The sequence below is a fragment of the Perna viridis genome, chromosome 9 (genome assembly GCF_037379345.1).
Source record: "Perna viridis isolate PV_CMFRI_1.1 ecotype Kerala chromosome 9, ASM3737934v1, whole genome shotgun sequence".
NCBI classification, from domain to species: domain Eukaryota; kingdom Metazoa; phylum Mollusca; class Bivalvia; order Mytilida; family Mytilidae; genus Perna; species Perna viridis.
The window spans coordinates 41,601,373-41,652,129 of NC_142453.1; the positions used below are offsets into that span (position 1 = coordinate 41,601,373).

Sequence of the window (50,757 nt, forward strand, 5' to 3'; positions counted from 1 at the left end):
AACGGTTAGTTTAAAACTACCCGAGAACATACATGTATGCAAAGAACCTTCAGGTGTAAGTCGATTGGATTCTTTATCAGTTAATAACCCACAAGAAAGACCACACCACACAGTTTATGCTACTTCTAAGAGGACATTTATAAAACAACAAAATCAAACTGAGAATAGATCCAGTGATGATAAAGCATCCACAGCATTGTCACGTTTACAAATAGCTACTTCACTTCAAGAAAACATGAGACGTGAAAACGACCGTAGCAGTGAGATAGAAGCCGTATTAAAAACAAACTCTTCTAATGTAAATACTCCTCTATCAAATGAATGCGATGATCTTCGCAAAAAACTTGAAATTCCTGAAGTGATTAAGGAGACATCGACTTCGGAGGAAGGGAATGGTTCTTTTTCAAGCATAGGTAGTAATGATGAGACTGAAAAAGACAACGAAGTCTCTACTGCCAAATGTAAAGTATCGCTTATTTCGACCTCCTCACAAAATAACTTGTTGCTCATTCCAATGACAAAAGATTCATATCTAAATAATGAGTTAGAGACAAAAACCTTTGTTCCGTCTGTTATAAGAAATAATTTGCCACATCTTTCAAATTTCGGAAAGCGAAATAACCGGTCTGTAAACAAAACAGCAACTAGAGAATCCAGCTGTGATAAGGCGAATGTCCAGTTTCTAGGGGATAAATGCAATGGAGTAGTAAAAGTGCCATTACAGCTAGCGACAACGTCCCCTTTATTTACTGCAGAAAATGTAGAAAACGATTTTCTTACACTCAGAATCGCTCAATACTTAGAGCATCTAAAAATACGAACTGAAAATCAGACTGCAAGTAATAGCCTAACGATTGATGACATCCCGCTGTCATCACGCAGTAGACAATATACCAACATGTACAGAGAAAATCAGAGGCGTTATAAACAGAGAAATATTACATTGAATGATCAGGTTGATTTCAGTCAAAACAAATTCAAGTCTGAAATAAGTGCAACAAACGTCTGCATACCGAGAAACAATCAAACGAACACTGAAAACAGACAAAGGGAGATAATACCATTTCGGAGGCTTTCGGTTAAAGCGCTTATATAATTGTGACTTAGGCTTAATGAACTTTATTGCAAGAAAATGCTTAAAATTATAATTTTCAAAGAGATTTAGAAAGAATTCGAAATTATATCACGTTATTATTATCAGAGTTAAAGTTTGTAGAATAAAGACTTCTTATAATGGTTTTGAATGTCTGAACGCAACCATTGGATACTTGGATAAAATAATTTTGTAAAAAAACAAACCATTGTAAAGCGAAAAGTGCTTTCCTAGACTTAAATCAGATGATTAAGATTTCACGGAAAATAAGTATTTCTATTACTTTATAGGCAAATTGTTGACAATTCTGTAAGTTACAGCTTTCCTAAGGTAGTTAAATGGTTTGCATGGGACTACTCGAATACATGACATTCGCATGGGACTACTCGAATACGTGACATTATATTTGTATGGGACTACTCGAATAAATGAAATTATACTTGACATTACATCTGCTTACTAGTATCAGCTAAAAATTATTAGCACTTATGTATTATAGTGTAACCTATAGTTCTATATGACTTTGGTTAATAAAGATTATCAATTATAACACGAAAAAATAGAATTCATTTCAAAGTTCATGTCCTCTTTGAAAAAATGAGCAATAAAACAAATCTTCACGTCACCCAAAACATAAACATAATCAAGAATGAATGAAGTATTACCAAAATAATCTATAATGTCTGTAAAAGTATTAGTCTGTATAAAAATCAGACAGATAGTGATAAATGCAGGTAAAAAACACAACGAATTCAGTTTTATTTCTTGTTCAGAAACAGTTACCGATCACATAATCAGTCTTAGTTTTTCATTTGGTTGCTGTGTTTTTGAGATAAAAAATATAGACAATACATGAAATTGGCACTTTGCAAGAGTTATCGTTCTTGATTTGGTTTCGTTTGTTTGGTTTGAGTGGGATATGATGTGTGATTTTCTAAAAAGTGCAATTCTGATTGCAGAAATGACTATCGCTATGTGAAAGCAAGTCATAAAATTATGTAAACTGAAAAAGCATCATTTGTTTGGTATTTTTTCTACACCACATTTTTTTTTCATTGGCTGTGTCTGAATTTTATGTGGACAAGTACTTTATACCGTAAGGTATATCACAATACAATATGATAACAGCTAGATCCTCCTGAAATGGTCTCGAAAACGATCGCGATGACATAGGTATTTTATTTTCGCGATGATAGTTATTTCACATGACAGACATCAAAGTCACATATCAAAGAAACAAGAAAACATTTAAATCAACAAACAATTAAATTATTGCGTAGGATTAATTCCGTCTAACAGCGCTTAAAGCTGGCAAAGTGTTTTGATTATCCGGATTATGACTGGATAAGCCGCACCTGGAGTGCCATGATTAATCTGTATAATCAGGTTACTAAGACTAGAACAAATCCATTTGGCATCAAGTGCCATGATGAGAGGTGCTCGAGCTATCAAAATAACTACTGACTTATATAATAAGCCTCTTCAAAGTTGACAATGAGTCTCCAACATAAATCCACAGACGAGAAATAGAACGTTTTGTTTTATAATACCAGAGTCAATCCACTGCATATCCGGTCTACGTGAGTTTTCACCAGTAGTTGCTAAATAATGACCCCAAAGTCAACCAGGCAACCATGATCTCCTATTTGTTTTCTTCATTTTCTACTATTTTCTTAAACGTTTCACTTTATTACTTTATGAGACCATTAGAACACAAGAAGGAATATCATAGTGGCATTGTTTTTGATCGTGCGATTGACCTCATATTGCCAGTAGATTTACTTGATCGTAGAGTTATTGGTGGAAAAATTTTTGATCTTGCTGAGTCCTGGGGAGCGTAGCTAGGTGGAGTTTTTTCCATGAATATATTAGGAAGGCTTGTCGTACTTTCAGCATACTTCTTTAAATGATGGCTTTTCCTTCTGAGTGGAATGATCTCTGATGGTGCAGTTTTAGCAGAGGTCAACTTCCTAACGAAATCTTCCGGGTCATCTGTCAGATAGGATTTCATCTGGAATTTCAATAGAGTGTCTTTTCCTGTTATATTCTTTTTTATTTTCTTCAGAATGTTTCTAGTTACTAAAACTTCGTGTCTGTCTTTTTGTTTTCTGATAAAGTTATCAAATTTTTCAGTATTCTCAAGAGGCCACATCTCTTTGACCTCTTCCTCAACAACTTCGGGTTCAACTTCTTCGACTTCATTGTGGAATTTCAAACGAGTGTAACCTTTTGCATGTAAAGGAAGCAATATTCCTGTAGGTATAAACACTGACTTTTTACGCTCAGTCTCTTCTAACGAACCTTTGATACTCTGTACATTGTCCTTCGAGTTAGGGGATAGGGCACCTGGGTCGTCCTTTTCGTCGTCTTCATTGTCGCTTTTATCCTCTTCAACATCTAACTTACTTCTTATTTTGTAATTACGCGGTTGAAGTTTGTCTGCCGTTTCATCTAGTGTCCTGGAAATGACATTGTCATAAGCACTTATCGTTTGATTGGTTGCCTTATGTTTCCCAAACATTACTGAAAATCTCCTTATTATATTTCGTTGTTTGGAGTCGTAAGTGTTGATTTCTGTCTTAGTGGCCGATGAGTATTGTCGAACCGTCTTCTCTAGTGTTTTTCTGTGGAATTCATTACTTCTGTATATGGCTTCACCAGTTCTACTCTTTGACACACTCAATGCACCCTTCATTACTCTGGTTATTTCCAAGGTCCGCCTTTTGTCCTTGTCAATTGGATACAGACCGGAAACCTGTTTCTCAAGATTCATCCTTTCTGAAATAAAAACATTTGGTCAATATGACAATAAAACACTTCCAATTAAATAGTAAGATGATGATGAAAATATAGACAAATACAAATGTAACATGAGCAATTAAGAGAATCTTAATAACAGAACAACCAAACCACCAAACAAAACTGAAACAAAAACAAATGAAAATGGCCTAAAACAATGAGAAATATCACTCAATCACATAATCTAAACTTTGCCTTATTTTATTGTTACGTGGTTATTAAATTTAACTGCTTGTCTGAATATTGTTATTTCATCTGAGAAAATTGTAATCTCTTAAAAACATTCTGATAAGTTTTCCGTCTTCCATAGCCATTATATCGTTCTTTATCCACATGGATAAATTGGATAATTTACATGGTGTTCATCAATTACAAGTTCAAATAAGTTAATTCACATAGGAATCATGCAAACAAAAAATAAGATGTTTGATAAACCTTTTTTTAAACAATACAATAAAATAAATGAATAGATATTACAGTAAAATCTACAGAAAATATGTCCCATAATCTCTTGTTCACTTGTACTACTTAATCCCTACTTTTCCAAACTCTTTCGTTACTTCATATGGTCCTCAGATCACTTTTTTAACATACTATACTGCGGTCCTTTTCACAAAAAAATCGTAAGTGTAAAATTAGTCGTAAGTTATGATGTCATAATAGAGTTAAGTATTGTGACGTCACAATTTACGACTAATTTTAGTCTTACGACTTTTTGTGAAAAGGGCTGCAGATCTGCCTGATTCTTAGAAAGACCTACTGTTAACCAGGGCTATAGATCATTTTACGGAAAATATCTCCAAGACATTATCAATTTACAACAAGCATGTTTACACTTACCGACGTCCCAGAATCACAAGAAGCACCGGTCAATGTTAAAATTCCACGTCTGCAAAATTATTCCGTCCGCCGTCCGAATTGTTCTCGCATAAAATCATCAAGACCCTTTGTTCATTATGGAATTAGAGGGTCATACCGGTTTAAAATCTTGTGAACAATTACAACACTTTTCTTTATTAAAATCAAAGATATTGATCAAAGGCTTAAAAGATTAACTTTCAACTATTTACTTCTGTTTAAAAGCAAAATAATTGCAATGTAGGTTAGTTTCGGACTTTGTTAGCCGCAAACATTTGGCGAAGGCACAGGTTAGGTATTTTGATTTGGTAACACTCGTAATACATCGAATGACATTTTTTTTCAAAAAAAGGTTACATGAAACACTGAAATCTTTGTATGTGACATCATCAAAACTTGATTATCTGTATTTTATTTCTTAGTGCAAAGAGACAAGAAATATAGGCATCAAAAACCATTACCAAAACATCAAGTAGAAAAAAAAAACAAAAATGAGCAATTCAGACTACGCAAAAAAGAACTGGGTGCATGGAGCTAGTACACAGGTAGGGGCCCCGTGCAGGTCCGGGTGTTAAAAGAACAGGCCTGCAGCAGCGCTATGCTTGTCGTAAAAGGCGACTAAATAGTGCTCAGAACCGTAGCCGGGGACTAGGGCGCTCTGCCCACTGAGCAACTGGGATGTGTGCCCCAGATGATGGAATGGGGTACCCCTGGCGTGTTACATGCTGGGGTTGTCAGCTATAATACGGAAAATCTGACCGCCAACCATAGTGGTGCACCGTGTTGGGAAAAATGCCACATTCCTCGCACGTTAAAGAACCCTACTGTGGTATTCTCCCGGAGTAGGAACCACAGGGCTCCGCCACAGGAGGCTAAATTGCCCGACCCTACCCACTTCTCCCCATTTCCAGTGGCAATCAAAATTTGTCGACCCTATTGTCCTTGTGTCCCATCCCTTTTTCATTTCATCATCGTTTCATGTTCATTTTATCATCAATTTCATGTTCATCGTCTGAATATAGCTGAAATATTGCTGCTCGGACGTTAAACCCCAACAAACAAACAAAGTACACAGGTAGGGTAAGCGTCCTCTCCTCTGCTTTTCTACAAACACCATCCCCCACCCGAGTAAGGCTTAAAATATTACGTCCGGTACAGACGAAAGAGAAATGGAAAACTATGACGCGGTGAACAAGTCTGCTCTCAGTGGTGCAGATTGATACTATGTAACGAATCACGAGTTCATGATGACGACCATAAAACTTTTGTATTTCGGGACGTCAATCTTGTAGCAACATAACCCTGTTCCAGAAGCCTAATTGTAAGAAGTTTAGCGTGATACAGTAAGTCCGCATAGTTTCGGCAAGCTCTGGCATAATGTAAGAGTTGTTTATGAAAACTCCAAAGACAGGTGCTGAAGTGATGTTACTAACGATGAAAGGAGAGTACCGAGAAGTCATCTGTTTAATTGTCTTCTCGTTAATAATGGAAATTACAAGAATCTGGTATGGTGTTAAATAATAACACAAGACAAAATTAGTAGTAAAATTATAACAGTTTTGTTTAAAAATAATAATCTAATATTACATAATCAAAAAATCACAACAAATAATTGATGACATTATACAAGTATTTCATTGTGATGGAAAATATAACTGTGTATCTCAACTAACTGACCAGACTGGCAACAGAGGAAATAACAAGTTTTGAACAATTTCGGTCACAGTTACCCTGCCAAACACGGTGGATACAGACGGGACACAATGTCAAGGTCAGGAGCATTTTGATTTTTATCAAATGCGCATAATAGTCTCATTTCATTTAAAAATTAATTTCAAATAATTCCCAAAATACGTGGTTCCCGGTTATGTTGAATCAAAATTGAAAAAAAGATGCTACGAACTAATAATGTATACATGTAACAAACCTATAAGTACATGTACAAAGTAACCCAAAATAGCGAAGAGGTGAAGACCGACAGATCAAGTCATTGTTATGTCCTGACATGGCATTACAGAGGGCATTTGATGACAATCATAACATTGCTCAGTGGTGGATCATGTAAAGCACCTAAAAGGGGCACCAGGAGCCCCTACCCCCCAGAATTCATTGATAAACACATTTAAATGCACGCATTTACACACAAAAATATGTTATTTTCATTTTAGATTTGGATCCGACAGTGTTGTTCATTAAAGCTCTTGGGAAAGTCTATATAATATTTTTAAACCCTGAATGATTTCGAAATTGCGCATGTAAATGTAAAAGAAAAAAAAGATACATTCTGACATGACACTATCAACAATCACAAAAGGCTTATCATCTTTAAAAAATAGTCAATGTTTAAACTAGTTGAACAGACTAGAAATAACAAAAACATTATAAATATACACTTTTTGGTATATGAATAAATATGTATACAATGAAGTTTTATTTGGTAAGAAATAAACTTTCAAAATCTGTCAACTTAAGATTACACTGGTCAATGAATGTTTTCAGTTTGGCATCACATAAAAAACTCATTTCATTTTCTCTACATTCAGATTGTGAGAAGTCGTCTGGTCCATTCCCGCAGCCTCCGTCTGATTTCGTTTTATACCCAGGATGTACCATAAATTCACAGGAAGTGTCATCATGCTTACATTCGGTCATCATATTTTTGATTTGATCTATGATAGAGTCTACCGACTTCTCTTCAGAGTTCAATCCGATAAATTTGTCAGTATATCTTAAATATAAAATTCTACTATTTGTATAGTCCTTATTATTTTTTCTTTATACCAGCTGTATGTTAAATGTGGATTTCAAGATTAAACAAAATACCTAAATGTGGAAGACGCGCTAGCGATGAAACAGAAAATGAAACATACAGTTCTTATAATTACATTTCATATGTATCTCTTATTTTATTTCTATTTTTTTTATTTTAGATAAACATGCACATACAAAATAGACAATACACAGTGATAACAAATTAATCCACAGAATTGTTGGCGTGGCCTGACTCATGAAACATTTTTTAAACATCACGTGTAAAGCTGATTATCCAATGAGATTCGCATTTTTTAATGATTTGAACAGTAAATCAAGTAAATATTAGTATCCGGATTAGTATATTAAGAATGATTATGTTATATGGGATTCAAAAGAAACAGGACGGTTGTTACAGAACATACCTGATATCGTAGCGATCTAATATAAGTTTAGCACCAAGTGAATTGTTGATAACAGTCCGCAGGAAGTCTTTGTTTGGCAGATCCTTTTTAGTTATATTTTCTACTGGTAGCCTGGTCACACAAATTTTATTCCTGTTCAGAACCCGACAGAATATTTCACTTAGTTCTAAAATATGCCAAACAATCATTTATTTGTTTCAGGAATGTCGTTATCGTTTGAAAGCTATTTGAAATTAGCCAAATACCGAAATACAAACAATGTGATGAACGATCAGACTTTACTCACTAGTTTGAAGTCAAGGCCCAAGAACTATGAAACTTAAAAAATCACTTAACGTAACTTTTAAATAATTGTTTGTGATGTCATCAATGAAAGCCTTGATTGGGGTTACCATAGAAGTTAAGAATATTCCAAAACTAATGTATTTATACCCTGCCACGTCGTATAACATGTATGTGATACCCTCCGAAAAAGTTGCGTCTCCGTCCGTCCGTCTGTCCCCGATGGTTTCCAGATGATAAGTTAAAAAGATATAAAAAGATTTTTAACAAACTTACACTGAAATAATATTGAATACCATATAATACAGATTAAGTTCAAATTTCAGTTTGGTCGGATTATTTACACAAAAGTTACGGTCATTTTAAGTTGTTATACTCGCAAAATTTATTTGCGTGGCTCGGTATCATATAAATGTCCCATAAGTTGTCTGTTTTTCAAGTTTTGTGTACTTTATGCCTGTATTCTGCTGTGATGGCAGACCAGGATAAGGATAAAACATATTCTAAATGTTACAAGAAAGAATTTACAGTATAGAAAAGTAGTAAAAACAAAATATCGTATACTCATGGAGCATTCTCTTGTGCAAAATTTATGGGTACAATGTATAACCTTGGAAAAACGAAATGTCAAGCAAGAAAGCCACATTCTTTCATTCTAATTTTGGGATGGTCCACTCAACCCTTTACATTCAGGGCCTGGTATTCGATTGTTTATATGATTAAATGATAAAGTTGCGCATGATTGAACAAAGAAAACAATCATATTGTGTGCACTCGTTTCTGTGTATTCAATCATAAAGGTTTATTTGTGATTGCTCCTGTGGACCCCTGGTTGGTGCAATACAATTTTAAAGTTTGAATGAATTTTTGAATAAACTTTGAACTTTAAAATGTATCATTGTCTTAAATTAACCTGGCAGGACATGTATATGTTGGTGACCGTCCACGTGTACTGGTTTCTTCCCTAACAGTTCCTGGTATTTATCAATCTGTGCCTGTATTTCATTTTCTACCTATCAAGAATATACATATATCAGCAACAAATCAGGATATTATGAGGCATGTTCATTGCTTTGTTTATAACATAAATGACTTCCACAGCATATCTCAATATATCATATATTTAGATTAAAATATAACATTTTTGTACATGCATTATAAGTGTTTGTTTCAACCCTATTTCGTCTACCCTATATCGTCTACCCTGTATTGCATACCCTATATCGTCTACCCTATATCGCATACCCTATATCGTCTTCCCTATATCACACCCCTTGGCAGACCATACTTAAATTACATTAAAATATATGATACAATGAACATGACATGTTAAAATCTGTATCACAGGCTGTATCAACCATCGACCTATAGCACCCCGCGAGCCTGTGGCCTTTGGGATGATATAGGAGTCTCGGGTTGATACCGCATGCGATACAGATTTTGACATGTAATATTCACTATATACAGTGGAGCCTCTGAAAACCGGCTGCCCATGGGACCAAAGAAATCGGCCGGTTTTCAGAGGTGCCGGTTTTCGGTAGTTCCGGAAATTTTCGTATCCGTTCCGTATATGGATACCGGAAGTATAATGTTATTGATCTTGTGATCGATCCGATCCTATTGATGATTATCTGATTGCACTGTTTGTATGTTTCTACACACATCCTTTGATAGGTATTTGTGTATGTTTGTGTTCAAATCAAGAATAAACGTAAAAGTTGTATTGTTGTTTTTAATTAAAGAGTAATCGTACTCTTTACAAGGTTCAAAATCTGAGCAAATTTCTGGAATACGCGAGCGATATTCATCAACAGTTTCTACATTTACACCGGCACTTTCTCCACTAACGGTAAACGCTTTAATAGCATGGCGACTCTTAAATTTTTCTAACCACCCGTTTGAGGCTTTGAAATCGGAAATGTCTAACTGACTGGCAAATTCTAAGGCTTTGCTTTGTAAAATAGGCCCGGAAATCGGAATAGCCTTGTCTCGAGCTTGACGGAACCAGTCCCACATCAGATCGTTCAAATTGTCATGTTTACTTTTGTTACCAAATCTAAATTTCTTCAAATTGTCATTGTTATCATAATTTGCAAGATATTCTGATTTTCTCTTTAAAATATCGGAAACGGTCGTTTTTCCTACACCGAATTTTTCACTTAACGATTTCTGAGATGGTTTTGGAAAACTTTCAGATTCTTTGATTAAATTAATTTTGTCTTCTAGCGTTAATTCAATACGACGACGTTTAGCCGGCGGTTTTGACATTTTAGCAGTAATTTTAGATTAAACCAGAAGCAATGCAAATTTCAGAATGATTTGAAAATTGTAACACCGGCTATTTAAGGAAAACCATTTTCAAGCCATAACTTTAATTTCATTTACTCATTTTACAATAGAACACAAGCGGTCGGCACAACCTATTTTGAAGTTTTCATTTTCTGTTTTTAATAGAACACAAGCGGTCGGCACAACATATTTTGAAGTTTTCATTTTCTGTTTTTACAGAATAGTTTGAAAATGTGGTTATCAAAACAATTTTTAAATTTAACATTTGTTAAAAAGTTAATTACATATAGGATCATGGTTATTGCCCTCATTATCTGTGATAATTAATGAATAAAAGAGTGTCACTCCTTGTTAATGCCAATCAAGATCGGTGTTAGCCTTCTGAAGTACTGATTTATTGATCTTACCGTGATTGACATGTTTACAACATGTTACACGGCTCATTGATTTTACTTGTCGGCAAACTTTTCACCCGTTTTCGGAGGTTAATTTTTACAAAGAAATGGGTTTTGGGACCGAATTTTGCAGCCGATGTTCGGAATTCAGAGGGGCCGGTTTAGGGAGGAAATTTTTACTTAATTATATAGGGGAAAATTCCGGACCAAAACTAAATGATCGGTTTTCGGAGGATTCCGGTTTTCAGAGGGGCCGGTTTAGGGAAGTTCCACTATATCAAGTTACATATACCAATGTTACTGTTATTAACATCTGAAATAAAGCGACTGTATTAACGTGAAAACTTCTCAATGCTGCTGTTAAGACAATGGTAACTCTCTATAATATACATAAAGTCATCATAGCATCAAAATAATTCAAAGCAATTTATACAGTCATGTCTTTGGGGATAATATGTGTGTATAGAAAAGGTAAAATCTAATCTACAAAAAGGGGGTAAAAATCAATTTATAGTAATTTATGATTGTATAGAGGTACAAAAAACGGAGAAATAACAAAAAAAAATATGCATAAATAAAACGCACCATTCCTGACAAATTGGCAACTATTAACAATATACTTACACTTAAATGAGTATCCACTTTCCTATCAGAAGGTTTAATATTTGTATTAAAATTGAAAACATTTATTTTACTTAAATTCTAACAAAGCATACAATCTTAAACTAAGTGGTATTATATTTGATCGAAATTAAAATGAAAAGGAGGAAACATGAAAAGCCAAACCAACAACAGAGAGAAAAAAGGGGGAACTGAAGAAATTTATAACCTTTGACAATACAGTTATCCAATTATTGCATTCTTTATACAATATAGGACATTACAAATAATACATGTATTTAGTACATGTACATGTACTAAGCTACATAAGCATTACTTTATCATTAACTGGATACACAAAGGGGCGATAACTCGCCCTCAGACGAAACGAACCTCTAAACTGATATATTTGTCTTTAAATTATGCATTTAGGGTTAAGTATCATATTAGTCGTTAGAGAAGCTTAACAAATCTTTGTTTATATTCATATGGAAGTCATAGAGGTAACATGTCCATAAGTTTATATAGAACACAAAACCATCTTTATACTTACCTGAAACAAATCGATTCCAAGCCTGAGTTTATCTCTGAACCCGTGTTTCCCTAACATATACCCGTCGTTCCCAAGTAAAGAAGTAGCATTGGTTAAAGTAGTTCCCTCCGTCAAATTTAAGTGAAGACCTGAAAATGGCGATAGAATTATACATATTTTAATACAAGAGAAATAGATACAGATAAGTTCACGTAAAATGAATTGAAATGCTTCATATGCCACAGCTAGATACCCGCAGACGTCAAGCCCTGATCAGTTGGGACAAATATGAACACACCATTCAAGCTCAATGCTCTGAATTGGGTCCGATTAAATGTTTGATAAAGGATAAAAAATTCACAAGAATCGAAGTGACCCCCTTTTGGTCCCTTATTCAAGGCTCCTTTTCAGCAAATATGCCGTCATTTTGGGGTATTGACATAGGGGAAGTGCTTGTTTCTAGCCCTTTTTGGTCTAAAATTACTTAACGGTTCAGGTCAATACCCCCCAAAAAAAGCATTCCCAGACTGTCTTTTGTTGCATGGCATTTTGTACGTGGTGCAATCTGTTTGAATTACAATATCATAGAAATCCATTCACTTTCATTCAATACTATAGCAATTGTCTGAGGATTAAATTTCTACAGACAACAGTATTTGCCATCGTATAAAAATTGAAACGAACACATAATTTATATTCGTATGCTGCCTATACTCGTGACTGGAAAACAAGCTTACCGTTAAATTATCATGTAGATACAATTAACTAAGACCTATAATGATTGATTGATTGATTGATTGATATTCTTTATATTTCCTCCAGTATTGAAGATCATTACAAGCAGGTTTACAACACAAAGATCATTTCAAAACAAACATATATACAGACTATAAACGGAACAATAGTAGCTAAAGTATTAAAGCATTACACAAAGCATGAGTACTAGCCAAAATTATACTTATGATACGCTAAGACATCTTTAATTCGACCATACATATTATAAATGTGCTCTGCCGAACAGTGCATCAGGTGTCGCCTTGTGCTTATAAATTGAAAGCAAAATAATGAACCCGATTGCTTCTTAAAATATATTGCTTCTTAAGTCTTTTCTAATGTATTTTCATAGAGTAAAGTTATATTCCAAAAGCATTAACTTCGTGGGTGCACTAACAGCACAATCCCTGGACTCGTCAGTATAAATGGAACCTCAATAGCAGTGTGGACATAGCAGGTCGAAATGCTTACCGGTGGGAACGTTGTATTTTCTGATCAGATCTACAGCATGGTCCACAGCTTCTCCGTTAATCAGGAGGGATGTACTGGTAACCACACCCTCTCTAAAACATCGGACGATTCCATCGTTCCGGGGTCTACTATATCCAAAGTCGTCTCCATTGACAACGAGGTATTTCATTAAAACACAACCAGTAGGATATGGAGCTGTCTATCTTACAGTACATCTACACGTTCTGAAAGGATCGATATTATTTGAATGTGTTAGAAAATATGTTACAATCTGTAAAATTTTGATCTACAATAATATTGACAAAACATTATACAAATAGAGATAATCCTAACATACTGAAATCATAACAATAGTTTTGTTAATAAATTCAATTATATTAATGAACTATGTAAATGGATAAATTTATGAATGAAGTAACATACTTAATTAGTAAAAATACACACGCTTTAAGGCAAGAACTTAAATACAAGGGGTCAGTATCCCGATTTTTATTTATCTTTTTTTCTCCAAATTTTTCCTTCGGAAGTATTCAATTTGGTTGTATATTATTTCCATTCATAATTTCTTAATTCTCCGATGTTCACTGCATGCATTGTGCATATATTAACAGTACATATTTACATCATACATGATAGTTGCCTTTTATTTTGTTTTTTTATAAGTCTTAATACTTGGTTACGACAAACATACTGTATTTTTCCACGGTACCCTCCTGTCCTGTCATTAACTTTTTTTCGCACTGTCGGTTGTTGTATCCCTTTTGTTGGTTTGTGTGTGTGTGTTTCTGTTTCTGTTTTTTTATTGTGCAATTATGATACTTTCTCGCAAGGTATTTTAAGACTACATCATTTTCTCGGTGGCGGATCCAGGGGATTGGCACCAATCCTTTTTATTGGCAAAAATGTCGAATTCATGTATTAAATTCACAAAAATGGCACATAATGTCCTAGCACCCCCTTTTTCTGAGGTATCCCTCCTTTTCAAACTGTCTGGCTCCGCCCCTGTTTTCGCTACATGTACAATATTTATATTTTTACTTGTTTTAAATGCGTGAGAACGGGAAACTCATTTGCACCAAACACGTACAAAAAAATGTATTTCAACTAATAGTAATATATACCTAGAATATATACAAATGTGTATTGTAATTAGTTGTCAACAGCAGCTAAATTACTATAACTGAATATAAAATTGGGGAGGTTAGATGAAGGTATACCAGAGAGCAATCTGATTAAAATCAGCTGTTAGGATACTGTACATTGCCTCACGCTCCCTACGGCAATGTAGCGTACCTTAACAGCTGATTTTAATCAGATTGACCGGGAAGAAACACACGGAAATAAGAGTGCAAAAGAGTATCATGTAAAAGGCAACAAAAATGATATCTGAGACACCACCAATGATCATAAGAGATTTTAAAAATGGGGAAGAGCAGTATTGTATTGTTTGTTTGAGAGATTACTGTTTTTAATTTTAGCCTATTTCATTTCATTCCTTTTCGATAAACTGGCCAAGTCAAATACTCAATTTTTGGCGCAAAAGTACGGAGCCCTTTAAGTGCCATGTAAAGAAAAGAATATATATTAAGTCGTGCGCACGAAATATTAAATCGTGCGCACAATATATTAAGACGTGCGCACGAAATACAATGTCAATAACATCAAGTCGTGCGCACGAAATACTAAATCGTGCGCACGATATATAAAATCGTGCGCACGGAATACTGAATCGTGCGCACGAGATACTAAGTCGTGCGCACGGTTAAATATTTCAAACAAATGAGTTCACGTATGTAAAAAAAGCAAGAGGCGCGCACATTACGAATTGAACTGAACATACTTTATTGCATAATTTAACAGCAAAATGATCGGACAAAAGTTACATCAACTTAAAAAAAAGTTCTCTCCCAAATATAAAGCATGAATATGGTATATACGATTTGAGAAAAAATGTATGCATTAACGTATAGTAATGACAAGTGATAATATACACAACAATTGAACAGACAAAATAATAAGGTAAAAAATATATACATAAAAGTACAGATTAGAAGCGTTTGCTTTATTTCATAAATTGTTGAACTGCTTTGAAAATGTTTTTATTGTTTTCTTCATTTAACCCATTATTACCAAAAAAAGAGTTTCTATATCCAATTCATTGAGAACATTTAACCGATTTCGTAGATTTTGATAAAGAGGACATTCTAAGAAATAATGAATAGAGCCTTCAATCCCCCATCCACACGAACAGTTTGAATCAGTTATTAAGTTAACTCTAAAAAGATCAGCTTTTAGATTGCTACAGCGATGTCTTATACGTGTGTGTGTATAACATTCAAATACCTGTTTCCAGTATCATAAAAATTTAGGGGGTTTTGAAAGTAATGTATTTATTTTTTGTTTAAATGAATGAATAGATGAAGAGTTTCGAATAGTTACATCTAATCTATTCCATAAATTAATAGATGAAGGAAAGAAAGAATTTGAGTAAAGCTGAAGTCGAGTAAGTGGAACTCTGTAGTCACCTAGATTTCTTAAATCATAACTTTTTTCAGCAAGGTTGAAATCTTGTAAACTGTCTAGTAAATAATTGGGAGATTCCCCATTTCGAATTTTGTACATTAAACAAAGCTTCCGATTTTTTCGTCGATCTCGAAAAGTTTCCCAACCCGTTTCAAAATATAATGATTCAATACTGCTAAATTTTGAAAGTCCGGTAACTATTCTTGGGGCTTCATGTTGAATTAGCTCAAATTTATCTATATTTGTTTGACCACACTTATCCAAACTTCACATCCATATTCTAAAATTGGTCTTATATATGAAAAATATTTTTTTTCTCTAAATTTTGTCTTAAGTATAAACTTGAATTTTCTTAGCATCGATATTTTTTGTAGCGCTACTGATTATAGATTCATATGACAACTCCATTTACAATTGCTAGACAAAAACACACCAAGATGTCTATGATCTTCATCACAGTTAACATTTTTGGCATCAAATTTAAGAATTGGTTTTTCTACATTTGTTCTAGTTGTAAAAGATATACTTTCAGTTTTGGCGGGATTCAAATCAACTGACCATGTCAGACCAGGTAAGTACTAGATTATGATCATTATCAGCCAAGTATTAGATTATGGTCATTATTTTATTTTCCAAAGATTGGGTATCAGCTGAAGAGCAAAAAAGTTATGTATCATCCGCAAACAACCTTTATAGACTTTCAGTATTGTCAACAAGATCGTTTATGTACATGTGTATATTAAGATTAACAGGGGTCCCAAAACTGAACCCTGAGGTACTCCACCTATAATTAACCCATCCTGAGATGAAACATTTTTTATCAGAACTTTTTGTTTTCTATTTGAAATATAATTTTCTAATCAATTTAATAAATTGCCTGAAATACAATATACTTTAACATTTTTTGATAACCCTCGATGTCAAACCTTATCGAATGCTTTTGATATGTCACAAAATACTGCGCATACCATTTTTCTATTGTCTATCGCTTGACATATTTTATGATATATTTCTATTAGCTGATGAATTGTAGAGTGGTCATGACAAAACCCAAATTGGTATTTATATATCAAATTGTGAACAATAAGGTGATTTTGTATAAGCTTGTATATACATCGTTCAAAAACTTTACCAACGCAGCTCAAGGGTGAATAAGTCTGTAATTGGAAGGATTTGACATATCTCCTTTTTGAAAAACGCAATTACATTACACTGGATCAAATAAGTTGTGGCGCAAACGGATATCTCCTTCGCGAGTGTGGGCTTTAAACAACTTTGTTTAAACCAGGTTCAGGGTCGACAACAGCCTGCAGAGGAGAAAAAATAGGACATTAAGTGATACTCCGCCACGCAAGGGCGAAAATAGGGGAATGGCAAACTGTTCAAAAGGTTTTAAAAAATCATTGATCCATTCTCAAGTTATCATCGTCAGGGCGGGGTATAAAAACTATTCCATTTTTACTTTGAATATTAACAACAAAATATTAAAGACAAAAAGTGGTCCTTATTTATTTCCTTATGATGTGTCTTATTCAGGAAAAGTTGGATCCTGCCTCTTTAATTAACATTACACTTTCACCAAACAATCCTCTTATACCCCTTCTAAAGAAAAAAAATAACAAATTTGCTATGCGTAAACCCATATCACCGTCCCATAATTCCTGTAAAATTTGTCGGATTACAATTGCTGCAAGATATGATAAACTACAAATGTTATAACAATCCTACAAAATTTGAACAAAATCCATTAAGCGGTTTCTGAGGAGTTGCGTTCATAACGGACATGTCACGGATGACCCCTTCCATGTTTCAGTTGTACCATTAAATGGTAGTTCTCTTAAGTGTAAATATATTCTCAAGTATCTAATAGTTTAAATTATTTCTCCACTCGAGATGGTAAAATTAAAGATTTTCAAGATGAGAGCTTAAGCTTGCATGTCATTATAATATGTAGGTAGTGAATAATTAGTTTAAATTAAGGAATCAATTTCTCCCATAAAATCTGTAGAAACTTGGAAAATGTAAAATGGTTTCAAATCTCTTGCTGAAATGTAAGCATCATCTGGTGATTAAAAAGTCTGGTTTATTTTTAATTAATCACTTAGAATAAGAGAATCCCAACACATGTTGTCTCCCTTTGCTCTTTGGGCTTAGCTAATGACTTGTTGTGTCATGGTTATGAGCACAGTTTGCTTAACCACTGATGGTTGCTCTACAACAACCTATGCTACCATTGTGACATCTTCTGACCCACCTTTATCCTACACTGAAGCATTTGTTTTGTACTTGAATAGCTTAAAGAATGATTTTTTTTCAATTTCTAAAAAACACTGCATGTTTTTTTTTCAGAATTATTTAATTTACTTAAAAAAATTCCTTTCTCTCCCTTGCAAAGCCATCCTGCCATTCCTAAAGGAGTATAAACAAACAATAATTGTCAATATAATAAAACTAAACATTCCTTCCTAAAACTTTAATTTATAAAACAGTATTGTATTATTATTGTAACTAAATATTCTTATAGTTAGAGATAACTTGTTCCAATGTAACAAAGCTATCCACAAAATCTTCATCCAACAGACCATGTTTATTATACTGGTGAACATAAGCTCTGGAGGAGAACATATTCCAAGCCTTCCCTACAGTGTAGTCCATCTGAATAATTGGTGATTTACTATTCGATAATAAACATGCCGATTTCTCATACTGATTGAACACTCTGGGTTGTGTCCCTTTAAGTAAAGCCCCACCGGGTGGAACCCATGGTGCATAAAGTACAGAGTCCTCGAAAGCACTAGTATCAGCTGTGTTGACATCTTTCCCTCTAAGCATCAGGAAGTTAGCCAGCGATTCGTTGTGTCTGGATGTACCACGCTGTGTTTCATCTCCAACTTTGACCTGCCAGTCAATACCTAGGTAAAGGATAAAATAGAAAAATGTATACACGGAAGAGTAGAAGTAAATGGTATTCACCTCCATTTTTATTTCTGCTTCAGCAATTACTGGTAATCATTTACAAAATTGTCCTACATGACAATGAACTGAAAAAAGTTCTATGCTCAGTATGTTGTATAATAAAGGAAGAAAAACCAGCTTAAATTTGACTTTTTTTCTAATGGAACTCATCAAATTTAATAAATAGCACCAGACAGACAAAATGCTGGGCTGAGTTGTTCAAAAGGATTATCTAAAAACTGAACTTGTCAAAGGTTACTGTACCTGAATCTTTAAGCATTATTCTGCGCTCCTAATTCAGGTACAAGCAAAAGTACAGTATGAAGACCATTTTCTTACAAAAAGAATGGAGAGTAGCAACCAGAGAAACACACCCTGGACCTACCCAGGAAAGGTATAGTTAGTGATATGCATGGATGTTACCATGTAACAATAAATGAGATTTTTTTCTTACCCTCCTCCATTGCAGCATCAGCTATGAGCATCTGTCTGAGGTGTTTGAGTAGACCATGCCACTGGAATGTACTGAATTGTATAGACGTTTCAGGCATTTGAGGAATGTTCTTCAGAGTCAGTAGTTTGTAGTCCGACACTGGCACCATGTGTTCCATTATCTCCCCTGATAATGAAAAACAAAGCTTCTTCAAAGGTCTTTGACTAAAAGACTAAAATATAAATGTAGGTGTAACACAAATTTCCTAGCAACTACAAATATTAAGATTTGGTAAATTTAAGATCTATGGTGAGATAACATGATGTTATTTTATTATAAAGGATGGAAATGAAAATTTTGTAGTATAATATTGTACAATTAAGAAACTCAAACTTAGATTTATAACAATCAACCTAAAATTTCAACTTTCCTTTTTTGGAGAAAATAAAATCTTTTCCAATATGATTTTATTTAATTTGCAACAAAACATTTTAGTTGTAGTACAGTGTTATTTTTTGCTTGGATTTTTTAATTCCTTGGTTTTTGCTGAATTTGTAAAAATCATATAGCATATTGTTGCTGAAAACTTTTCTTCAGTATAATGATCATACATCTCAAATTGTTCATACTGATACAATTTTGTAAATTGAAAATGTTTCAAAGCTTGTTCAAGTAAGTCAAATCATGTAACATACTTTTTTAAGGAGGTAGTCCTAGGGTAAGGGACATAACTCTGGAAATCAGTGATATGTTTGTATCATATTAAATTTTACCAAAGCCTTTCAAGCTTTCCTTTGAAACAGAATGAAATCAGTCCAAGTTACTTTGATGCTTACATGAGATTGGTGTAAAATGCTGAATACAAGTGTGCCAATCATTTGCAAGAGTTATGTCCCTTATCCTAGGTCTACTTCCTTAAACTGTTTTTTTTTAATGTGAAAACTTATTGAATGTACATGTATATGTAAGAATTGCTGTCTGTAAGAATACTTACCTATAGTATTGGCACATGTATATCCTGGATACTTTAGTAGTTCACCAGGAGATAACACACTTAACAGTTTATGACATATGACCTTATTAATTGCATTGAATGAGATCTTTTTTATATTGAGTAACTGTGAACAGATCTTGTGTAAGTGGTCATTCTGCATAACAATAAGAGCATCCACTGTTCTATACAGGTGTGACAATGTCAATATTGCATTGTAATTCTGGACGATTACTTCCCCCGTATTATATGGCCAAACAACTTGGTTAAGAATAAACGAATGAGGAAACTCATCACGAAGACATTCTGTGATGAACGCTCCAACACCAGACCCTGTACCTCCTGCCAAACTCATCAGAGATAAGAATCCACCGAGGTTGTCACATTTCTCAGCTTCTTTTTGAACCATTTCTAGCACCCTATCTTTAGCACTAGGACCATGGATACAAAATCCATGAGCCCAATTGTTCCCTGATCCTCTTTGCTGACAGAACTGTTGTTTTTCTGGGTACTGCCATTTACCAGACTTCTTGGCATCCATACATGTCTGAGCAATAACCTTAAATCAGATACATAAGTAAAATCATTAGCCATAAAAATGCATGCAGCAAATTTCTTTTCCTTTTTTCATCCAAAGCTTTCTGACTTTTGATTTTTATACATCAGAAGATAAACCAATCTAGTAAAGAAATAGTATTTCAGACAGAGAGAAGATACATGCAGTTGTGGAGTTGTCTGTGAATAATTATATGGTTGTTATCATCAGTAGAGGAGATAATCCAATTTAAATGCTAAATACAGGCAAATATTTTGACAGCTCTAAATTAAATTCATTTTTTTTCCTTTTCACAGTGGGGGAAATAGTGGCTCAATTGTTTATCGATCTGAAGCAAATTAAATTTTAAAAAGACTTTTCACATCCACTTTCAGTACGATTACATACATGTATCATTTAAGTGCAATTTTTTTATGTATTCGGTATAAAATATGAAAATGTAGGTAGCAGCTTCACTGTACCCAGGTTTCTACAGTAAGTGGTGACATTTAGTGTTCTGACCAGGCAACCATTTCACAAAGCACTTGTAAGACTTACACTTAAATTCTTAACAAACCAATGGGACTTGCATGCACACAAGTCTTACATAAAGTTTGGGAAACACTGCAAAGATGAATATAGCACTGTACTTTGAATAGCTATCAATTTTAGCAGTGTGCTCTGAAGATCTGAAAATCATTCAGTTTGATTTCCGTAGAAGTGCTGTCCTATAATAATTGAAGAAGCTAAATGATCTGTATAATGCCAGTAAGCACATTATTATTCCAAATTACATGGGGAAAATTCCAATTTTAGTTTATACATTGTGATTATCACATTAACAATGCATGCAATTAGAGGTAACTAAAATTTTTGTGAAATGTGTTTTAAAATACCTTAAGACAGAATGATTTATAATATATTTACATAAAATAATTTATATACATGTACATGTACCAACCTTGGGTTCCATATCCACCATAACAGCTCTAGCTCTTGGGAGATCTGACTTTACATCTGTATCAAAGAATGTAGTGGTAACATCATTAATGTATTCCTCGTTCTGATTTGGTGGTACCTGAAACAAAATGTGTTTAAAATGATCAAGTAGAACAAAACTTGGAGCTTTATACACTGTACATGTATATACATGTGTACATTGTATTCCACATAGTGTACTGTGTATCAAAACCTCAAAACAATGAGGATCTTATTATAATGTAGGTCAATGTATATGAACAAGCCTATGGTTTGGAACATACATGCACATGTATCAGTATGTTAAACCACCTCTAAACAAATACATGTATGTACAATGTGCAATGTACAAAATTCACCCCATTTTCAGACATTATTTTAAGTGTAACTCTTCTACATATAGAAACTACGAGATCAGGAACACAACTCTGAAATCATTAGTTTGTTAGCATGAAGTGTGATAAATGTTACTGGTGGAAGAATTTATTTCCCCTATTAAAAAAAGTTCTATAGATTAAATTGAAATTCATTAGAATTTAAACTGGACTTAATCACTCACAAACATCAGGATATTGGCCCAGTTTATACAGAATTTAATTCTATGACAATAAAGACAGACATATGATGATTAATCTTACCATGGTATGGATAGGCTTCATGTGTAAACATATGATTTATCTGACCATGGTATGGACAGGCTTCATGTGTAAACATATGATTTGTCTTACCATGGTATTGATAGGCTTCATATGTCTTACCATAGTATGGATAGGTTTCATGTGTAAACATATTATGATGTGTCTTACCATGGTATGGATAGGCTTCATGTGTAAATATATGATGATTTGTCTTACCATGGTATTGATAGGCTTCATATGTCTGACCATGGTATGGATAGGTTTCATGTGTAAACATATTATGATGTGTCTTACCATGGTATTGATAGGCTTCATGTGTAAACATAAGATGATTTGTCTTACCATGGTATTGATAGGCTTCGTGTGTAAACATAAGATGATTTGTCTTACCATGGTATGGATAGGCTTCGTGCGTAAACATGATTTATCTGACCATGGTATTGATAGGCTTTGTGTGTAAACATAAGATGAAATTTCTTACCATGGTATTGATAGGCTTCATATGTCTTACCATGGTATGGATAGGCTTCATGTGTAAACATATTATGATGTGTCTTACCATGGTATGGATAGGCTTCATGTGTAAAGATATGATGATTTGTCTTACCATGGTATTGATAGGCTTCATGTGTAAAGATATGATGATTTGTCTGACCATGGTATTGATAGGCTTCATGTGTAAACATATGATGATTTGTCTGACCATGGTATTGATAGGCTTCGTGTGTAAACATATGATGATTTGTCTTACCATGGTATTGATAGGCTTCATGTGTAAACATATGATGATTTGTCTGACCATGGTATTGATAAGCTTCATGTGTAAACATATGATGATTTGTCTGACCATGGTATTGATAGGCTTCGTGTGTAAACATATGATTTGTCTTACCATGGTATTGATAGGCTTCATGTGTAAACACATGATGATTTGTCTTACCATGGTATTGATAGGCTTCATATGTCTTACTATGGTATGGATAGGTTTCATGTGTAAACATATTATGATGTGTCTTACCATGGTATGGATAGGCTATATGTGTAAACATATGATGATTTGTCTTACCATGGTATTGATAGGCTTCGTGTGTAAACATACATGAAGATTTGTCTTACCATGGTATGGATAGGCTTCATGTGTATATCTTCCATAAGAGATTGAAACATTTGTCCACCAATCTGATTACCACATTGTCCTAATTGTAAGGTAATCACAGACATTCTTCTATCTCCAAACACTGAAATTTATCAAAGTCCTTAAGGATATTTGGAGCTATTCTTTCATCAGCAGTTACATTTGTAAGTTCAGCAGTATAATATTCATGTGTACTTGTCACAGAGTGTGATCATTTTCTTACGATGTACCATCTATGAGAAGTTTTTAAAATTTTCTTCTGTACTTTCAAATCAATATATTCTATCTGTAGCTTCTTGTTAGACAACTACGTATATGTTAGTGACTTAACACATGTACAATGTTAATACAGAAGTAACTTGTATGCGTGTACAATATAACTTCTTAATTCTTGTATAACTTGAACAGCTGTACAATACTGCAACCAAAACAACAGTTCATGTCAGTTGTGGCTAGGGTTATCATTTATAACTGCACTACATCTTTCTACAGAATGACCTAAAAAATAAATATAAAGAAATTCAATAGCCCAAGTATGCTTGCAAGGTAACTGAACATTCCCTGTAAGGAGTTATTAATTTGTTTTGTCACTAAATAAAGGGTAATAAATCATTAGTAAGAAAAAATGGATTGATACACATGTACCTCTTAATTTATTTTTCAAGGGCCAAATTCATGAAGTATATACACATGTTTTGTGTATAAAGTATACATACAATGTATTAAATACATATAGGTACATATATTAGGTAAGTTAGGAATATATATGATAAGTTTTATACTATGCATGTACATGTAGTAATCCTATATTATTGAGCACACTACATTTACATGTTCTTGAACTGCCAGAACTACAAATGTACATTTGTATGCAGCTATCACTGCCAATACACTTGGAAGAATTCCTGTTTTTCTTGAAATGCTTTTATGATACATATAGGCTGAAACAATTGCAAATAAATATAAAGTAATTACCCATACACCATTTTTTGGTGAATCTTCCAGTGAATAAAATCATCCTGCACGTCAGTATAAGTAGTTTATTAAAAAAATCACCGGAAACATAATAATTTGTCTTTTAACTTGATACTGGTAATCAATAAAAACTGATCCAAAATATGGCAACTAGGTGAATAAAATCTTGTCACTTTATCTTAATGGAGACATTAAACAAATTCTGATCACATCATCAGGGTAGCACTGGCATTTCATAAAATATCACGACGCAGGTGCCCAAGTGGCATCTACAGTACCTGGATCAATGGTGAAGTCCACATTACACTAATAGAAACAAAAAAAATGTTCAGATCAAAAATCTAAATATCAGGTGAACAGGGGAGTTAGTGATTATAACATTCTTCACAAGTATCATAAATTCCATCAAGCAGTTTAGGAAGAGTATAGGATACAACAAACAGGCTGACTAAAGGATCAATGAATGTTCTTCCTGATCATGATGAATAATACATGTGTATGGTATATAATAGTGGACGGCCTCATAAAGTTTAACCTGATGTTACAAGCACTGCGAGCTTGATATCAGGAAGTTAACCTGTTAAAACCAAGGATTTTTATAAGTTTTATTATTGAAACCAAGATTTAAAGTGAGTAATTATTTTCCAAGTTATTAACACTTCGACAACTATGAAGAAGTAGGGTCTACATAATTGGACTAGCCAAATGTACAGTGTATATATGTACATGTAATGTACATGTACATTTGTAATATGTATCGTACATTTCGTATGTTCAGAGAGTACTGTCTGTTGCTAGTCCAAATAATTATGCCGTGTTGGGAGGCTAAGTCTTATTTTGCATTGTCGCCTCCTTTCGACGTCACTGAGTCATAAATGATAAACATCAGGTTTAAAAAATAAATGCCTCAACGAATATCATTATCTGGACTATACTCGAGTATAGTTCGTTGTCAGTAACGTTAGTTTAAACTTTGTAAAATACATGTAGGAATACATGCCAGAGACATGTAAAGGAAAAAACGATTATTTGCGTGTACAAGTGTGCCTTCTCGACAAGAAATGTCTTGTTTTATACCAAGATCCTGGAAGTCTGTTCTGTAAGATGAATGTCAAACAGGTCTCAAAAATGTTTCGAAGTAACGGCGACACAATGTATCAAGCATCCCATTGATCTTGATTTATCCAATATGGCCGCCTCCATGAGAACAAAATGTTCTATCATGAAAAATTTGTCATTTCAATCTTTCAATCAATTTACGGTAACATTATGCTAAACAGAAAACATACATGTTAAATTGACATTATTCTACCAACAGTCAAAACCTTTAAATTAATTAAGACGCACTCAAAAACTGTATGTAAATTGGACGATCTAATGCATTTTTAACTTAAAATCTAAGTCGATAGTATTGTTAGCGAGTTCTTGCACTCGTAATTTCAGTACTGTACATTTATATATGATTTGCTTAATTATATATTACTGCACCACATTAAAACCATCAATGCTAGCTTCAGAGGAGGTCAAAATGTACCTCTTAAACACCTTACGTGTACATGTGTTTTTTACTTGTATGAGAGCTGGAAGTTTACATTAAAAGATGAAATGATCATTTAGCATTGAACTGTCTGTAACCATAGAAACACCTATTCGCCAAGTTGTATCCGGGTCATCATAGTTACAAAGTCACCTAATAGTAAATAGAGCATATCGCAACTTCACTTTAAGTCTGCCAACCTTAACCGATCAATGAATTGTTGTACATTTATGACACAACAAAGTTCAAAATTCAATATTGAAATTGGTACATATAAAACATTATAACACAAGCTCTAATGACCTTTTAAAATCAACATTAACTTTGAAATGCACTAAAATGGCAAGTACATGTATAAATCATTTTCAGAAAAAGAATACACTTACTTTGCAATCGACCTATAATATTCCAAGATTCAGCTCACTAAAATTTGTGATTTTTTAAATTCTGAACCAAGTCCATACATTGAGCGAATAATTGGTGGAGAGTGAACAAGGGTAACAAAGTTCTAGCGGAAATCAATTTAAGAATGTAATCCAGGAACAAAAACCAGACAAGGAAAACAGACAAACACGACAAAAAACATAAAGTAAACAAAATAATACATACAAAGTAACAAAAGTAAATGAGTAACTCAGACCCCACTAAAAACTCTGTGCATGGACCAGGTGCACCGGTAGGGTAAGTGTCCTCTACTTTTCTAGAAACCTCCGCTGAATTGCTTATAACATGACAAGTCCGGAGTAGAGTAAAGAGGAAAGAAAAACTATGACATGTTGAACAAATCAAATTTCATGGTGCAAATGGTCGTAATGATGTTTAGTAGACTATTGAATTCATCTGGATGTTGAAAGTCTGTGGCATAGAATATTTTACAGTTAGTGATTTTGAAGACTTAAGTCTTGGTTTATGAAAAGTCCTGTCCTTTATTTGGCATAATGTTATAGGTGTGATTATTATACATGTAGTATGAAAATTTAATTTTCATTTCAATTTGAATAATTTTTACAAGAAAATCTCTGAATGTACATGTACATGTATCTATACATTTCTACTCATCAGACCAAGGCTGTTGAACCCTTTTTTTATTGGCAGTTCCAGAAAATCTAAGGTGTAATGTATGCATTTGCACTCAACAATACACTATTTTCATAAATTTTTCAAGTTGAAAAGGGGGCCTGGATCCGCCATGTTTTTTCTCAGGGATTCACAGTGAAATTTTGAAAATGTTGATTTTAACAATCATGTTACAAATGTAAGTTTGGGTGATGAAAACTTGTAAATGTACATTGTTTGTACAGTTAGACCTACTTTCTACATTTCTGTCAATCTTTTAATTTCATTGACTTGTTTTGTAATACTTTTGTATTTTCAGATATTAGTGCGAACAGGTTTCTTTGATAGGTTTAGGAAGAAAGAACTTGATTTTGAGGAGGAGATGAGGAAGGAGCCTGTAACTTTTAAGGATAACTTAAAGGGACTTAAGAAACGATCGTAAGTCTTCCAAGATTGAAGATGGAAAGCTGGTTCACACATGCATGTATAGTACCTCCACAAATATGGGCAATGACCATTTTGATCCATCATCGATTATTTTTCTGTTTTTCAAAAGATAAAAATTATTTAAACATTAAAAAAATTTGAATTATATTTAATTTTTATATAAGCAGTTGTACAAAATCAAAGTGTATTTTTTTTTAAACACTGAATTAAGTTTAAATTGACCTTTTTCTAACAAAAATCTTAAACTACATGTAATTTGTATTGATCATCTGTTATTTTTTATAACTCAGCCATGATCAGAATGGTCACTGGTCATTGATTTTGACAACTGTGGATATGAATAGATTTTTTGTTTTGGTCAAACACAGCTTCTTAAAAAAAAACATCTTTGAACTGAGTAATGTGTCCTTCTTTACATCAAAATAACAATACAAATTTACTTAAGACATAAATTATAAATATTCTATTAATTTTAAACCACCTTGTACCTCTAGAATTAAAAACAAACAACAAATTTATGGTATGCAGTCAAACTTCGATAAGTTGAAAGGACCAGGCAAAAATGTTATAGTTATCCAAAGATGAAGTCAGCTGAGGTCAAGTATAACCCGGAAACGATTGACGATTTTTCGTCTAGCACATTACTTCATTTACCAGAGTACTTATTTTCATGCAGTGTATCGACTGATCGGAAATTTCAAGTTATTCAAGGTTTCTATTCATCTGAGTTCATGTCATCAAATGTAAAACTGTGTCGGGGTAAGGGAAGTTTTAGCAGGACTGTCAGATGACTTAGAGTTATCCACGATTTCGACTCTCCCATGTGCGACACATAAAGTTTCGTCTGTAATTGTAATATTGTAATGATATTTGTTCAGTTTTCATGTGCTAAATAAATTGCCCCCATCTCAGAGATTTGACCCCTCCCCCTTTTGTATCAATACTGATGTATATTGAAACAAATTGATGTATTACAGGGGAATACAAACAGTAAGAGGATACAAGCCAGCTGACGATGTAGAAGAAAAAATTGAGGCAATTGCCATGGAAATGTTTGGTAACCATGGTGATTGGAGGTCAAATTCCTTAGAAGACAGAAAACAGAAGTTCAAGGTACATTTCTTTTATGTTGTGTCAGTGAGAATGAAAGTCGTGGTTATAATCAAAGACAGACCAGAAACCTACGAATTTATGTTGTATACTAGAAACTGAAAATGAGTTTAAGATTTACCCGATACCATTTAAATTGGGAGCAAGAATTTGTGCTTTGGTAGTTGAAGCATCTGATTTTCATGAAAGAGTAATCAAGGGAACCAAGGTTCTAGTGGTAATCAAAAGAATGCAATCCAGGGACAAAGACCAGACATGAAAAAAGACATACACAACAAAGAACATAAAGTAACTAAAATAATACAAATATAGTAACAAAAGCAAATGAGCAACTCAGACTCCACTAAAAACTGGGAGCATGGACCAGGTGTACTAGTATGGTAAGTGTCCTTTGCTTTTCTAGAAACACCCGCCAAGTTGCTCGTAAGAAGTCAAGTCAGGGGTAGTCAAAAGAGGAAAGGAAAACTATGACACGCTGAACAAATTAGTTTTCATGGTGCAGACCCATACACCACAACGATCCATGAGTTCATGATGATGACCATAGAACTTCTGTAGTGATCACAACTCATGTGTTATGCCAGAGCTTGCTGAAACTACGCAGACTTTTTGTATCATGCTAGAACTCTAACAAATAGACTTCTGGAACAGGGTTATGTTGCTACGAGATTGAAGTCATCACTACAGAAGTTTCATGGTCGTCATCATGAAATTGGGGATCATTATGGTGTATCCTTATGCACCATGAAAACTGATTTATTCAACGTGTCATAGTTTTTCTTTCCTCGGTTGTCTACCCTGGACTCGTCTTTTTATGAGTAACTCGGCGGGTGTTTCTAGAAAAGCAGAGGACACTTACCCTACCGGTGCACCTGGTCCATGTTCCCAGTTTTTAGTGGAGTTCGAGTTGCTCATTTGCTTTTGTTACTTTGTATGTATGATTTTAGTTACTTCATGTTCTTTGTTGTGTATGTCTGTTTTCCATGTCTGGTCTTTGTCCCTGGATTGCATTGTTTTGCTAACCGCGATAACCTTGGTTCCCTTGATTACTCTATCACATTTGTTGTAATGTTTGGTCAATATTTTTTCCTTACCATCAATTTCTTAGTGTAGGTCAAGATATGAGGCTGACTTCACAGTGTCTGTAATATCCTTTATCTCAAGTTCTTTGTGGTAGATGCGATGTATCAAATCCCTGAAATTCTCTTAGCTTGTTAGCCACCACGCTTAGTTTCAGGACAATGTATTTTTAATTGTAAAATACTCATTTGTCTAGTGTACTTCATATGCATTGGACAACATAGATCTTAAAACAAAATCAGTAACTAATGATCAAAATCCTTATTGATCTTATTCACATGTTTTAAAGGACCATCCTATCCTCAGAATTCAATTGACAACTCCAGAACTTTCAGCATAAATCAAATTAAAATCCACACCAATAGGTCTGAATAATTACTATTACATGTCATTGAAGACCTTGTGGTGACCTGTAGAAGTTTGGTCCTTGCTTGACTTTTTAAATAATGCTTACAAAGAGAGAGAACTCAATTTTAACGTTTTAATGACCTCTTTACTTTGGTAGTACTTATATAAGACATTTAATACAAACATTCAGTACTAAGTTAAAGGGTTTGACTTATCCACATATTACCATATCACTGTATTTATGTTATTGTAGTTCCTGACAAGATGCCAGAAAGATTTTGATCACCAGATAACTAATATGGACCTGAATTCCATGAATCAGGTTGGTGATGTTGTGCAGTACTTTTTAACAGAAATCAAAGACTCGTGTGCTTATGAGGATATCAGTAAACTGAATTTACCAAGAAATCTAAATATAAACTTGGAATACTCGAATGTTCGGAGACCAAATGATCCAGAACCAGATATTAAAGACTATGTAGAAGAGGTCACTGACCCGAAATATAAGAGGAAATATAAATCCCATTATAACAAAGAGTTAGAGGTTCAACAGTATTAGTTTATTATAGTTGTATGTATATTATTAAATCATGATGTATATAACATTATGGTGTTGAATTGTTTTTAAAGTCTTGTCAAGCTTTTTCAAATGGGGTCACTGTGTGAAAGTGAAATGCCATTATTTCGCTCAGTGTTGTATTTTTTTTTAAATTATAGTTAAATTATAAAATTAAGCTTCCATTATAAGATTAAGCTAATCACAAAAAATTTTCTCTTCCAAATTATCACTTATGTTCGGTGACAGAAAATTGGAATTTAGAACACTGCTGCATATCATTTCTTCAGCTGTATGGAAACTTAAGTCAATTTTAGCACAGAGAATAAACAGCAGAGAAAGCTTACTTTAACAAAGCACTGGTTCTTGCTGCATGTTTTTGTACTGGGTCGCTCATTTATTTGAAATACATGTCAATGAATATTTTTGCCTCCAAATTCCTTCACTCCTTAGAAAGAATGAATTTTTCGTAGATTCAGTTTTGAATTAAATAGCTCCCCTCACTAAATAGTCATTTGATATTGGAGTCTAATTGTGATAAATCCAAGGTATAATAAATAAAAATAAATACATGTAAACTGGTTCTAGTTATAGGCCAGGTGTAAAACATAAACCCTTGCTCATCACTGAATCCAGCAAATAGAAATACATGTAATGATATATTACATATTTAATGTTAGTTTCTTTTATTCTGACAATGGAATGCATAGATACTTCTCAGCACTCTCCCATGTGAGCTATGCTCAGTTCCTTTGCTTGTGGGTTTGCCAACTTTGATCTGAAAGTAAATCCGTTCAATTAGTTATAAATTTATTCAAATATGTCTGTTTAATTGTTATGCTAGAGTTTTAACCTATTGAGGCTGTTTTAAAAATATGGGATTTTTCTAAAATTCAACTGCTTTATATCAGTAGATGTGTCCCGGATGGTAGTTTACCAATTCTTCTGTTACCCAACCCCATTCCCCAATGGTACCAAGAGGCAAACACAATGATAAAACATGCACAAAAGACCAAAAGAAAAAATGGTCCAGAGCTATTCAATTGAATTTCATCTGGGATAACATATCTAACTAGACTAAGGTTGTGGAGTTCTAAATCTTGAAAATTGAAATAGTGGTAATTTATCCAAGGCTTGTAAATGTCCTCCAAACACAGCAAGATATATATGTTCAGGTGCTATTGTTCCCAGTTATTCCGGTTCCCATTTCACTGGAATTTGCCAAAATCATTGTTTTTTTGAATAAATGTAATATTGTTCAACAAATGATACATACAACGAGAATACGTCAAAGAGACAACAACCCCACCGGGATGAAAATGTCATGACCACTTATTGGTCTTCAATGAACGAAGAGGGAATCTTCACACCACAGGGCATGCTGAACCTGGACACTGTACCTCGCTCATCCATTTCAATGGGACTCATATATTTAATACATACTCGCATTTTCCAGCTTCATAAGCGCATACGTTTCCATAAGTTCTTCCATCAGACCCACAGACAGGATCATAGTTCATAGGGCACATTTTCAAACAGCTGTGACTGTCTGCAGCCAATACTGGAATGGATGAAAAAAATAGAACAATTACAGTAGAAAACAAGATGTCGCACTCTTAAGGTGAAGGTGAAAAGCAAGGAACTTGGAAAAAGCACAGTACAAGTCAGTATGGAAAAACGATATACTAAATATAAGCATTTCCTCAAATAGAAATAAATAAATCTGTTACGATCTGGTCCATTACAACATACACCTAAATAATTACCAAGGTATACTGTAATCAGGAAGTAGTTAATAATAAGCGACAAACCTGGAAAGCAGAAGCACAATACAAGTCAGTATGCAAAAGCAATATATCAAATATCTAAGCATTTTCCCCAATAGAAGCTGAGAAATCTGTTATGAAAATGTATATAACGTATTTCCTTCTTAGAAATAATTAGTAAATCGTACGTTAAACAGAATAAAAGATGAACCTGGAGGCACGCCTACGGTACCAGTTAATTATCTTGGCAAAAGCTTTATACCAAACTATATTTAGTGTTACACAATAGAAGCTGAAAAATCTGTCACAAAACGATGATGCATAGCGGACGGATAGACAAGTTGATTGCAAAATGAAAGCCACCACTCTAATGAGCAGGAGTATGTAACGGTAATGAGAGGACTACAACAAATGCAGAAAAAGAGTAAAATACAACACATATCTAAACAAATTAAGATATCAATGAAGTAAATAGGTACATGTATATGTATACTCTCATCAATAAGGCATTTTAGATTGCTGTGAACATCTTAAAACGCAACTTGCACTCACTATCAAATGGCTATTTTTTAGCTTTTTGTTTGATGATTTTAAGGAAATATATCTTTTTATAAATATGATTTTGAACATTGACAACTTTTTAAGTGCAGTTCATTTCTGCGTGAATCCTATTAGTAATAATCATGCAAACAAACGGTATTTGTGACCATAACAAATTAACAAGAGAAAAAAATTGAGTCGAGGAACACGACGATATTTAAGATACGGAATAAATGAGTTATTTTTTTTACCTGCTCCAACGATACACAAAACAAGGAAAAAAAACTTCATGTCCGTTTCAGGCTGTATCTAGAGTAATACAATAATAGCAACTGGTAAAACCTGGACTGATAACACCTCTCGCATATGTTTGTTCTCACGGTATCAAAGGTTGCAATTGTGCATGATTAAAATGTTATTTACACCACCAATAAAACATTAATAGATTTTACAATCTGATTATCAACTGTAAAATTAACTCTAGATTTGTGAAAATTCAACCAATGGTAGTGACCAGGTAGAAGTAATAGCCATATAGGGAATATTAAGCGTGATTGAGGTTATTTTCTTCATAGGTCGAACAAATTTTCCTTATAATTTAATTTTAGTATCAAAATTAAACAAGTAAATCACCAAATAAAGTTGATGACGTCACAGTCACGCAAAATTTGAAATATGAGATTATGGACATTTTGTATCCAATCAGAAAGCATGTTACTTCTGAAATTAAATTATTTGAGTTTAAATAAAAACAAAACAAACAAGACGTGCTTTTGGTTGTGAAATGTCATGATCTATTCTAAATGTCAAAAGCCCCTCTAAGAATATACCTAAAGCACATGGTTTCTTTTTTTGTTTATATTTTAAAGGAGCTATTTCTTTCACGTGAGCACTCGATCCTACACATTTGTTTTATTTATCCATTCATGGTCCCTCAGGGAGCATTTATATTCAATATTAATATCTATCAGATGGCATAATAAGACATTACATAATAAAACAAGATAAAGACATAACATGTTATTTAATATTCGTGTAGCACAATAGATGTATCTTTTGTATATTTGTAGTCCAGGCGAGATGAGATGTCTTACAAGTTTTCCAACATTAAATAAATACATGTATGTTTACCTTATGTTAACATTTTGCATTAGGGGGTAAACGTGTAGATTTTCTGTTGATATCAATGGTTTTTTTTTTACTGATTGCCACATTGTTAATTTTTTCCTTACTGATTGCCACATTGTTATTTTTTTCCTTACTGATTGCCACATTGTTATTTACTTGTTTAAATATGTTGCTCTTGTAGCACTTAATTATGGCCGAGTTCACAGAATATTTCCTCTTATCTTGTCTTGTCTTGTCTTGTCTTGGACACTTTCTTTATTTCATGATGATTTTAAAGTCGATTACCGAATTGTTAAATGGTATGAAAAATTATGTTTAAGTTTGAAATCACCATCCTTTTTCTCTGCTAAAATATCGGCAAGATTCGCATAGTTTGTAGTGGGGGAGAGGTAAAAAGGTACGGCTATTCCACCTTAAAGTACTTCTTTGTTATTTTTTTCCCGTATTATTTGAGGATATCAAGAAACACTAGATGAGGTTTTTTTTTTATAATAAATCGGCAACCTAGTTCCTGCATATTACTGATTAAATCCGAATTCGAGACCAGAAATCAATGCTTTTGCAGTATTAGTTTTCGGGTAATGTTTTAATGATTCTACGACTTTGTCGACACGTATAGGTGAGGCTTCTTGCAAAAACAGAGATGAATTTTCGCCTGAAAAATTTTGCGGGGTGCTTATTAAAGAATTCTGTGCATTTGTGTACATATTTGGATTGTCCTTGGGCCTTCCATTTTCACTCATTAAATCCCCAACAGGCACGAAAGAAATTTGTATAGATCTCTGAAGAGGCCATCATGACCTTGTCTATTGTTATCTGGTACAATGTTGAAACTAAAAATTCTTTGAGAGGTAGCGACATATAGAACCCAGAGATCCATTTCAATGACAGCCCATGATGACTAACTATTTTCCGTAAAATAAACTGTTCATCATAGGATACCCAACCTAGTTCTGAAACCCTTGTACGTATGCATATGCTTAGGCATTTCCTGACCTCCATCTGGTCATTTTTCCAATACAAATTCACTAATGTAAACCATGATAGCAGATGGCCACGAATAAATATTGGATATTTCATTTTGATTTGGTTGAATTATACACAGTTGGCCAGAATTCAATGATAGGATCCTGTCTGTTTGGGTATCAAGGGATATATCTATAGCCGACTTTAACAAAGTCGACAGCTCAATGTATTCCCAGGCCTATATTTTTTTTCTTTTAACTTAACGGATATGTGTGTATCTATGGGGTCAGACACAGTTGTTGTATAATTGGTCATCATGGAGTTCTTGTCAGCTCTTAAGACGGGAGATAAAGGTGTCTGGTCGCTGTCACTTAAATTGTAACCATACCCGTATGACTTGAATCTGTCTAGGGTGATGCGGAAGTGGGTTGGCTGAAACACGGGACTTGGATTCTGCCCGTATGCTGTGCTACCGGCTTGGTCATGGAGTGCGGACATGGCTTCGGTCGACGTGCTCGGTCGAATTGTTGGCTGAGAGGTTGACATGTCTATGTTGTTATCTGATTCGATATCAATATCTGTATCTGGTTGCTATGTAACTCCTAGTAGAAACTCTGTTACCACTCATGTTTTCTCTTGGTTTCTGAGTTTGAGGTTTTGAAGCAGCACATTGTTACATGTATGTACTTGTTTATATATTGCTTTTATAGCACTGAGTTACCAAATAAACTTGTCTTGTCTGGTCTTGGAGACTTTTTAATTCTTTATTTCATGATGATTTTTTTTTCGGTAAATGGTTTAAGAGTTCGTATGATTTTAGAAATGTGTTTCCCAAAGATATGATAAATTCTGATGAAAATCTGTCTTTCTTCAGATTTTTGCATTACCTTTAGAAATAAAATGGTCTATTTTTAACCACAAAAAGGTATCACTGGTTTGATTGTTTAACAAAATCGCACAATTGTTGAATGTTTTGAACTGTAGAAACTTTGAAACGTGCGAAAATTAGCTTCGTTGGATATCACACGAACTCTTTCTGACATACAAGTATAATATGGGAAATATATTTATATAGTCCCTATGGTGTGAACCGTTTTGTACTGGCCATCTTGAAGTTATCAGCAGTTAACCATTTTATCCGATTGTCACAGTGGCATCTGTTCTAAATGGTATCGTAAACAATTACTAATAATCGATTGTGACATGTAAAACAGTTTCACTTTGCATTAATACTGTTTAAGAGTAATCAAGGGAACCGAGGTTATCAGTTAGCAGTAATCAAAAGAATGTACTCCAGGGACAAAGACCAGACATGGAAAACAGACATACACAACAAAGAACATAAAGTAACTAATATCATACATACAAAGTAACAAAAGCAAATGAGCAACTCGGACTCCGCTAAAAAAACTGGGAGCATGGACCACGTGCACCGGTAGGGTAAGCGTCCTCTTCTTTAAAAAAAACTCAAAAGTATATCAAAGTTAAAAAACAATTGTATAAAATACCAGAAGGTAATAAAATATACAGATAATATATCAATGGTAAGAATAAACAAAACAAAAACAAAAACAAAAAAGAAAGAAAAAAACGAACACTCAAAGGGGAAAAACGTCTATTTACTCAGAGAAGTTATGCAAAGTCTGTTGACATATATAGTAAATATTCAAAAATAAGATTAATGTTAAAATACCCATGTCATTGGCGAAAGTTTTTTCAAAGATGATGAAATCCTCTGTTATGATACTATACACAGTTGAGACTGTCGTTGTGCTAAAATTAAATGCATTTCATTTGTTTATGATATAAGGGTTAAATCAGCTGAAAAAACAACAATATGACCTTGGCGTTCGTTAAATCTTCAAATTCAGGCATTTTGGTTGGTAGGATTTCAATTTTAATTTCATTATGCAATTGGGCTGTTTTTAGAACGTCACAGTATTTTGTTCACACAAGATGCATACACGTTATCTAGCACATTTTGCTAATATTCAATAAATTTTAGATAAAAACAAACCTGTGAGCATGTCTTTTATTTTTTCTAAATTTTCTTCATTTGTTCTTTTCATCTCTTCAATTACCCGCCGACTGTTGTCCATTTGACTGTTAAGGTATTTCTCCAGTCTCCTCAACTCATCTGAAAGCGCTTGTTTCTCTTGTCGCAGATTTGAAAGCTCTTTTTCCATTTTAGTGGCATATTCTTTCGTTTCTAAGAGCTCTTTTTCCAGTTGTGTTATAAGACCGCAAGTGTAATGTTTACTAATACCCTGTTGTTGAGCAATATTTATAGTAATTTTACAATCTTCAGTTGGTCTATTTTGCCTATGTGTTTTGTCTGGTTCACTATTCCATGGTTTGGTATTGGACATACTTTCTGCAATATCTATTGAGGGTGGAATGTTTGCCTTAGGACTTCCTGGAGAGTGTGGAATGCTCACTTGCGGACTTCCAGGCGAGTATGGAATGATCACTTTTCGACTTTCTGGTGAGGGTAGATTGCTCATTTGGACCGATTTATAACTGGATGCATCTATGTTGTAAGTGTCTGTGTTAGGGCTTGTAGCAATTTCTGTTGCTTTTCCATTTTGCCTTGCTTGCAATTGATTTGTTTTGTTATCTTCGTCGACGTCTGCTTTCTTTCCGTCGCCTGTATGTTTGCATTTACTGAAAGAATCTGCAACAAAGTCACTTGCAGAATTCATATCTATTTCCATTTCATCTTTTCGTCGTAGTTCATCTTTCAAACATTGAATCTCCTCATTTTTTTTACTGATTTCTTTTTCTTTCTCTAATAATTGATTTTCTTTTTCTTTGATTTGATTGCCCTTTTCAGCAATTCTTTCCTTGTATTTTTCTTCTTCGAATAAAACTTGCAATAAACTTGCATTCTGTATGTCAAGTGGTGCTTTGTTCTAAAATTAAGGAAACTGAATACAGATTGTCATCAGTCAACTACGAGTTATATTAATTTTCTTTTGAAACCCATATAATCTACCGGGATCAATGAGAAAAAAAAGGCAAGTAAGACAAACTGTTAAAATAAAACAGAACAATCCAAGCATATAAAATGGTACCGATTATTTACCTGTACTGTGACTTTGCAGGATGTTTGAATATCTTCAACATTAGTGCGATATGTTCCTGTATCTGTAATTTGGACATTGGTAATTGTCAGTCTATAAATGTAAAAAGTTCCATCATCTGTTCTCTCTGTTCCCATAAGACCCTTGTATGGGTCTCCATCTTTTGTCCACTTTGGCTCCCGAAGTTTGTTGAGAACAAATTCGAGTTTCAGCTGACCACCTTCTTCTACACTTACGTCAATTAATTCTTTGATGAGCTTAAGACCTGCAACACATTTAAGCCGTGTAACTCGATCCGACCAAATTATGCATTACTTGGTTCATTGGTCAAAGTACGTGTTATCAAAAGTCATACCTGAACTAATAGGGAAGAATAATAATATAATAATATTCATTAAAGATTTACTACTAATACTCCATACTAAAATATCATCAACAACAATCAAAAGGTGGAAATAGTCCAAATGTCTGGACCCAGTTTACTTTCCTATACAAACATGATAATGTCTAAGATTTGCAGTGTTTTAATTTCTCAAACATGAGCATATATATAACAATTTATTACAAGATCAAATATATATTACTATTTGCAGTGTTACGACCATCGAAATCCCTAAAACATTAAGGATTCATGTCGTGTATTGCACATGGTAGAACATTTTGGTGATGATTAGGTTTTCAATTTTATATTTGTTTTAGTACTTCTTCTATACAATTAATTTTGGGATTTTGATCTTCCTAAGTATTTGAGTCTAATGCTATAATGAGAGGTTACTATTGAAACACGTGTACAGCGTATCGAAATTTGCAATATGTTTTTTTAGTTGGTACTTTTGCTTTTATTAAACAGTTTGTGGCTACCAAAATTTACTTAGAAATTATTATTCAAATATTTTAAATGAAATGTAAATTAATGAATAACGAAAAATTCATATATCAACCAAACATTCGTTTTTGTCAGAGAGTCTTGTCAATGCTGAAATAATATCAAAATAAGTTTCTCTATTGCCCGTTTGAAACGTGGACACCATATCGTGCCTGGTACAACAATCATATCTTTATTGACGTTATCAATATACTATGATGTTTTTTTTAAGTTATAAGTTATTATTTTTGTTATTTGTTATTTGAAAGGACAATACACACGATGTCAAAATATTGCTTTTTAAACATGTAAATGTGCTCTTTTTTTGCATGGCTTGTTACTTAAGGTTCACATTCCGAAGTAGGGAAAAAAACTCTTTATACAGATTCGTGTACGTGAATCATTCTAAAACTATCCTTTATCTCAATCAAAAGTAATCTGAAAGACGTTGGTCCGGTAAGGACAAAATTTGGCCTCAAAATCTACCTGAAGAAAATTGATTGATGTTTCTCCAACTCTTTATTGTGTTTAAGAGTGGATCCGATTGGTTTATGATAATAATTGTATCATATATGGTCATATATGCCCTAGAAACCTGACTGAAATTGGAAAAATATATTAAGAAGGCTGGAAATACATGGTTTTGTGCAGTTTCTCATTCTATTTAACAATGGCAACATTCTTGTTCATTCTCATGCTTCATATATTTTGTGCATAATTGTTACAACTCATGTAAAAATATCTTGAGTGAAAAAATAAGTGGCCACTTCGTTCCACACAAAACCCATCTTAAATATTGCAGAAATGTTAAAAGTTTAAAGGTTATGTACAAGTTACATAAATACGTCATAAATCTCATCAAAAACAGCTTGTATTCAGTGTTTGCGACCATTGTACTATATATCTCCTACCAAGAAATCAGTTTTAATCCAATTTTTAATAAATGCCCAAATTATGAGGCCAGAAGGGAACTTTACTGAACTTTCCTCTTTTGCACTGTAACAAGTACCTGTGCATGAAGGTGTTATGTATGAAAATCTTTTAGAAAAGTCACAAATGTTTTAGTGAGGGGATCTGTGTAATAAGTTTTAGAAATTTACCTTCAGATTTCAGATAACATTTTGTCGTTGCATATCCACATTCACAAACATATTCACCCTCATCTTCCTCCTCTGTCTTATAAATCAACAATTGTCGACCTAAATTATTACTCTGTATTTTGTATTTCTCATTATTTGATAATTCTGTTATCCCTTTTAACCATTTTACTGGCAGATCATCACTTATTTCGCATCTTATTGTCGTATTTGAACCAATTTCAAACGTTTTCTGCTTCAAAATTGATCTTAGTCCTTGGGTAAAAGTGCATGTTGCAACTAAAAGATTAAAAACACAAGTTCTTGTTTCTTTGTATACATTACTCGAACATTTTAATATCATTATTATATCATTATTTGGTTCAAGACTATTATCTGAATATAATAGCATTAAAACCTATGATTTTTCAATACTGTATACTTCTATTCCTTCTACTCAGTTAAAACCCCGACTTAAAACATTATACATCGTTGTTTTTCCAAAAAAATGGTACACCTAGATACAAATATATAGTTCTAGGTAGAGATTCCTCATACTTTGTAAGAAATAATTCCAACTCATCTTCCAAATATACAAAGGAAAATGTTTACAAAATGCGGGAATTTTTATATTTGTCCAGTGTAGTGGACGTGTTTTTCAACAAACAGTCGTCGGCATTCCAATGGGAACTAATTGTGCACCTTTACTTGCTGACCTATTCCTTCATTCTTATGAGGCTGTCTTTATAGCTGATTTGATCCAGAAGAAAGAATATCGTTTGGCTAGATCCTTTAATCTCAGTTTCCGCTATATAGATTACGTATTATCTTTAAACAATCCTAATTTCGTGGATTTGATACATCGCATCTATCCCTAAGAACTTGAGATAAAGGATACTACAAGCACTGTGAAGTCAGCCTCATCTTGACCTACACTTAGAAATCGATGGTAAAGGAAAACTATTGGCCAAACTTTACGACAAACGTGATGATTCTTCATTCAGAATTGTCAACTTTCCTTTCATCTGTGGCAACATCCCTTCAGCACCTGCGTATGGGGTGTTCATATCACAACTCATACATTATGGCAGAGCTTGCCGAAACTACGCAGACTTTTTTCTGCTAGAACTCTAACAAATAGGCTTCTGGAACAGGGTTATGTTGCTACAAAATTGAAGTCTTCACTACAAAAGTTTTATGGTCGTCATCATGAATTTGTGGATCGTTATGGTGTATCCATCTGCACCATGGAAACTGATTTATTCCACGAGTAATAGTTTTCCTTTCCTCGTTTGTCTACCCCGGACTTGACTTTTTGTGAGCACTAGGCGTTTGTTTCTAGAAAAGCAGAGGACACTTACCTTACCGGTGCACCTGGTGCATGCTCCCAGTTTTTAGTGGAGTCCGAGTTGCTCAATTGCTTTTGTTATTTTGTATTTATGATTTTAGTTACTTCATGTTCTTTGTTGTGTATGTCTGTTTTCCATGTCTGGCCTATGTCCCTGGATGACATTCTTTTGATTACCACTATAACCTTGGTTCCCTAATTACTCTATTATAAAGATCCGAGTATTAGTTAATAGGGCTTTTCCGTTCCGAAAACGCCAAATATCAATCTTCCCATAATGTTGTATTTGGATTTGCGCAATTCGGATTATTTTTTTCTGTTATATGCTAATGTATGCCTTACTTGGATTATTGATGGTCTTTTATACTTGTTTGTAATGTAATGATAAGGAAATAACTTACATCTCAACAGGTTTGCTATTTTACGATTATCTGTCATGCTGAGTACATCAATAAATTCTTTCCCGTTTCTCCCACAGTCGACGTAGTAAAATAGAAGTCTTAAAGCTTCTGATGGCATTTTGGTAGAGAGATCCTTTAGCTGAGTTTCGCAGATCACATGTCTGTGTTGTAAAACTTGCAAAACGTCTTCAAAATTTGTCAACGCTGGTACAATGGAATCTTTGTGTTCTTTAAACATTCTGTAAATGTTTCGTTTCTCTTCCATTTCTCTAACAAGCGAAATATCTTTAAAAAGATATTGAACGTAGTGGTCGCTTCTATGTAGATTTGTTTTACATAAATTATATATATATATATATATATATATATATATAATATATTATGTTAATTGCACAATTCTTGAATTTAACCTTTCCTTAACACCAGCAAGCATTTAGGTTGTCAAACTTGTTTATATCAGTTTGATCTATATTAGTATTTGTCATTGTGTAATTTGATTTGTTAATCGATAAAAACATATATGCAGACTACAAACAGTATTCTCATTGGATTTATACCAACTTTATGATTGCTGTGTCACGAGTTTAACCAAGAGAAATGTACCAAAAGCAGAGATATATTTTAAAATGAAGGATATTTTCAAACTTACCGAAATAGTCAAACGGAAAGTCCATGCATGTATAACATATGACAAGATCGGGGGAAAACCCGGAAAGTTGTAAAATCATAAAAATCAGGTAGAAGGACAAGATCAAATTAACGGTGAAAGACACTTTATCACCATGACTACAATTCTATGTTGCCCACATTTTCCTTTGATTGTCAGTTATAGAACCACATATAAAATGTATAAAAGGAAAATGTTTATTACGGCTCCACACTATTATCATACATGTTTATCTGAAATTACAATAATATATATTACTATAATATATATATTCTAACTAGCCTAACATTAACATTATCATGTTATGCCCTTACACAAATTTAATTTTCGGAATGACACCATGATGGCCTATGAACTGTGATAAAAAGAACATCGCTATTTTAACGTTGACCATATAATGCTCGTTCCCATTCTCGGAAGTGAAAATATATCATTCAAGCCGCCGCTACCTTATAACAATCAAATACAAAGGTTCATCCATTATAAACTCAAAGCTGCAAATGGTCGATAACACGGATGTTCGCTCGGCACTGCTGTTACTTGTACCGCTATAAATCTATGGCAATTTTACCTGGAAAAGTTCATGTTCCCTTGACCACTCGACTGAATAAAAAAATATGGCATTTCACACTTGGTTCCTTCTCTTACGTTTAATTTATGATGTAACTTTATACACAGTAAAGGGTAGCACACAATAGTTTATCTTGGTCGTGTTGCTATGTAAGATAGAGGATCAAAGTAACGATTACGGTCACATCAAATAAACAAAATATGTCTCAGAATGTGATGGCTCTATTCGTTACACTGCTCCAGCGGGTCCTGCTTTCATGAAGCTTATTATTTCAGACCCTTTTATAAACTAGTCAATTAAGAAAAAAAACGAAACAAAGTTGAATTTGTCAATTTTTACTTTACACCTTCTTTAGAGTATAGTACTTTAAACGATAAAAAAGTATCTGATCCAATTTTTTTCAAAATTTGCAACATTATTCCGACTGAATTAAGATATAAATCCTGATTTGTACTTTTTCGTAAGGTCATCGAGTTTGTCTTGAGTTAATCAAGGATTTTACCCTTTTTTAATGAGTGTGATCAGACAGAAAATCAACGAGAATGGTAATGTTGAATATGTCAAAGAGACAACTATCATCTCAAGGTCACTCATGGGTCTCCAATGACGAGGAAACCCACACACCACTGGGCAGGCTGTAGTTTGCCCCAACATTATACGCAGGTGCAGCGAAATAATTAATCTAATATACCTAAGCAACATAAAACAAACTGAAACAGAAAGTGAAAACAAAACAATGCAAACAGACCAGGAATTCCTGACTTGGGTAAGGTGTGATCACAACCCTTCCTCTTTTAAATCTGGCTACTATGAAAAAAATATTAAACAATTTAACACACCTAAAAGTCAGTTCAAAGAGGTCCCTTGTTAAAACATAAATAAAAACATGATTAAACGTTACACAAATGAACAAACAAAGGACTACTAGCAGTTAACTGACATAGAAACTTTTAACCTACAACCTGTATTCGTCTGAATATGGCTGAAATATTGCTGCTCGGACGTTAAACCCCAGCAAACAAGCAATTTAACCTACAAAAAGTTATGTTATATTAATCCCAATTCATCCCATGCTGCGAGAGAAAGAATGGTTCGAAGTGGAGTAAAGCCAGGTAAAATTCCAGATAAGTATATTGGTCCGTCCATATTTAGTGCAGGAAATGTCTGAGACATTATTTTTTGCCACTGTGTCACCTGACGTGTTACCAAAATAAATGTTTGATCTTTTTGGCATTCATTTTACAAAACGATAAAATATTGTTATTTATTAAAGTGTCTGTGTTGGTGTATAAAGATTTTTAAATGCCCTTTTTGTAGATATTGATAAACCCAACATCGCTTCATTTCATCAAAAAAAAAAAAAAAACAATTTGAAGCATGGCATATCTGTATGTGTATTTTCCATTACATGTATAAAATCACCACTGTTAAAAACGACAAATTAGGCATGCTTTGGACAGAATCAAAACGATTGTATACGGTAAATTAGGTAATTTTTTTTCAATTTATTGATTTTTTATACTTAAGTAAATATCAGATAAGCAATTTTAAAGAGCGGTAAATATTATATAGTAAAATTATTAATTTGAAGGGAAATGAATGATATCGTTTCATTAAAATTACGTAACGAGTATTATATGTATTTTTATTGAGACTGTTCATTATAACACAGCCCCACTTAACATACTGTGAATACAATATGATAAAGCAGGTTCGAGTTTTCAATAAGTAAAAAATTGTTTTATTTACCTAGCCAAATGTGTTCGGTTACAAATCACTGTCGTTACATTGATAATAAAAATAAATTGTACTAATGAATACAGTTTGGGTGTTTTTGCTGTTTACAAGAGTAACCAAGGGAACAAAAATCAGAACCAAAATTACAATATTATACAGACAAAAATATTTGGTAATGGGCCAAATACAACAAGAGTTTTGTGGGAAATATTTTCCACGCTGAAAGCTGTGAGATGGTCACATTTTGTTCAAGAGTATTCAAGGGAACCACGATTCTAGCGGAAATCAAAAGAATGTACCAGACATGGAAAACAAACACAAGAAGGAACATAAAGTAACTAAAATAATAAATACAAAGAAAAAACAAAAGTAAATGAGCAACTCGGACTCTAAAAACTGGGAGCATGCACCAAGTGCACCGGTAGGGTAACCGTCCTCTGCTTTTATAGAATCACCTGCCGAGTTGCTAAAAAAGTCAAGTCCGGGGTAGACAAACGAGGAAAGGAAAACTATGACATACTGAACAAATCAGTTTTCATGGTGCAGATGTATACACCGTAACTATCCACGAGTTCATGATGACGACCATAAAACTTCTGTAATGATGACTTCAATCTTGTAGCAACATAACCCTGTTCCGGAAGCCTAATTGTAGTTTGTCTAGCGCGATACAAAAAGTCTGCGTAGTTACGGCAAGTTCTGGCATAACGTATGAGTGATATGAACACTCCATACGCAAGAGCCGAAGGGATGTTGCCGCAGATGAAAGGAAAGTTGACAATTCTGAATGAAAACTCTTCAAGTTTGTCGTAAAGTATGGTCAATAGTTTTCCTTTGCCATCGATCTCTATGTGAAGGCCAAGATATGATAGGTTTCAGATATCGAGTTATATCTTTGAGGCCTCCATTGAAGCCGACGAAACTTTAATCGTGAACGTCATACTTTGATTACAGGAAACAAATTAAAGGTTTTGAGCAAATCATTTGCCATCATAAACTGAAACATGCTTAAGTTTATTATGCTGCCCAAAACGCGCGATAAAATTAATTCTTTCATGGAATGTTTCAGGTCAAATTAACAATATTTATACTACGTAGAATCACAGATAACTGCCTTAAATGAATTCGAAAGTATTCAGAAGATCCTTTGCTCACAATGTGTGTACGTAATGAAGTAATGTATGTATATAAAGTTGATCTCAGGTACAAGTACACCATTGTTTATATGACAACATTCTTAAAGACAATAGATTCAAGGGAGTAAATGTTTTCAAATATCGTAACATAGTATCTACATGCCAAGTTCTTTGATACCTAGGTAAAGATGGTTTGATATTGAAGACCCCTTCAATAAATCTTTTCACAAGTGGCCACTGTCCTACAGTTTTAAACTGATCAACTGATATGACTGAAGACAATATACTGCGGGCTGTATTTATGGCACTGTAGACAAGCCACCTTTATACAACATAGTTAAAAATTCTACTACATCTAGTTCAGTTGCTTTATACATATCAATTTGTCTTTCACATCAAAATGACACCCATCTTTGAAGATATGTCCAATATTGTGTTTTTGTGTTTCCACGAACTGATAATCCAGAACTTTTAAGGCGTTTCCCGAGATCCTGAAAACTGCTAAATATATTTTCACTAGAGGATGAACTTTTTGTTTGTCTAGTGGCTGATACAGAAGATGTTTCCTCTTGGAAATTAGATAGAACTGTGTCACTATTCTGCTCAAAATTTGTGAAATCCAACTCTGTGTTGTCCACACAGGTGCAATAATTGTCAGATTCGCCTAGTCTTTGTTGACTTTCTGAATTACTCTACCTATCAAACTGAAAGGAGGAAGAAAATAACCGTTAATATTACACCAATTTACAGAAAAAGCATCAATTGCTTCTGCTGAGATATTTGGTAAGTATTGAAAAATAACGAGGCAACTGGTAATTAGATTTTGATGCAAACAAATCCACATCATGTGGTCAATATAGTTTGTTGATTGTTTGAAAAACCTGATCATGTAACTTCCACTCAATATCAATATTGATAGATCTTGATAACCTGTCTGCTTCAATGTTTGCAACGGCTGGCAAATGACATGCACTGATCCAAATTTCCTTTGTACACACCAAAGCCATATTTGCTCAGTTAAATTATTCAATGTTAAAATACGTCCTCCCATTTTGTTAATATAATTAACAGCCACCATGTTATCAAGATACACTTTGATGTGAATATCACTTTTAGATGTAGCAAACCATTTCAAAGCTAGCCAAACAGCTTTTAATTCTACGTAATTGATGTGCTCTTGTTTTTCCTCATAAGACCAGAACCCCTTAGTTCGTAACACAGTATCTTCACCAAGGGCACCCCAACCATTGCTGGAACTGTAACTTTTTATGACAAGATCTGGATTATATCTCACTATTGATTTATGACTTGATTTGATATTGTTTATCCAACACTCTAAAACAACAATATTGGTGTTAGATAATTTCATTTTTGCATCAAAATTTCCATATTTCGACTTTAAAATGTGATCTTTAGTAATTTCTAAGGATTTTTTGTTGGTCATACTTATAGTCATTTTAACAGAATCAATTTCAAACCCAAAAAACTCTATACGCTGAGTAGGCAGAAAAACAGATTTGTCTGGATGAACTGTGAATCCGAGATTGTCTAATAGTGTTAATGTTTCAAGACTATTACTGTTACACTGATCAAAAGTATTACCAATTAATAAACTATCATCAGTGTATGGAACATTACAAAATCCTTTACTTTTCAGGCATGAAAACACTACTTTCAATAGTTTTGTGAAAATACGAGGTGCTATTGTTAAACCATTAGGTATACAAGTAAATTCATACAACTTTCCTTCCCAGTAAAATCGCAAATACTTGCGGTGTTCATTCACAATACTAATAGAGTAGTAAGCATCTTTTAAATCTACAGATGCAAACCAACATTTATTTGTTACATTAGTTACTACTGATTTGAAAGAGTAATCAAGGGAACCAAGGTTATAGCGGTAATCAAAAGAATGTAGTCCATGGACAAAGACCAGACATGGAAAACAGACATACACAACAAAGAACATAAAGTAACTAAAATCATACATACAAAGTAACAAAAGTATATTAGCAACTCGGACTCCACTAAAAACTGGGAGCATGGACCTGGTGCACCGGTAGGGTAAGCGTCCTCTGCTTTTCTAGAAACACAAACACCCGCCGAGTCAAGTCCGCGGTAGACAAAAGTCTCCATTTTGAAGTGTATATGCTCCATTTCAAGATTTAATTGTTTTAAGTTCAATATTACTCGGTATGAACCATCTTTTTTAGGACGAATAAATGTTTGAAACATAATAATCAGGTGATTGTTGTGTTGGTTGTATAACCTGTTTAGTTAGTAAATTTTCAATCTTTTGTTGCACATACTGATTTTCTTGTTTTGTGAAAACAATTTGTCTCGGTTCAAATGTTTGTTGATGAAAATTGCCAAATTCCAATCGATAACCATTCACTACACTTAAAATCCAACAGTCACTTGTCAACTGTTTCCATCTCGAAGGAAATTGCAAAATTTTTCCCCCACGAAAATTATTAGGCGCATTGTTGAATTGAACATGTAAATCAGATACATTACATGTACAGTTGTTACTTTTGTAACTGAGTTTTGTTTTTCTTCCTGTTGTGGCATCTGCCATAATCTAAAAAATCATCTCATTCTTCAAACTGTTTGAAATGTCTTTTATTGTAGGTTGAACCACATTCATACCTTTTCCTTTTCTTGTTTTTTGGAAACCTGTTTCCATGATTTCCATAACTTTTGTGTGTTTTTCTGTACCTGCCTTCTTGCAGGCTCCGCATCTATCTCTTTGATAGTGTCTTTGATATTGTCCTCAAATAGCCAATCAGTCACAGAATTAGAGTCTTCACACAAAGCTTCACACTCTGAATATCATTCCTTAGATATGAACGTCTCTTAAATGTTATATCAGTAAACCCTGCCTGAAACAATTGACAAAGGTCTGTGCAAGTCATGGCAAAGTTTTGAACTTCTTCTGCTGTCAGCCTTTCATTCTTTGCAGATTTTGTGACAAACAAATCAGTCAAGTACAATAATGGGTAGGCTGTTTTGGCCATTCCTTGTTGGATTTTCTGTATTTTTTTATCATTATCCCTGTTTCTTTCCGAGATTTGTCTCCACATTCCTGAAACACACAACAAGGTCAAAACAATTACAGGTATGTTGAGAGAATTACAGTATTACAATGTATATAGTATCTAAATGAATGTATTTGTATACATTACTTGTACCAGATGCAAATACCAAACATACATGTAAATGTACATTAGAGTAATCTATAAACTGTTATCTGTTGTGAGAAATATACAGCAAGAAGAGCGCCAAGATATATACATGTGTACCTTAATAATAGAAATAAATACTACATGAGTTCACATGTATAATGGAAAGTTTTCCTGAAACATGTGAAACTATAGAATGTGCATGTACACACCAATGTATAGTTACAGTTTGTATGTGGCATAAGTATAAATATCTCTTCCTATATAATAGCTCACCTATATTGATTCTTGGCACCTTCAAACTGCTAACATTAGCAGGTATCTCGTATTTCTGTTTTAATTCTTTCAATTTCTGTTCAGACGAACGTTGTCTAAAACCTTTGTTGACTAAGTCAGCCTGATCTGCATCTATTGTCGGGACCGACTTCTCTGTCTTTTCATAAAACTCTCTCATTGAGTTCAACATATTGATCCTTGGAGGAACTTCCTCAGTGGGTTCCGTATCAATATTACATGTACTTTGCGTCTCTGAATCAGTGTCAGATTCATAGTCACTCTCACTACTAGAGACATCTGAATAATTATCACTTAACTGTTCATCATTCTATAAGTATTAATTTTAATTGTAGATGCTGCTTGCAATTTTACACAAAAGCTGAAAAATGACACATTTGAAATAGGCACAGATGTTTCATTGAGGTGTGAAGTTGATGACGATTTGTGTGTAAAGTGATTCAAAAGTGGGATAGAGCTTTCATCTAGCAAGAAATATAGGTTGAGGAAAAAATGATTAATTCGTGAACTGTTGATTTTTAAAGTCAAGGAAGAAGATGAGGGCGAATATTTGTGTGAATGTGGATCCTCACGAACAAGATGTTATTAGAATTCTGAAGGTATAATTAGGATAAAAATATTACAAGTCAAGAAAAAAAGACACAATAAACAAAACATATAAAATGAATAATCTGACTCCATCAACTATTTCAGCAAAGCCCTAAAGCTCCCAAAAGTCCTGTCAAATGAATAATTAGAATAACAAAATATCTTGTTGACCTAAGTTGGGAGGCAGTAACCTGATTCGAGCATTTATCTACGATGCAAAAGAACGTTTTAACTTCAGCAAGCTCATGAGCATGTTATAAGACTAATAATAAAAACGTCCTGAATGTTACCTGAAAAGAATTTGAAAATTGATCAACGACACTGACTTTTGCGTTTTTTGTAAAGCTTGGTCTGTGGTCTTCTCATTGATCGACAATACACAATCCCTTGCTTGGCTTAAGATTGTTACGTCTCTAGATCAGCATCTTTTACAAATTTGTCTTTATCAGTAAAAAATAGGCAATGTTTTTTTTGACAAAAATATCAAAGATAACGAGAATAGGTATGGTGTATGTGTCTAAAAGACAACAACTCCACCGGGATGAAAATGTCAGCTAAAATCCATTAATTGTATTTCAATGAACGTCGAGGAAATCCTCATATAATAGGGTAGGCTGCAGCTGGACACAAAACAGCATTATACACAGGTACATTCAAAGAGTTTCCCCTCTACACTCAAGTAACATTAAAAAAAGAAAACGAAACAAGACATACAGAGGCCAGAAATTCCTGTGTTTTGATAACCTATTCTTTGCATATTATTTTGAAAATTTAGTGCATGAGATTAGTAAATAACTTATTATCTAATTATGTATTTGTGGTTTTTGTTTCGTTATTGTAGGT

At 33.7% G+C, this 50,757-nt stretch overlaps 5 protein-coding genes across 12 annotated transcripts; 1 reads left to right on the forward strand and 4 right to left on the reverse strand.

Moving 5' to 3' along the window:
• Positions 1 to 2,247: 2,247 nt before the first annotated feature.
• LOC148608568 (uncharacterized) lies at positions 2,248 to 3,970 on the reverse strand. Its single transcript, XM_088543903.1, has one exon. The coding sequence runs from the start codon at positions 3,864 to 3,866 to the stop codon at positions 2,820 to 2,822; it is 1,047 nt and encodes a 348-aa protein (XP_088400029.1). The 5' UTR covers positions 3,867 to 3,970; the 3' UTR covers positions 2,248 to 2,819.
• Positions 3,971 to 6,286: 2,316 nt separating this feature from the next.
• LOC148608569 (carbohydrate deacetylase-like) lies at positions 6,287 to 25,589 on the reverse strand. Of its 2 annotated transcripts, none has more exons than XM_088543904.1 (6): positions 25,510 to 25,589; positions 13,270 to 13,493; positions 12,046 to 12,173; positions 9,122 to 9,221; positions 7,927 to 8,092; positions 6,287 to 7,478 (listed from the first exon to the last, which is right to left on the reverse strand). In XM_088543904.1, exons 2-6 carry the CDS (start codon positions 13,436 to 13,438, stop codon positions 7,181 to 7,183), a joined length of 861 nt encoding a protein of 286 aa, XP_088400030.1. In that variant the 5' UTR covers positions 13,439 to 13,493; positions 25,510 to 25,589; the 3' UTR covers positions 6,287 to 7,180. The 2 variants fall into 2 exon arrangements, with proteins under 2 accessions (XP_088400030.1, XP_088400031.1); XM_088543905.1 differs by lacking the exon at positions 25,510 to 25,589 and adding an exon at positions 25,196 to 25,316.
• LOC148608570 (tubulin delta chain-like) lies at positions 18,251 to 25,581 on the reverse strand. 4 transcript variants are annotated; one of them, XM_088543899.1, is made up of 7 exons: positions 25,510 to 25,581; positions 24,433 to 24,738; positions 23,439 to 23,955; positions 21,668 to 21,784; positions 20,175 to 20,730; positions 19,202 to 19,366; positions 18,251 to 18,704 (listed from the first exon to the last, which is right to left on the reverse strand). In XM_088543899.1, exons 3-7 carry the CDS (start codon positions 23,541 to 23,543, stop codon positions 18,301 to 18,303), a joined length of 1,347 nt encoding a protein of 448 aa, XP_088400025.1. In that variant the 5' UTR covers positions 23,544 to 23,955; positions 24,433 to 24,738; positions 25,510 to 25,581; the 3' UTR covers positions 18,251 to 18,300. The 4 variants fall into 4 exon arrangements, with proteins under 4 accessions (XP_088400025.1, XP_088400026.1, XP_088400027.1 ...); XM_088543900.1 differs by lacking the exon at positions 25,510 to 25,581 and adding an exon at positions 25,196 to 25,316; XM_088543901.1 differs by lacking the exon at positions 24,433 to 24,738 and having other exon boundaries at positions 25,510 to 25,575.
• On the forward strand, positions 25,586 to 30,615 carry LOC148608571 (large ribosomal subunit protein mL50-like). Of its 2 annotated transcripts, none has more exons than XM_088543907.1 (4): positions 25,586 to 25,693; positions 27,345 to 27,463; positions 28,450 to 28,585; positions 30,264 to 30,615. In XM_088543907.1, the coding sequence occupies exons 1-4, from the start codon at positions 25,622 to 25,624 to the stop codon at positions 30,567 to 30,569; spliced, it is 633 nt and encodes a 210-aa protein (XP_088400033.1). In that variant the 5' UTR covers positions 25,586 to 25,621; the 3' UTR covers positions 30,570 to 30,615. The 2 variants fall into 2 exon arrangements, with proteins under 2 accessions (XP_088400033.1, XP_088400034.1); XM_088543908.1 differs by lacking the exon at positions 25,586 to 25,693 and adding an exon at positions 26,147 to 26,846.
• A 606-nt stretch (positions 30,616 to 31,221) lies between these two features.
• On the reverse strand, positions 31,222 to 42,070 carry LOC148608572 (uncharacterized). Of its 3 annotated transcripts, XM_088543894.1 has the most exons (8): positions 41,740 to 42,070; positions 40,015 to 40,290; positions 38,052 to 38,314; positions 36,984 to 37,878; positions 36,660 to 36,739; positions 33,124 to 35,609; positions 32,010 to 32,127; positions 31,222 to 31,344 (listed from the first exon to the last, which is right to left on the reverse strand). In XM_088543894.1, the coding sequence occupies exons 1-5, from the start codon at positions 42,002 to 42,004 to the stop codon at positions 36,705 to 36,707; spliced, it is 1,734 nt and encodes a 577-aa protein (XP_088400020.1). In that variant the 5' UTR covers positions 42,005 to 42,070; the 3' UTR covers positions 31,222 to 31,344; positions 32,010 to 32,127; positions 33,124 to 35,609; positions 36,660 to 36,704. The 3 variants fall into 3 exon arrangements, with proteins under 3 accessions (XP_088400020.1, XP_088400019.1, XP_088400021.1); XM_088543893.1 differs by having other exon boundaries at positions 33,124 to 36,739; XM_088543895.1 differs by lacking the exon at positions 40,015 to 40,290 and having other exon boundaries at positions 33,124 to 36,739.
• Positions 42,071 to 50,757: the final 8,687 nt, after the last annotated feature.

Coding starts and splice junctions, on each gene's coding strand:
- LOC148608568 (XM_088543903.1), bottom strand. CDS start 3,866: ATGAATCTTGAGAAACAGGTTTCCGGTCTGTATCCAATTGACAAGGAC.
- LOC148608569 (XM_088543904.1), bottom strand. CDS start 13,438: ATGAAATACCTCGTTGTCAATGGAGACGACTTTGGATATAGTAGACCC. Junction 12,174..13,269: donor AAAATACAACGTTCCCACCG/GTAAGCATTTCG, acceptor CGCCATTTTCAG/GTCTTCACTTAAATTTGACG. Junction 7,479..7,926: donor TTAGATCGCTACGATATCAG/GTATGTTCTGTA, acceptor TTTATATTTAAG/ATATACTGACAAATTTATCG.
- LOC148608570 (XM_088543899.1), bottom strand. CDS start 23,543: ATGTCTGTGATTACCTTACAATTAGGACAATGTGGTAATCAGATTGGT. Junction 21,785..23,438: donor TGAAGCCTATCCATACCATG/GTAAGACAAATC, acceptor ATTTTGTTTCAG/GTACCACCAAATCAGAACGA. Junction 20,731..21,667: donor TGGTGGATATGGAACCCAAG/GTTGGTACATGT, acceptor ATCTGATTTAAG/GTTATTGCTCAGACATGTAT.
- LOC148608571 (XM_088543907.1), top strand. CDS start 25,622: ATGGCCGCCTCCATGAGAACAAAATGTTCTATCATGAAAAATTTGTCA. Junction 25,694..27,344: donor AATCTTTCAATCAATTTACG/GTAACATTATGC, acceptor TTGTATTTTCAG/ATATTAGTGCGAACAGGTTT. Junction 28,586..30,263: donor ACAGAAAACAGAAGTTCAAG/GTACATTTCTTT, acceptor ATGTTATTGTAG/TTCCTGACAAGATGCCAGAA.
- LOC148608572 (XM_088543894.1), bottom strand. CDS start 42,004: ATGGAAGAGAAACGAAACATTTACAGAATGTTTAAAGAACACAAAGAT. Junction 38,315..40,014: donor ATGTTATCTGAAATCTGAAG/GTAAATTTCTAA, acceptor AATGTGTTGCAG/GTCTTAAGCTCATCAAAGAA. Junction 37,879..38,051: donor CCTGCAAAGTCACAGTACAG/GTAAATAATCGG, acceptor CCTTAATTTTAG/AACAAAGCACCACTTGACAT.